General features: G+C 38.4%; 1 protein-coding gene across 1 annotated transcript; it reads right to left on the bottom strand.

Annotated features, from left to right (window-relative positions):
- Positions 1 to 32892: 32892 nt before the first annotated feature.
- LOC149207441 (molybdate transporter 2-like) lies at positions 32893 to 34620 on the bottom strand. Its single transcript, XM_089395718.1, has one exon. It carries the CDS (start codon positions 34480 to 34482, stop codon positions 33034 to 33036), a length of 1449 nt encoding a protein of 482 aa, XP_089251844.1. The 5' UTR covers positions 34483 to 34620; the 3' UTR covers positions 32893 to 33033.
- Positions 34621 to 72089: the final 37469 nt, after the last annotated feature.

The raw sequence follows: 72089 nt of genomic DNA on the forward strand, positions 1-72089 counted from the left end.
AAGACATCTTCATTGGACTGCTGGAAGGGATGTTTTTAGCTATGTTTGTGATTGTTGTGACCATTAAGGGTGGTGTCACAGTGTTATGGCGTTATATCAATGGTCACATTATGTAAATTGTTTATGTAATACATTATCATGTGTCAAAGAGAGAACATGGAATGAAATGTTATTAGGTAAGTAAATGGTAATAGGAATTGGAAGTTAAGTGTGAAAGTCTTAGTTATATCTTCATATACTTCCATATCCAATTTGCTTTTGCATCATCCTCTTAATAATATTGTTTCTCTTTGTCTCATTTCATGATCCTCAGTGATGTGATTTCCTCTCTCTTAACCTTCCTCGAGCAGTTCTACATTTGAAGAGTGCAGGATAGGGAAACACTGACCATGTGCTGTATTGGGCAAACGCATATTTAAATGGACTTAAAGTGAATATGATAATAAGAATAATCTAATGCAAAGTTACAATTTAGCTAGGCTAACCTCAAATGGATGTTTGATGTACGAAATTGGTTTGGATTTATTTATTTGTAAGGCCTCTTTATTTACTCATAGAGAAATTTATGAAAATTTAATTTCTAGTTTTTAATCGTTTAATGAGAATAACATATTTTAGTCCAGAATAACATATTTTAGCCAGACACTAAATTGATGTGTAAGATTTTTTGTTTGTGGCATAAGAGATCTCTTCATATTCTATCTTTTCTGGATTGTAACATATTTTAGCTAGACACTAAATTGATGTGTAAGATTCTTTGTTTGTAGCATAAAAGACCTCTTCATATTCTATCTTTTCTGGATTGTGCCTGTGACTTTCAAATAGGAAACACATATTTTTAGCTGCTAGACTCACTAAAGTTGTACATTAAACTTCTATTAAGTGAACATTTTGCCTATTTTCAATTGAAAAAATTACAGTAAATAAAAAAATAAAGAGAATAAAAAAATGTGTTGTCAATTAATACATCAACAAATTTCTGCTTGTTGATGTCAATTCTAATTAAAATCAATTTATGTTTATAGTTTAGTCAATTCAAATATCAGATTTGCAGTTAGAAATACAACTCCATCATCTTATTTCTATGCCTTCTTTGCAGTAGGCACTGCCCTTTTCAGTTTAGGAGAAGTTTCCCTATTTATAGCCTAGGTAGGGGCAAGCCCCTTGGCAGGATCTGTTTTCTTTGCAGGTATCACCTTTTCATCAAGCATTTTTGCATTGCCTTCTCTACCTTCTTACCGAAAGCTTGAAGGAGTTCTTGATCTTTATGAGCTTACCAAATTTGGCAAGATTTCTCAGCTGAACTGATAGAAGCTTCTTAAAATTGTTAGGGAGCTGGGATTGGTACTTGTTGCTAACATAGGTTGTTATAGCATGCTGGCTAGACCCGGTTCTCTCCTTCAAAGATGTAATCGCCTCCGTGCTCATCTTCTAAAAAAAGGGGAAATGAGACTTGTGCGTTCAAAACCTAATGTGAGAAAAAAATTCAGAGGCCAAGAATTGAAACCTAAAAATATGTGGGATGAGAAGGTAGCAGTTTTGATCCCTTGGAACCCCTCGAATTATTTTCTTTGACCAAATTCCTGACAACAGGCTTTGCAGTCTCCTGAGTCGAAGACATTGTCCAGAAATCTCATTATTTATAAGGTGCAAGATCTCAAGGTTGTAAATAAAGTTGAGATAAGTCATTGTTAATTTATATCACACTATGGCCATAGTTGAATCCAACACAAAATAATCCAGAAATTCCATGTTTAAATAACCATAGCATACCAACATCCTTTTTCACAAGGATTAATGTTAAATAACAACAAAAAATACAATTATTTTCACCTCAGATAAAACCATTAATCAACTTATATAATAATAGAACAGAAGTTTGGGAGAGGGCAGATAGAATCATTCAACACAAAATGATCCATAAATTCCATGTTTAAATTGCCAAAGCCTACCAACATCCTTTTTCACAAGGATCAATGTTAAATTACAACAAAAATTACAATTATTTTCATCTCAAATAAAACCATTAATCAACTTATATAATAATAATAGAACAAAAGTTTGGGAGAGGGCAGATAGAACCATTCAATTGGCCTTGACTGAGTGACAATTCATCTCCATTAAATACATCAACACAGTTCTACTTCTTGATGCCAAATCTAATTAAAATTAATTTATGTTTATAGTTTATTCAATTCAAATATTAGATTTGAAGTTATAAATTCAACTTCATCATCTTATTACTAGGCCTTCTTTGTGGCAGGCACTACCCTTTTTACTTTAGGAGAAGTCGCCCTCTTTATAGCCTAGGAGGAGGCAAGACTCTTGGCAAGATTTTCTTTCTTTGCAGGTATCACCTTCTTATCAGGCATTGTTGCATTGCCTTCTCTACCTTCTTAGGGGATGTTGTAGGCTTCGGCTCAGGGACTTTAGGAGCCTTGGCTACTTTGATGAGTGTTTTAGACTTCTTGGGCTTAACTGTGAGCTTCTTGGCCAGGGCTTTAGCCTTTACAGGCTTGGCCTACTTGGGCTTCATGGGCTCTTTAGCTCCTCTGAAATCTTGAAGGATTTCTTGACCTTGATGAGCTTGCCATATTTGGCAAGATTTCTCAGCTGAACTGCTAGCAGCTTCTTAAATTTGGCAGGGAGTTGGGATTGGTACTTGCTACCACCATAGGTTTTTATGGCATGCTGGCTAGACAAGACCTGGTTCTCTCCTTCAAAGAAGTAATCGGCTCCATGGTCATCTGCTAAAAAAAGGGAAAATGAGGCTCTAGTCAGTAATTGACATTTTCATTGATGGAAATTGAGCAGCTCAAGATTTCGGATTGCCTTTTCTTAGTCCATATCTGCAGTCATTAGGCTCTTGATGCCAATTATAATTAAAATTAATTTATGTTTACAATTTATTCAATTCAAATATCATATTTTTAGTTAGAAATTCAACTACATCATCTTATTTCTAGGCCTTCTTTGCAGCAAGCACTGCCCTTTTTAGTTTAGGAGAAGCTGCCCTCTTTATAGCCTAGGAAGAGGCAAGCCTGTTGGCGGGATTTTCTTTCTTTGTAGGTACCGCCTTCTTATCAGGCATTGTTGCATTGCCTTCTCTACCTTCTTAGGGGACATTGCAGGTTTCGGGTCAGGGACTTTAGGAGCCTTAGCTACTTTGGTGAGTGTTTTAGCTTTCTTGGGCTTAACTGTGAGCTTCTTGGCCAGGGCTTTAGCCTTTACAGGCTTGGACTACTTGGGCTTCACAGGCTTCTTCAGCTCCTCCAAAATCTTGAAGGAGTTCTTAACCTTGATGAGCTTTCCATCGAATTCTTTATTGCTTTCTTTGACATCATGGGGGATGATTTACTCAGAATCGTGGAGGACAGTAAAAGGAATGGTAATATCCCCGCGGCCATCAAATCCACTTTTATTGCCCTAATTCTGAAATCTGATTCTCCCACCTCTTTCAATGATTTTAGACCCATCTCTCTTTGTAATTTTCTGTACAAGATTATTGCTAAAATCATTGCAAATCGCCTGAAGCCCATAGTGTCTAGACATGTATCTCATGAACAATTTGCTTTCCTTCAGCATCGACAGATACATGAGGCGATTGCCACTGCACAGGAACTGCTTCACACTCTCAAGACAAAGAAACAAAAGGGCATGATCCTAAAGGTGGACCTCTCCAAGGCTTTTGATAGAGAAAATTGGCTCTATATCAGGTTAATTCTAACTCACCTAGGCTTCCCTTTTGCTTACATCAAATGGATTATGAGCTGCATAAAGGATGTATCCTACAGTGTCCTGCTTAACAGTGAAGCTACTCCTTTTTTCTTATCAGAGAGGGGGCTCAAGCAGGGCTGCCCCCTCTCCCCTCTACTCTTTTTACTTATTATGGAAGGACTAAGCAGATCCATCATTGCTGCCCGGGACAGAAATCAGTTGGTTGGCATCAAGATTTTGGAGAACTTCTTTTTGACCCACCTCTTGTTTGTTGATGATATCCTGATATTCTTAAATGGAAGTATCGGCGATTCCTCTATTCTGCATAATATATTCAAGCTCTTTCAACAGGCAACGGGGATGATTATTAACAAAGGAAAATCCACCATTACCATTATTGGTTGCTCTCAGCATGAGTCCATCTATACTACGCAGCGGTTTCCTTTCTCTGCACTCAATTTGGATGACGAGCTTAAATATCTGGGCTTCCGAATAAAGCCCCTCGGATACAGGATCGCAGACTGGACGTGGCTTATCGCAAAGGTGGAAAAACGCTTACAGATCTGGTACCACAAATACCTTTCCCAGGCCGGCAGATTAATCGTCATTAAGGTAGTTATCGAGGCCACCCCTGTGTTCTGGATGACCCTTGCGTGGATCCCAAAAGGCATTCTAAACAGGCTCCAAAATATTTGCTGCAGATTTTTATGGAAGGGTAATCAACCTGGGAAAAAAATTTCCTGGGTCAAATGGGACCATATAGCAATTCCAAAACGATGGGGAGGATGGGGCATAAAAAGGCTTGAGCTATTTTCTAAAGCCTTGGCTGCTAAACTAGGCTGGCAGCTCATTACCTCTAATAGTCTCTGGACTCGGGTAGCCCATGCAAAATACATATGGCCTTTAAATTTGATGGACTGGTTCAGACAAACTCACCCCTCGACTAGTAATATCTCCAACATATGGAAGGCAATGATGAACCCACCCCCCTGCTGCGACAAGGAATTACCTGGAGAATAAAGGAAGGTAACGCAATTCGTATTGGCACGGACCCATGGGTGGGATGTGGGAATGCACACAGGTTGCCAGCCGAATTAATTAGATTCCTAAATTACAGGGGCATTATCTACATCAAGCATATTGGCGACCGCAATAATTCCACAGTCCTACATCAGGCATGGAAATCCGCACACGAATTGGACATCCCTGATCATTGGAGACTGGATTGGCAACTTTACATAGAAGCCCTCACACAGGCCCATATCCGTCTATCAGAGGATCCTAATGAAATTATTTGGGCTTTCACAAAGAATGGAACTTATACCCCAAAATAAGGATACATCAAGCTCATGGATCCCCATAAACCTCAGTCTATTGACCCAAACTGGAGAAATTTTTGGAAGCTCAAGGCCGCCCCTCGTACTCGCCTATTACTGTGGAACATACTATTTGACAAGATCCCTATTGGTGCCAATCTGATGAAGAGATCCTTCCATGGTCCCTTTCGATGCCATCTTTGTCGACTTGATGAAGAGAACACTGAACATCTCTTCCTGAACTGCCCGTCCACTAAGGAGTTTTGGAACGGTATTACTGCACACTTCACTACCCTGAACCCCTGGCACGACAACAATGTCCATGAGGCTTGGAATTCCTGGTGCCTAGCGCACAAAGGAAAAGCCAGGAACATGCCTCTCCTTGTTTGCTGGGCCATTTGGATAGCTAGAAACCAGTCCATATTCAATCTCAAGGACCCTCACTGGCCTTCTATACTACAACACATAATCTCTGATTATGATCTCCTTCCCGAGGATGACAACATAGCCCCCCTGCGCACCATCACTCCTGAAACCATAGATAAATCTAAACCATGAGCATATTTTGATGGTTCTGCTCAGGAAGCAGGATGTCGTGGGGGAGCCATACTATACCTGAATGATACCCACTGGTTTAAAATTCAAATAAACTTGGGGACATGAACCAACAACTTTGTCGAACTCTGCTCAGCAAAACATCTCATTTACTTTGCATTAATTCATCATTGCAGACATCTTCAATTATTTGGTGATTCAAAAATTGTATGTAATTGGCTCAACAATGCATCACACTGCAATGCATATACACTAAGGCATATACTAGGGGAAGCTCGTAGAATGATACACATATTTGACTCTTTTGTCTGTCGACATATCTACAGGGAACAAAACTCGGAGGCTGATCAACTTTCAAAAGAGGCAACGCATCTACAGGGCAATGACTGGTTGATCCAGGAGGAGATTGATGGTACTCACCATCAATATTACCACAGACCGTTCGTAGAACATGGACAAATTGGGCTTTAAGCCCATGATTTTGTAGATCTCATTGTAAAAATCATGTTTATTTTCTCATATCTATTATATGACTGTAGATACAACAATTTTGGTATTGGCATATATATATAACTCTCTCTGCGCAAAGAAGATATAATTTTGAACCTTTTTCCCTCTTTCTGTTGAGGGTAGTTTTGATACAATATGGTTATTACAGACTCCCTGCGAGGAGGATCAGCGATTGCAGTAAAGTTTTATATAGACAGTTATACATGTATCGTGATAGGCAAACATGCCTCCATATGCATATGCCTTGGCATCTACAAAATGTAATTTCTTATATATATTAATAGAAATTACGACTTTTTCCATGGGAAAAAAAAACATATCTATATAACATAACATAAAGTTATAGATAACATAACTATATAACTATATAACTATATAATTATAATCAAATATAACTATATAACTATATAGTTCATAACCGTATATATATATATATAGATATATAAGTATGACCATAGCATAACATAATATGTGTGCGCGCACACACACATATAACATAAATATATATATTTATGTAATGTTCTCAATTTTATTTTCCTCTATAGTACAACCAAGGTGTTTTTTAGGTCACGGGATAGCTAGGTCACAGGAGTAGGATTATGTCAGCAAGGGTCTTGGGGTAGTTTTGAGGAGTTTTAAGGTGTTCGGCAGTGTTCGTTTGAAATTTTCTACCATGAGAAGTAGTTCAGTGAATTTTCTTTTGGTTCCATTGAATTATAGTGATTTCCATTATTATCGAGCATAAGTTAATTAATTATGCTTGAGATGGAATTCCAAAATAAATATCTACTAGAACCCCTTGGCATAATAGCTCGTTGGAACCAGTGACTTCCGGTGGTTGAAGAGAGTATGGTGGGTGATTTACAATTTTGCTAGGTTTAAAATGACTTTAATTAGTCCTTTTTTGTTGGTCTAACCCACATGGATTTGAACTTTAAATCTCATTCTTTACATATTACTTCATAACATTGTGATTGCCAATTGAGCTACACCTAGTGGGAAAATTTAATTAATCATTTAATTAAAAATGAGAAAATAATTAATTGGAGCAAAAATGTCAAAAGTGACCCAAGTGAAATAAAATAAAATTAAAAATCCACTTAAGATAAAGTCAAGGGGGAGCTTCTAGAATAATAATAAAATAATAAAATAAAATAATTTTAGAAGATTGGAGATATATCTATGGGGCCTTTAAAATGAGGAGGAGAAGAACATTTGAGGACATCTTGCATTTGAGCATTTTTCTTTGGTGTGGATTAAAGAATTTAGTGCTCTACCTTAGTAGCCCCAAGATGAAAACCTTTGGGTGAGAACCCATCTCTCTCCTTGCTGAATTCATTCAGAATTCACAGCTTGTACTCAATAGTTTAACTATTTTGGAGGTCAAATGAGACATTATTGTAGATCATTTTGAGACCATTACCTCAGCGATTTCCAGTTCTTGTATCTTCATATTTTATATATTAATCAAATAAGGTTGAGTTCCTTTGTAAGATTATTTTGTCTATTCTTTAGTTGCAGATTCCATTTCTTGTTTTGTTGTGAAATTTGTGCAAATTATCTATGGAGCTGATGACTTAAATTTTTGAAACAATTTTCTACTAATTTTATATCTGAAATATTACAATGGTATCAAAGTTGTGTATCGTGCCATCCTGAGGGTTTATTGCGGAACAACTTTAGAGAAGATCAAGGGCTTCAGAGAAACTAGCATTCGGTGATCCTCAATAATCACCCTAGCTAGAATCTCGACAATTTCAATGGTTCTTTATAATTGCCCTAATTCGCTCGTTGTCAAATTTTATGGGGTTTATTGTTCTGTAAGTTTATTTTTGAAGAAGCCATTGTGACATCCATTTGTTGCCAAAGAGAATTTTGTATAGACTATTATTTTTGGCCAATATTTTTCCAAAAGCCCATTGCTGGGCCAAAAATGAATTATTCTTCTAAAAGGGTTGAGAGAAAAAATTATGAAGGGGCCAAATTATTAATTGGTATATGGACCAATTATTCATTCAAAGCATACATTTGTTTGGAGAGACCATATTAAATTAAATTTAAAGGGGTGGTATATAATATTATTAAGCCAAAATTTTGTTTCATGACTAAATTATTTATTATTTAAATATTAAAGGGCTGAATTCGTAATTGTGAAAAACCAACAATGATTTCTTTGGCCTAGTTTACACTATGCATGGCCATGAACATTATTATCGAGTTGAGGAGGTCGCATTAATTTTTTTTCACCTGGACACTTGAAAGATTGGATTGTTTGATCACTATAAGATCAAATTATTTATCAAGGACAAATTATTTAAAAGCACGATCAACAGGAGATTGGAATGTGGTGAAATCCAATTGACAGGGGATCAAGATGCTCATTTTCTATAGGTAGTGAGCAGTTTCTTTCATTAAAGCTGAGGTCACATCATTAAGAGGTTGAAATTGTGCCAAAAACCAACATTCCAATTAGTGGGCCGTATTCAGATTACCATTTGCATGAGGGTTAGCTTAAATAACAACGTACTTTTCACAAGGTTGAGTGCTCTCATTGTTGGGTATGATCATCACATTTCTGGGCATGAATATTTCATTTGACCTGTAGAAGTCCTTATTTTTTTTGTGGGCATAATCCTCACTAATTGAAATTTGTGGCATTCTGGGCATATCCTTTTTCTTATTTTTGGTCTATTGTATTGCAAATTTTTGGTGTTCCAAATATTACGGTATCAAGAAGGGATGGCTTTCCCTGGCTGAAAGGAGTTGAGTTCATAGCACTTAGTGGGCACAAATTCTAGGTCCAAGAATGAATTTCCTGCTGCTAATGTAAAGGACTAAGTACAGATCTAAGCCACAGGGACGAGTTCAACTAGTGAAGAAATTGAGTTTCCTTAGAAAAAGGGACGAAATCAATATTGGGGTTGTTGCTTGGAGTGTATAACAGTGGTGGACAAATTCTGAGTGTGAAGAAGCTAATTTTCTTGTCACCAGAAGACCGTGGGTTATCTCTATTGGATGAGCATATTATCTCTCCTTAGGAGGACATATATTGGGCATTACTGAGTTGAGTTTTTTTTGTTCTCCCGTGACCGAGTTCCTTGCCTTGTTGGTCATTTTCTTGTTCGCTGAGACTATCATTTGCAGAGGCAGAAACTCAAGCATAATACGAGGATAAGTCACCTTTTGTTGACTATATATAACGTGAGACCAAGTGGGGTTGAATCTTTGGTTGTACATGCATTAGAAGGGTCGTGACATTCTTGTAGCTAATGCTTGCCACAAGGAACCTCTTTGCTAAGTATTTATGTGTACTAGCTTGTCTGGGGAAACATATAAATATATCAGGTTCCTTTTCTTTGGGTATTCTATCTTTTACAAGAAATATCAAATTTGTTAGTGATGAACCATTATGAAATTTCCAAATTTTTAATTCAGTGGACGATAAAAATTTGCATCTAACTCTCGTTATGGTTATTCTCAAGGTGTATATTTGTTGGGTTGCGATGAAAATCATATATCAGTGCTGATGTGTTTATGATTCTATATATACTTTGGATATATTATGTAATTTCCAACCTAGAATTAAAATTTTTACACCTACAACAACCCTTCTTCAAACTGTTTGACAAACTCCTATAAAAATGTGTACACCTTTGGGAAAATACAGTATCACTTCCGGAAAATTTCTAATTGGAATTCATCAGTTGCATATGTTATTTTCACTGTTGGAATCTTATACATGCCAGCGAGATACCTTGTTGGACCTTAGATGAATGATTATAGATGAATAAATCATTCATCTATAATCATTTCCATTAAATTAAAAATAATAATTATAAAATATAATTATTTGATGTCATTGCCATGTACTATTATTTGATGTTGAGAGTTATTTGATGTCATTGCCATGTATTATTAGAAGAATTATATCAGAATTATATCCTCTTGTTTCACAATGGAGCATTTGAAACATCTTGTAAGACAACACAACAACACCTCAATGGACTATGATACACACTAGAAATCTAAGCACAACAACAAACTTTTCTCAAGAGAGGTCCATGTTATTCTTCAATGGGAGCAACTGAAGAAACAAGAAGGATATAATTCTGATATAATTCTTCTAATAGTACATGGCAATGACATCAAATAACTCTCAACATCAAATAATAGTACATGGCAATGACATCAAATAATTATATTTTATAATTATTATTTTTAATTTAATGGAAATGATTATAGATGAATGATTTATTCATCTATAATCATTCATCTAAGGTCCAACAAGGTATCTTGCTGGCATGTATAAGATTCCAACAGTGAAAATAACAATAGATTTAAAATTTATTCATCTATAATCATTTCCATTAAATTAAAAAATAATAAAAAAAAATATAATATTTCAATTTATAAAAGGTAGCATTTCTATCTATTAAAAAAAATTGAAGAATATAAAATTTTTAGATATTAAAAAAATATAAAAACATAAAATTTTAATTTTATAAACGTATATATTATAAAAGTTTAAAGTTTAAGAATAATAATAATTTATATGGTTAAGAGGCAGATTTGGCATTTTTTCCTATTTCAATTTGAATCTTTAATTTACAAATAATACTTACATTATTGTTAAATATATTTTAAATTTAACTTAAATTATTTTAACAAGTTATTGGACTCTTGTTGTTGTTGTTGTTGATGTTGTTGTTGTTGTTTTTTTTTTTTTTCATCGCTTAAGCAAGTATGGATCCTTCTATATCATTGCGTCAAAAAATATTATACAGTATAAACCATTGTCCACTCGACGACGAAGAGAAAGAAAGCCAAGCCTCCAAGGGCTACCCCATACCGCAGTACGTAAAAAAGAAAGAGCCTAAGACAATATTGACAAGACTCCAGACCCACCTATGAAAAACCCGCGTGCTAACGCATGGCCCCCTTCCAGAAAACCCCTACCCAACACACCGACCCATCGAAACAAGAAGATCGACAGCCGAGAAAAGACGTGCTTCTCCAAAGGCTAGAAGTTTACCACCACAGCCCCACCAAATTGCACTTCGAAAGACCACCGTTGATTCGCAACACCCGAATCCAACGGATGAGAAGAATTTTGCGATGGATAAAAAGGCGGAAAGTTATTTCGTGATGGAGGGCAGTTTTCCGCCCCCCACCCTGCCATGCGTCGCCAGATGAATGGGATCGCTGCGACCACGCGAAAACCATTTCCGCTCCGAGGTCCATGCGATCAGTCTGAAACCACCTGGGAGGTGGTTTTGCAATCTAGACTTCATTCACTGAAACCTCCAGTTACTGAAAGACCTGATTCCTCTGTCAAACACAGAACTACCTCGCCTTGGATTGGGAAAAAGCAAGGGTAAAAGTATTCCATCGAGCCAAGGCTTACGAGAAACATCTGAGATCCGCATTACTCTTACACCTTGAGTCTGGGTAACTAGACAAGGATCATTTTCTTCCGCAAACATTACCCAAAAGGAAGGCTCAACCAGGGGAAAATCCATTCGAGCTATTTCCCAAGGTGTTGAGTCTAAACACCTCCCTATCATCTTCCGCCTGATCGTCGCATTGAGCTCTCAGTCTACTAGGCCTCAACTCCTGCCACTTCGTCAACCCATTTTTCCTTGTGCAGCTGACCCCCTGGTTAGCCAGAAGATCCGCCAGCTTGTTTGCCTTTCTGCGAATGTGGTGGAAACTGATAGTGCGCAAGCCCTGAAGATGGCTTTGAATCCTTTGGAAAACTTGAATTAGTTTCCAATGTTTAGAGACTTTATCCGGTGCAGTTCCATTGTGAATTTTTTGCACTGAGTTGATAATTAACTCTGAATCTACCTCTATCATGACATTTTGACAATTGTCCTGCTTCAGCAAATCCAGGCATTGCTCCATAGCCATAAGCTCGGCCATGTTGTTGGTGGTTGTACCTAGGTGGTAATGAAAGATGTTAAGTATACTTCCCTCTGAATTTCTGAGAACACCTTCATACCTTGGTGTTCTCGGGTTCCCCTAAGAATCCCCATCAATGTTGTATTTTAAATAGCCTACTGGAGGGGGATCCCAAAATTCCTTTTCTGAATCCGACAAAAGGATCCTCCTGTCAATGCCTAGGAGGGAGAGCCTCTGCAGCCCCAGCTGCCTGAGAATTTTTGAATCTGTGTCTGAGGGGGGTTTTTTGGGGAGGTTACGAACAGTGGTTCCCACAGTCTCCTTGAGCTGTTTCAGGATTAACTCCAGCAGGTGTTGAGGGGGATTTTTTCTCCCTTAAAAATTCTTTAATTAATCTCCTTCCACACGTTCCATATGATGAAGCTTGGTACAAGAGCCCACGCTGAGTTAAGAATTTCATTATCTGAAAAAAATTTCCTCCAATTGATGAGGGTACTAATGATGCTCCTTTTGTCCCTATCAGATTGTTGGAAGATTGCAGCAAATAAATCCCATAGCCAGGATGTGAAAATGCAATTGTTGAGTAAATGTTCCAAGGTTTCTTCTTGATCTTCACATAGCAGGCATCTTGAAGGCCCCTGTACACCCCTCTTCCTTATGTTGTCCCAAGTCAGAATTTTCCTGTGATAAACAACCCACATGAAGATTTTGATTTTCATCCACCCTGGATGTTTCCAAAGGTTTTGCCAGATTTTGTCTGGAACCAGGGGATCCAGCCCAAGGAGAATGTTTTTAGCTTCCTTAAGATTAAAGGTGCCCTCTTTGTTCTCTCCCCATCTCAGTTGGTCTTGTCCCTCTACCACTAAGATCTTCCTTTGTTCTATAATTTTCCTGAGTTCCTCTGCTTTAGTTTTCAGGAGATTGTTATTACTGCAATCTATGTTTCTCCAGACTCTCCACTTTTCTGTGAGATGAGGATGTGTCCAGAAATCTTTAACCTTTATTAAACCTTGGGACTTCGACTCCTGTTTAAGATCTAGAAACTCTTCTTTTACCAGAATTGATTCTTGCTGCCATTTATCTTCCCAGAAAAGAGCAAGATTTCCGTCTCTGATTTCCCAGAAGCTATTCTCTTGTACTAGTCTTCTATTTTCCCAGGCTTTGTTCCAAATATAAAAACCCTTTATATTTCCTGACATTCTTATAAGATCACTGTTTTGCCAGGAATTAGCATATTTTTCTTTCCAGATCTTTTCCCATTGAGTTTCTGGTTGCTGGACCCAGCGCCACCAAAGTTTGGCCCCTAGAGCTTTACTGAGAATCTCTTGATCGTCCAATCCAAGCCCTCCATGGTTCTTGGGCTTACAAATTTTATACCAAGACACTAAGGTCCATTTTTTCTTGGTCTCCTCCCTACCCCAAAGGAAATTTCTTTGAATATCTCTGAATTGCTGAAGGACCCCTTTTGGAGCTGGGAGGGTTGATAACATGAAGATGGGGATTGCTTGAAGCACTGCTTTGGTAAGAACTAGTCTGCCAGCAAGGTTTAAAGATCTGATGGTCCATTTACTGACTTTATCCTGCAACTTGTTGATCAAAGGTTCCCATATACTTTTGTGCATTGGTTTTGCCGTTAGAGGAACTCCTAAATATTTTGAAGGAAGAGAATCCCTTTGGAAGCCAAGAATTCTGGAGATGTTTTTCTGAATAGCAATATTGGTATTGAAGAAAAATATTTTAGATTTGGAGAGATTTACTTCCATACCTGAAGTCGAGGCAAAAAGATTTAGAATTATTTTGTAGTTTAAGGCTTCTTGGACTGTGGGGAGTCCCTGAAGCATGGTATCATCTACAGATTGTTGGTGAGTCAGAGCTTGCCCATTATCCGTAAGTTGCAGGCCTTTAATATTTCCTGTAGATTGTGCCTGTTTTATAGCTCTCCCTAGCCCTTCCATCATGATAATAAAAAGGAAGGGGGAGAGTGGGTCCCCCTGTCTGAGGCCTCTAGAAGGATTGAAAATCTCTAAGGGGGAGCCATTAACCAATATAGAAAAATTGGAGGAGGTCACCAGTGCCATTACCCATCTAACCCAGAGATTATCAAAACCAAATGCAATCAGCCTTTTCTTTAGGTAGACCCAATTTACTTTGTCATAAGCCTTGGAAATATCTAATTGCATGATCATACCCGCCTGCTTCTTGCTAGTTAAAGAGTGCACCACTTCTTGTGCTTGAATGATATTATCCAGAATTTTTCTGCCTTCCACATACCCTGATTGCTCCCCAGAAACCAGGACTGGAAGCAAAGGTTTGAGTCTGTTAGCCACAACCTTGGATATAATCTTGTAGATTATGTTGCATAGGGCTATGGGTCTGTATTTATCCGGTGTAAGAGCAATCTCCTGTTTGGGGATCAGGGCGATGAAGGAAGTATTGAGGGCTTTCAGAATAGTTTTATTTGACCTGGAATCCTCCACAACATTCAATATGTCCTGCTTAACAATGTTCCAACAAGCTTTGAAAAATTCCACATTGAAACCATCCGGGCCCGATGCTTTTCCATTTTGCATGTCTTTGATTACATCTCTAAGATCCCCTTCGGTTACTGGTCTATTAAGGTTGAAGTTGTCCTCCCTGGATACCAGTTTCGATATATTTCTAGTAATTTCCCTGATGGCTTGCTCTCTATCTGAAATGTTCTCCTGTGTTATACCTTGGAAGTGGTGGACTAACACAGCTTTTATAGCTTTATGGGATATCTGAAGTTCCCCTGCTTCATTCTTGATTGAAGAGATATTGTTGTGAACTCTATTGGCCATGGTGGTTCTATGAAAGAACTTAGTGTTGCGCTCTCCTTCTTTTAACCATTGAACTCTGGATTTTTGTCTCCAAAATATTTCCTCTTGTTTACATAGATCCTCCCATTTTTTATATTGTTTATCCGCTTGTTCACTGATCTCTTTATCAAAGCCTTCCTTGATTAGAGCTTGGTTGAGAGCCTGCATTTTGTTTTCAACTGCTCTCTTTTCTTCGAAAATATTACCAAAATCCTTCTTATTCCATTCCTTAAGCCGACATTTTATGTGCTTTAATCTCTTGTGAAGAAGATACATTCTGGTTCCCTGAATCTGCAAGTCCTCTGACCACCATTTCTCAATGTTGTTTGTGAAGTCTGGGTGAGACAGCCAGATATTTTCAAATCTGAAGGGTTTATTTCTAGGAGTACCTATGCCCTTGATTTCCAATTGGATTGGCCAATGATCTGAGCCACCAAAGGGAAGAACTTGTGCTATGTTACCTCTTTCCCATCTATCATAAGATTCTCAGAGATGAAGAATCTGTCTAGCTTTGAGGCGACTAGGACCTCTCCTCCTTGCCTGTTATTCCAAGTAAATAGGCCAGTATTCCAATTAGTATCCACTAAATTAATGTTGTCAGAGAAAGTTTGGAAAGCTGTGGAGTCTCTACTTAGAGATCTTGTTCCTCCTTTCTTCTCTGAAAGGGATTTAATCATGTTAAAATCCCCTCCCATGATCCAGGGTATGTCTGCATGTCTGCCCCTGAGATCCACCAGGGTATCCAGAAACTTAAGTTTGTCATCTATTCTCTGAGGGCCACAAACATTTGTGACCAAAAAGGTATCTCTTTCTCCTACTGGTTGAATCACAATCGATAAGTAATTTCTAGATGCCTCAGCATCCAGAATGCCAATTTTGTGGGGATTCCATAGAGTGAGTAAACCTCCTGTTGTATTCTCTGCTTTTACTTCAATAAACTCATAGTTGTTGAGCCATTTACTGTGGATTTGTCTTACCTTCTGGATGGAACATTTCGTTTCTTGGATAAACATTATATCTGGCGTTTCTTGTTTCATTTTGTTGCTAAGCATTCTCTGCTTTCTCTTACTCCCTAGACCTCTAATATTCCAAGATGTCAACTTCATTATAAAAGATTTGTAAAGGAGTAACTGGCTCCCCAGTGTAGTTTCCGTCATTTTCACTCCTCTGCTGTCCTACTTGTCTATGTTGTTACATCACTCTGGCTCCACAGTTTGCGATCTCCATAGAAATAGTGGTTGTATTATGCTGAGTTCCTCTTGAGGTAGCGAATCCACTCCCCCCATGGTGCCCTGCCTCAAGAAGCCTTCTAGGTCTAGGTTTTCTTTATCAAGAATTTCTAGTAGTTCATGGTCCTCTGGGTCCGTGTCATTCTGGGTCATTTCCTGATCCATTTCTTGTTCAACATCACTCATAGTGGCTTCTTTCTGGTACTCATCATTTTGTGTTTGTTCTGGGTTTTTCCCTTCCTCCTTTTCTGCAGAACTCCCTTCCATTGCTTGTTCTTCTTTAGTATTCTCTTCCTCTTCCTGAAGCACCTAGAAGCTGTTTTGCCTGACCTGTTGTTCTTCGCATCGCTGATTCTTCGGACCTCTCTTACTTCCTTTACTTCGATTAACCACTTTCTAAAAGCTATCTGATTCTTTCACTGTATTGCTTCTGCTTTTATTTATTTCTTTGTTGAGCGGACAATCTCTAAAAAGATGTCCATGTTCATGGCATTTGCAACATCTGAATGGAATGTGCTCATAATCTACTGTTTGCACCCATTCTTCATCAAAAACTTCCAAGATTATCTCCTCTGGTAGAGCTCCTGATAGGTCCATTTCCACACAAATTCTGGCAAAGGAAGTATATTTTCCCCTTCTAGTGGCTTCAGAGGCTTTAACGTAGCGTCCTAATTTATTGCCTATGGCCGTTAGCGATTCATTTTGCCAGTAATCAAGAGGTAGAGAGTAGAGTCTTACCCAAACCAAAACTGAAGTAAAAGTCTCCTTTTCTGGGACAAAGTTCATTACCCAAGGTCTCATATAGAGCCCTGCAGCAGCATAGAAGTAGGGCCCTCCTTCAAATATTTTGTCCTTGTCTTCAATATTTGTGAACACCACCGTAAAGAAACCCTTAGACCCAAGGTGAAGATCTATGCTTCCTTTAGGTTTCCAGTGGTATCTGATCCATGATTGTAGAGTTTTTTCAGTGAGCCATAGTCCCATAAACTTACAGATGATGGCATATGTCCCCATGTGTTCCCTGTACGCCTGCAGCTCTGGATTATTTAAAATCACCCTGGGAGTTATATCTGTTTTGGGTTTGCAGGGTCCCTTGTGTTTCTTGTCTTTAGTTTCCTATTTTTTGTCTTCTACCTCCTTGTCTTTTGTGCCATTTTGATCCTTTTCTGTGGGTTCTTCTGTTCCCGCTTCCGTGCTTTTTTTTCCTTCCACCCCTGTTTCCCTAACATCTTCTAAAGGCTTTTTCCCCCTGCTGGCCAGGGCCTCCTTGTAGGAGGGAGTGGAGCCCCCTCCTTGTCCACCCTTCATAGGGTTCTTGACTACCCCTGTGTGCACTGAACTCTGTTCGCTCTTCCCTGCTCCCGCTCCCGCCTCCTCTCAACTAACCTATACTAGTTCTTTTGGTTTTAAGTTATTGGACCGTTGTTATTATTAACTTGGATATGAAATTAAAAGTTATCTAATGCAATTTTTTATTTTAAATATGTATTTTTTTGCAAATTTTATGATAATATGATTAAAGATAGAAAAACCACAATAGCATTTTTTAAAGGATAATAATTTATATGGTTAAGAGGTAGGTTTGGTAAAAAAAATCTTCTCAATTCAAATTTCTAATTTATAAATTAATTCAAATCTCTAATTTATAAATTATAATTACATTATTGGTGTGTTGAATCGGAACTTTCATCAAATTTTGATGATGAACTATACTTAGTGGTTCGAAACTTGTGGACACCAAATGGGTGGAAAATTAGTAGTTGTTGGATCCCGATTCTTTTTCTTTAGGTTTGTGCCCTTCCCTTCTCCTTTCTTTCTTAGTGTCGTTTTCCCTTCCTTTAATTGATTCTGAGTGTTTTCTTTTCTTTATTTCCTTTCTTCTTATTCTTTTAATTTCTGGTTTTCCTTTTTATTTTTTTAATTAATATTTAAGTAATAAATCTATGTCAAGGTAATATTATTATTTTTTATTTATTTATTTTGGATATTGGCATGAAGTCTAAGTAATAAGATTATATCAAAAATATAGTAATATCATTTATTTATTATTTTTTGAATTTAGTATTAATATATCAAATTATTATTATTAAGTCAAAAAAATAATATTAAATTGATTTTGATATTATATATATTATTATTATTAAGTCAAAGAAATAATATTAAATGAATTTTGATATTATATTAATATATTAAGAAATGGTCATAGATGAATGACTTACTTAACGCGGTTGAATCCCAAAAATTGATATCTAATATAGTGCACTGCGAAAACCCCCAATACTTAATTCAAAAAGAGTGAAGGGAACTCTACTTGAATGGTTCATGAGGCACAATACTTGCTAAGGTTTTGCAAATGGGGTAGCATGCTAAATGGGCTTGATTATGGGGAAAACTCCACAAGTAAGCGCGCTTGAGCCAGAGGCGATCTGGGATGGGACCTCTCGGGAAGTCTTGGTTATTAGGTGCAAGCCCTGGAAGTGATGATTGATGCTATGTGATTTATTTCACTAGTTTCAATCTCACTTCTTCACCCTTGTGAGCATCACCTGATGCAATGAGTGCTAAGTGGACTATTCAAAAATCATGAGAAATTAGTGAGTTACAACTACCTCTCATGGAAATGGTCATAGATGAATGACTTACTTAACGTAGTTGAATCCAAAAAATTGATATCTAATATAATGCACTAAAAAAACCCCCAAAGTGAAGGGAACTCTACTTGAATGGTTCATAAGGCACAATACTTGTTAAGGTTTTGCAAATGGGGTAGCAAGCTAAGTGGGCTTGACTGTGGGGAAAACTCCACAGTTAAGCGCGCTTGAGCCAGAGGCGATCTGGGATGGGTGACCTCCTGAGAAGTCTTGGTTACCGGGTGCAAGCCCCGGAAGATGATTAACACTATGTGATTTATTTCACTAGTTTCAATCCCACTTCTTCACCCTTGTGAGCATCGCCTGATGCAATGAGTGTTAAGTGGACTATTCAAAAATCATGAGAAATTAGTTAGTTACGACTACCTCTCATGGAAAAGGTCATAGATGAATGATGGGTGACCTCCCGAGAAGTCCTCGATACCGGGTGCAAGCCCCGGAAGTGATGATTAACGCTATGTGATTTATTTCACTAGTTTCAATCCCACTTCTTCACCCTTGTGAGCATCGCCTGATGCAATGAGTGCTAAGTGGACTATTCAAAAATCATGAGAAATTAGTCAGTTACGACTACCTCTCATGGAAATGGTCATAGATGAATGACTTACTTAACGCAATTGAATCCCAAAAATTGATATCTAATATATTTTTAGTTAACTATCTTTTAGGATTAGATTTAGAAAAATAATAATAATAATAATAATAATAAAATTATTTATTTATTTTTTGGAATTATTATTTTTATTTCGAAGTATTAGGTCAAGGTCCCTGATGGGGGTGCGGAGCCGGCAACACATGGTTGTGTCACCACATGACTAAATCCAAATGTTCGAGGTGGGGGGTATGGGCCTCCCGGTCCTTTCAAGCATTAATAGTCATGGGGAGTGGTACAGTGGAGTGGGTGGTTAAGCGTGCGACAAGCATTCTTGAGAATGTTGTCGAGGGTGGTGGGGTGAAATACGACAGAGCGATGGCGATCCCGGGTATTTGCATCTGTGATTGCATTCACGTCTGGAGGAAGGTGACAGGATGGTGGTCAGAAAGGCATGGAGAGCTGGTAAACCTAGTTTTTGTGGGCAGAGAGATCTGGCTATGTGTTGGGGAGGGTATCAGGCATAGGGAAGAGGGGGGCTTCCATTGCTTGTGGAGTTGTGTTCTCTGGTGTGTTCAGCATATTTGGCCATGGAGAGTCCCTGCTTTGGCTCCAATGGTTAATTGGCATTGTAGCAATGGGATAGGGTGGTGGTAGTCGTTGGACCAGCCTTCGTTCTTTGCGCAGCAGTAGCCAGCCCGCCCTCGTGGCATCCCTGTTCATCCGCAACGAAAAACCAAGAGGGACTGCTATTGAGTTTGGTTTGTCGAATTCTGCTTGTGGAAGCTCTTCAAATTTTTGTTCCAATTTGGTAATAATCTGCTTAACTCTGGAGGACGCCATTTTCCCCGAGAAAGCTTGAAATATGGTGACATTAGATGGATTGTGTTCTGGGTAATTTCGTTTGGTGCGAGTGCGGGCCGGTGGGATTCAATTTGGAGTTGGAAGCTCTTTGCAATTCCCCGTCTGGGTCGGCTACCATGAAGTGTTGAAGTTTCTAACTTTACTCAGTTAGAAACCCTCCATGCACTTTATCTGATTTATTCCTACCTACTTGTTATTTTTCCTTAACAAGTTATTTACAATGTAAACACTAAAAATAAACACTAGTGCATGCTCAACATATTACAGATCAACAACTAAAAGAAACAAGAACAAACATACCATATGACACCACTATTTTTGGACTAATGTCCCCGGAAAAACCCAATGCAGGAAAACCGGTGCAACTATCTGAGGGTTTTCTTATTAAGCAATATCAAAGTACAATCTGGGTGCTGACACTGGCCTACCCAACAAAGAATTTCCTTAGCAGTAATACCTCTCAGTTTCTGACAAATCTACTAGTTGAAACCTTGGATAATCCTTCTGGAAACTACTCAGCACCAATATGCCCTAGAAACCCCAGTGTCTGCCCAATTTGGACTGCATTAGCCTCTCCTAGCCCAACGTTGGCACTGCGTCAGCCCCACGAGGCCCTACGTTGGCTCTTTGAGCCTCTGCGTTAGTTACGCTGGCCCCTCTGGTGCTCTATGTATCATTTAGTTGCCTCTGCATGGCCATGCGTGAACATGGGCTGCTCCTGTGTCTCTCTCTCTGGCTGCTATCCCGACAATATCTCTGCCTCTTTGTCTCTATGTACTCAATGCCCCTCAGCTGCTCTCCCGATCACTGACTCTATCTCTCTTAGCAAAACCCATTGTAGAGAATAGAATGACTGATCACTCTGGTATGTTCTCCAAGTGACCCTCAAACCTCCTCTTATACTTTTCTTGTTGACATCTCAATGGCCGAGATTAAGTCCCTCATCAATGGCTAAGATTAGATCTAGATTGATCCATGTCTTTTGGACCACTCTAACACAGATTCATATTAATACACATTAATATTTTATTTTCCCTAAGTTTAGACTTAGGGACTCCATTAAAAATATTAATTATTTTAATATCTACTGATCTCTTTAAAATCTGCCCAAACCCTTTCTGGGTATTAGATATCTCATGTGCCCCAACCTCTCCACCAAATTTCGTGGCTAGAGCACATCCGATGCTACCCCAAATCAACACTCCCTCTTAGCGAGGATTGTGCTCTAACAATACTCCTCGTTGAGTATTACTCTGATCATCCGGCATCGGTACCTGTGCTGATGCTAGGCCTTCCTACCCAACATCCTTTGCACTGCTGCCTCCTGTACTGTTGCCCATGGTTCTGTCGTTTCCTCTGCTACATCTGTACGACAGCTCCCTCTGCATCCGTGTTGTTGTTGGTCCTTCCTCCCAGCACTGCACCTGCACTGCACCTCCTCTCATCACGTTGCATCGTGTTGCCCACTATTGCACTACAACTCAGTTACTGAAAAGTAAGTAACTGACCTCCCTATTAGGCTAGAAACACCCACTGATGTTGAACCTCCCTCTATCGCTGACAAGTGCTCCCTCTCTCTGACCTCTACACTGCTGCAAAAACTCCCTGCATCTCGCATCATTGCACACCTCTCTGTGCCTCCCTGCACTGGTGCAACACTCCTGTGCCTCTCGCACTACTGCAGCCTGCTATCTCTACGTTGTCTCGGGACTCCTGCAATGATCTCTCTCTGCCGCTCCATCTGCATCCGTCCCTACCCACCCAGCCAGTCCTGCTACTCCTCGTCGGGGCTCCTGTAGCAAGGTCTAATCTAAGAGGCTGGGTACCTCGCCGATCCAGCCCCTCATCGCCTGTAGTCCATCTGACTACAGCTCGATGTCTCCCCACTTCCACTCAAGTGGTGCGTGTGCACTCATGGCACAGTCATCCTTTGTCAAAACTTCCTTCTCTACCCGTGTTGGCGCTACCTTAGTCTCGAAAGACTCTCCCTTACTCTTCTTCCTTGGACACTAGGTCACATAGTGACCCAGCGCCCCAAAGTGGAAGCACTTGATCTTGGAGAGACCTTTCTTCTTCCGCTTTTCTTGCTTTCCCTCAGATGCTAGGGCCACATCCTCCTCTTCCTGCTTGACCTTGAAACCTTTTATGTTGTTACCTATCTTCGACTGCCATCTGATCTCTTCCTGACGAAGAGCTGCCCACATCTCGTCCCAAGGTGGGAGAGTCCCTCTGCCCAGGATACTATGGACAAATACTTCCCAATCCTTTGAGACAACATTCAGGGTTGTCCTCACCATAAGCTCTTAATCCGGTGTCGCTCCTATAGTAGAGAACTGGTCTCGAATCTCATTCAGTCCTCCGAGGAAGGTGTCAATCGATTGACCCTTCTTGCTCTAATACGACCTTATCTGGTTCTTGAGCAACATTCTTCTCTGCATAGAAGTATGCTGGTACAACTTCTTGAGAGCCTCTCACATCTAAAATGTTGTTTCCTTCTTAGCTATATGTGGTACCACATGATCTTTGACCCCGTCAAAGATAATGCACTTGGCCCTCGCCATCGCCTCTTCATACCTGTCATTATCATGGGGGTCGACTGGGACAGTTATTACCTTCAAGGCGAAGTTCTTGACACAATTCCTGTCAAGCATTAATAAGATTCTAGCCTTCCATACTGCGAAGTTCGATGCTGCGTTCAGTCTATCCTGGTATTTTACCCCGTGTAGTGCCATGATGCTCTTCTGCTTCCCTCCTGGAAGTTCTCTCTTCAAGTCCTCTAAGTCTCTACTTCCCGTCTAGAAGTTATCTTCTGGACTCCCTCTGAGTCCTGATTTCCCTCCTAGAAATCCTTTTGCCGCTTATCAAGATACCCCCTACTCTGATCGACTTGTGCAGCTGCACTTCTAATATGGGTTCCTCGACTAGAAACCCTCGGTAACAACTCCTCCGGCCCTGCTCTGTCAGGTATTGTTCTGACTACAGTACCACACCAGATGCACTCTGCAATATTCCTGCAGCCTTCTAGACCCCAGTGATTGCCTCACACTGGCCTTGCGTCAACCTGGATGGGTCTGCGTCAGCCATGGGATGCCCTGCATCAGCCCTCTAGGCCTCTACGTCAGCAACGCTAGCCTCTCTAGGACTATGCACAGCTCCCGACTTTCTCTACATGGCTCTGGCTAGCTCTGCGTCACACTTATGGGCTTCTACGCTGCTGGAAACAGCTTCTGTCACCTCGGGACAGATGTTTTCTGCTGTTATTGCTCTATTCCGCTAATGTCTCTTAGTCCTCCTATGATCTGCAACCTCGCTCTGATACCATTTTGAAGTTTCTAAGTTTACTCAGTTAGAAACCCTCCATGCACTTTAGCTGATTTATTCCTACCTACTTGTTATTTTTCCTTAACAAGTTATTTACAATGTAAATACTGAAAATAAACACTAGTGCATGCTCAACATATTACAGATTAGCAACTAAAAGGAACAAGAACAAACATACCATATGACACCATTATTTTTGGACTAATGTCCCCGGAAAAACCCAATGCAGGAAAACATATGCAACTATCTGAGGGTTTTCTTATTAAGCAATATTAGAGTACAATCGGGGGTGTCGAAACTGGTCTACCCAACAAAGAATTTCCTTAGCAATAATATCTCTCAGTTTCTGACAAATATACTGGCTGAAACCCCGGATAATCCTTCTGGCAGCTACTCAGCACTAATCTGCCCTAGAAACCCTAGCATCTGCCCAATTTGGACTGCATCAACCTCTCCTAGCCCAACATTGGCACTGCGTCAACCTCTCCTAGCCCAACATTAGCACTGCATCAGCCTCTCCTAGCCCAACGTTGGCACTACGTCAGCACCAGGAGGTCCTATGTCGACTCTGAGCCTCTGCGTCAGCTACGCTGACCCTCTGGTGCTCTACACAGCACTTCGCTGCCTCTGCGTGGCCTTGCGTGAACACTGGTTGATCTTGCGTCTATCTCTCTGGCTACTCTACTGCTATCCCGACACTATCTCTGCCTCTCTGTCTCTCTATACTCAATGCCCCTCAGCTTCTCTCCCAATCACTAATTCTACCTCTCTTAGCAAACCCCGCTCTAAATAATAGAATGATTGATCACTCTGGTATCTTCTCCAAGTGACCCTCAAGCCTCCTTTTATACTTTCCCTGTTGACATCTCAACGGCCAAGATTAAGTCCCTAATCAACGGCTAAGATTATATCTAGCTTGATCCATGTCTTTTGGACCACTCTAACACAAATTCATATTAATACACATTAATATTTTATTTTCCCTAAGTTTAGACTTAGGGACTCCATTAAAAATATTAATTATTTTAATATCTCTTGATCTGTTTAGAATCTGCCCAAACCCTTTTTGGGTATTGGAGATCTCATGTGCCCCAACCTCTCCACCAAATTTCGTGGCTAGAGCATATCTGGTGCTACCCCAAATCAACACTCCCTCTTAGTGAGGACTTTGCTCTAGCAATACTCCTCACTGAATATTACTCTGATCATCCGGCATCGGTACCTGTGCTGATGCTAAGCCTTCTTGCCCAACATCCTTTGCACTGTTGCCTCCTATATTGTTGCCCATGGTTCTGCCACTTCCACTGCTGCATTTGTACGACAGTTCCCTTTGCATCCGTCTTGTTGTTGGTCCTTCCTCCCAGCACTGCATCTACACTGCACCTCCTCTCATCATGTTGCATCGTGCTACCCACTGTTGCACTGCAACTCAGTTACTGAGAAGTAAGTAACTGATCTCCCAACTAACATCCTTGTTGGGCTAGAAACACCCACTGATGTTGAAGCTCCCTCTGCCGCTGACAAGTACTCACTCTCTCTGACCTCTGCGCTGTTGCAACAAATCCTGCATCTCGCATCATTGCACACCTCTTTGTGCCTTCCCACACTGGTGCAACACTCCTTTGCCTCTCGCACTGATGCAGCGTGCTAGCTCTGCGCTGTCTCGAGACTCCTGCAATGTAGCTCTCTCTACCACTCCATCTGCATCCATCTCTACCCACCCAGCCAGTCCTACTACTCATCGTCGGGGCTCCCGTATCAAAGTCTAGTCCAAGAGGCTGGGTACCTCGAGGATCCTACCCCTCATCACCTGTAGTCCATCTGACTACAACTCGATGTCTCCCCACTTCTGCTCAAGTGGTGGGTGTGCACTCATGGCACAGTCATCGTCTATCAAAACTTCCTTCTCTTCCCATGCTTACACTGCCTTCGTCTTGGAAGACTCTCCCTTGCTCTTCTTACTTGGACAATGGGTCGCATAGTGACCCAGCTCCCCACAGTTGAAGCACTTGATCTTGGAGAGGTCTTTCTTCTTCCGCTTTCCCTGCTTTCCCTCAGATGCTAGGGCCACATCCTCCTCCTCCTACTTGACCTTGATCCCTTTGTTGTTGTTACCTGTCTTTGACTGTTGTCTGATCTCTTCCTGGCAAAGAGCTACCCACATCTCATCCCAAGGTGGGAGAGTCCCTCTGCCCAGGATACTCTGGACAAATACTTCCCAATCTTCTGAGACAACATTCAAAGTTGTCCTCACCATAAGCTCCTGATCCGGTGTCGCTCCTATAGCAGTCAACTGGTCTCGAATCTCATTTAGTCCTCCGAGGAAGGTGTTAATCGATTGACCCTTATTGATCTGATACGACCTTATCTGGTTCTCGAGCAACATTCTTCTCTGCACAGAAGTATGCTGGTACAACTTCTTGAGAGCCTCCCACATCTCAAATGTCGTTTTCTTCTCGAATATATGTGCTACCACATGATCCTTGACCCCATCAAGGATAATGCACCTGGCACTCGCCATCGCCTCTTCATACCTGTCATTATCATTGGGGTCGACTAGGACAATTATTACCTTCAAGGCGAAGTTCTTGACACAATTCCTATCAAGCACTGATAAGATTTTGGCCTTCCAGACTGCAAAGTTCGATGCCCCATCCAGTGTATCCTGGTCTCTTACCCCGTGTAGTGCCATGATGCTCCTCTACTTCCGTCCTGGAAGTTCTTTGTTCGACTCCTCTGAGTCTCTACTTCCCGTCTGAAAGTTCTCTTTTGGACTCCCTCTGAGTCCTAATTTCCCTCCTGGAAATCCTTCTGTCGCTTGTCGAGATGCCCCCTACTCTGATCGACTTGTGCAGCTGCACTTCTGATCCGGGTTCCTCGGCTAGAAACCCTCAGTAACAACTCCTCTGGCCCTACTCTGTCAGGGATTGTTCTGACTACAGTACCTCACCAGCTGCACTTTGAAATATTCCTGCAGCCTTCTAGACCCCAACAACTGCCTCTCTGTGAACTGTGTCAGCCCCTCTCTATCTCACGTTGGCCCTGCATCACCCCGGATGGGTCTGCGTCAGCCCTGGGATGCCCTGTGTCAGCCCTCTGGCCCTCTGCGTCAGCAACGCTAGCCTCTCTGGGCTCTGCACAGCTCCCGGCTTTCTCTGTGTGGCTCTGGTTGGCTTTGCATCACACTTTTTGGCTTCTACGCTGCTAGAAACAGCTTTTGTCACCTCACGACAGTTGTTTTCTGCTGCTATTTCTCTGTTCGACTAATGTCTCTTAGTCCTCCTGTGATCTGCAACCTCGCTCTGATACCATGTTGAAGTTTCTAAGTTTACTAAGTTAGAAACCCTCCATGCACTTTATCTGATTTATTCCTACCTACTTGTTATTTTTCCTTATCAAGTTATTTACAATGTAAATAATGAAAATAAACACTAGTGCATGTTCAACATATTACAGATCAACAACTAAAAGAAACAAAAACGAACATACCATATGACACCATTATTTTTGGACTAATGTCCCCGAAAAACCCAATGCGAGAAAACCAATGCAATTGTCTAAGGATTTTCTTATTAAGCAATATCATAGTACAATATGGGTGTTGACACTGGCTTACCCAATAGAGAATTTCATTAGAAGTAATACCTCTCGGTTTCTGACAAATCTATTGGTTGAAACCCCAGATAATCCTTCTAGCAGCTACTCAGCACCAATCTGCCCTAGAAACCCCAACGTCTACTCAATTTGCACTGCTTCAGCCTCTCCTAGCCCAGCGTTGGCACTGTGTCAGCCTATCTTGGCCTGCGTCAGCCCCAAGAAGCCCTGTGTCAGCTCTCTGAGCCTCTGTGTCAGCTACGCTAGCCCCTCTGGTGTTCTGCGCAACACTTAGCTGCCTCTGCGTGGCCTTGCATGAACAATGGCTACTCCTGTGTCTCTCTCTCTAGCAGCTCTGCTGCTATCCTGGCACTAACTCTACCTCTCTGTCTCTCTATACTCAATGCCCCTCTGCTGCTCTCCCAATCACTAATTCTATCTATCTTAGCAAACCCCGCTCTAGAGAATAGAATGATTGATCACTCTGGTATGTTCTCCAAGTGACCCTCAAGCCTCCTCTTATACTTTTCATGTTTACATCTCAACGACTGAGATTAAGTCCCTAATCAACGGCTTTGATTAGATTTGGCTTGATTAATATCTCCTCATTTGTTTAGAATCTACCCAAACCCTTTCTGGGTATTGGAGATCTCATGTGCCCCAACATCTCCACCAAATTTCGTGGCTAGAGCATATTCGATGCTACCCCAAATCAACACTCCCTCTTAGTGAAGAATGTGCTCTAGCAATACTCCTCACTGAGTATTACTTTGATTATCTGGCATCGGTACCTGTGTTGATGTTAGGCCTTCCTGCCCAACATCCTCTGCATTGTTGCATCCTATACTGCTACCCATGGTTCTACCACTGCCACTGCTGCATCTGTACGACAGCTCCCTCTGCATCCGTGTTGTTGTTGGTCCTTCCTCCCAGCACTGCATCTGCACTGCACCTCCTCTCATCATGTTGCATCGTGCTACCCACTGTTGCACTGCAACTCAGTTACTGAGAAGTAAGTAACTGATCTCCCAACTGACCTCCCTGTTGGGCTAGAAACACCCACTAATGCTGAAGCTCCCTCTGTCACTGACAAGTGCTCCCTCTCTGACCTCTACGTTGCTGCAACAACTCCCTGCATCTCGCACCGTTGCACACCTCTTTGTGCCTTCCTGCACTGGTGCAACACTCCTGTGCCTCTCGCACTGTTGCAGCTTGCTAGCTCTGCGTTGTCTCGGGACTCCTGCACTGTAGCTCTCTCTTCTGCTCCATCCGCATCCGTCTCTACCCACCCAGCCAGTCCTGCTACTCCTCGTCAGGGCTCCCGTAGCAAGGTCTAATCCAAGAGGCTAGGTACCTCGAGGATCCTGCCCCTCATCGCTTGTAGTCCATCTGACTATAGCTTGATGTCTCCCCACTTCCACTCAAGTGGTGCGTGTGCACTCATGGCACAATCATCGTCTGTCAAAACTTCCTTATTTGCCCGTGCTGGCACTGCCTTAGTCTCGGAAGACTCTCCCTTACTCTTCTTCCTTGGACACTGGGTTGCATAGTGACCCAGCTCCCCACAGTGGAAGCACTCGATCTTGGAGAGACCTTTCTTCTTCCGCTTTTCCTGCTTTCCCTCAGGATGCTAGAGCCACATCATCCTCCTCATGCTTGACCTTGATCCCTTTGTTGTTGCTACCTGTCTTCGACTGTCGTCTGATCTCTTCTTGGCGAAGAACTATCCACATCTCGTCCCAAGGTGGGAGAGTCCCTCTACCCAGAATACTCTGGACAAATACTTCCCAATCTTCTGAGACAGCATTCTGGGTTGTCCTCACCATAAGCCCCTGATCTGGTGTCGCTCCTATAGCAGTCAACTGGTCTTGGATCTCATTCAGTCCTCTGAGGAAGGTGTCAATCAATTGACCCTTCTTGATATGATACGACCTTATCTGGTTCTCGAGCAGCATTCTTCTCTACACAAAAGTATGCTGATATAACTTCTTGAGAGCCTCCCACATCTCAAATGTCGTTTCCTTCTCGGCTATATGTGGTACCACATGATCCTTGACCCCGTCAAGGATAATGCACTTGGCCCTCGCCATCACCTCTTCGTACCTGTCATTTTCATTGGGGTTGACTGGGACAATTATTACCTTCAAGGTGAAGTTCTTGACACGATTCCTGTCAAGCACTAATAAGATTCTAGCCTTCCAGACTGCGAATTTCGATGCTCCGTCCAGTCTATCCTAGTCTCTTACCCTCTGTAATGCCATGATGCTCCTCTACTTCCCTCCTGGAAGTTCTCTGTTCGACTGCTCTAAGTCTCTACTTTCTGTCTAGAAGTTCTCTTCTGGACTCCCTCTGAGTCCTGATTTCTCTCCTGGAAATCCTTTTGCCGCTTGTCGAGATGCCCCCTATTCTGATCGACTTGTGCAACTGCACTTTTGATCGGAGTTCCTCAGCTAGAAACCCTCGGTAACAACTCCTCTAGCCCTACTTTGCCAGGTATTGTTCTGACTACAATACCTCACCCGCTGCACTCTGCAATATTCCTGCAGCCTTCTAGACCCCAACAACTGCCTCTCTGTGAACTGCGTCAGCCCCTCTTTGCCTCACGTTGGCCCTACGTCAGCCCCTCTCTACCTCACGTTGGCCCTACGTCAGCCCCTCTCTGCCTCACACTGACCTTGTGTTAGCCCTCTGCGTCAACAACACTGGCCTCTCTAGGGCTCTGCACAGCTCCCGGCTTTCTCTGCGTGGCTCTAGCTGGCTCTGCGTCACACTTCTTGGCTTTTGCGCTACTGGAAACAGCTTCTATCACCTCAGGACAGTTGTTTTTTGCTGCTATTGCTCCGTTCGGCTGATGTCTCTTAGTCCTCCTGTGATCTGCAATCTCGCTATGATATCATGTTGAAGTTTCTAAGTTTACTCAGTTAGAAACCCTCCATGCACTTTATCTAATTTATTCCTACTTACGTGTTATTTTTCCTTAACAAGTTATTTACAATGTAAATGCTGAAAATAAATGTTAGTGCATGCTCAACATATTACAGATCAGCGACTAAAAGAAACAAGAACAAACATACCATATGACACCATTATTTTTGGACTAATGTCCCCGGAAAAACCCAATGCGGGAAAACCGGTGCAACTGTCTGAGGGGTTTCTTATTCAGCAATATCAGAGTACAATCTGGGTGCCGAAACTGGCCTACCCAACAAAGAATTTCCTTAGCAGTAATATGTCTCGATTTCTGACAAATCTATTGGCTGAAACCCCAGATAATCCTTCCAGTAGCGACTCAGCACCAATCTGCAATCTATTGGTTGAAACCCCAAATAATCCTTCTGGCAGCTACTCCGCACCATTCTGCCCCAAAAACCCCAACGTCTGCCCAATCTGGACTGCGTTAGCCTCTCCTAGCCCAGCGTTGGCACTACGTCAACCTATCTTGGCATGCGTCAGCCACAGGAGGCCCTGCGTTGGCTCTCTCGGCCTCTGCATCAGCTACGCTGGCCCCTCTAGTGGTTTGCACAACACTTAGCTGCCTCTGTGTGGCCCTGCATGAACACTGGTTGCTCCTGCGTCTTTCTCTCCAGCTGCTCTGTTGCTGCCCGACACTATCTCTACCTCTTTGTCTCTCTGTACTCAATGCCCCTCAGCTGCTCTCCCAATCATTGATTCTATCTCTCTTAGCAAACCCTGCTCTAGAGAATAGAATCACTGATCACTCTGGTATGTTCTCCAATTGACCCTCAAGCTTCCTCTTATACTTTTCATGTTGACATTTCAACAGCAGAGATTAAGTCCCTAATCAACGGCTAAGATTAAATCTGGCTTGATCCATGTCTTTTGGACCACTCTAGACTTAGGGACTCCATTAAAAATATTAATTATTTTAATGTCTCATGATCTGTTTAGAATCTGCCCAAACCCTTTCTGGGTATTGGAGATCTAATGTGCCCCAATCTATCCACCAAATTTCGTGGCTAGAGCACATCCGATGCTACCCCAAATCAACATGAAGACCCCGTCACAAAAAGCTTCCTCATTTGGTCCTCTTGATACTAAGGAATCGCCTGCCCAAGCATTGGTTCCGGCTTCGCCTCGCCATGGTGGCAAAACGACTGGGAGCTTGCGGCGAGGTGTCGACAGGTCACAAGGTGGTAGTGGTGGATGACGGTTGGGGTTTGCCGAGGGGGAGGCGTTAGGAGAGGTGGCAAACAGGGGATGAGCCGGGGGGACACAGAGAACAGTCACGGACAAAGGAGCTGGGGTGGTGGACGTCGAGGTGGAGTGAAAAGTGGCCTAAGTGCGTCTGAAGCTCAAGAAGGGCAAGTCCACCACCAGTGTTATGGGGAAAGCTTCCGAGACCTCATTGTTAATCTAATGAATCGAATGGATGTTGCTAAACGCATTCGAAGAGAAGAACATGCGCTACAGATGGCAACCTTGGAGCAGCATCATTACTTCCAGAGTCAACTCAGGGAGCCTGTAGTTGTGGTGTGGAGAGGTCAGAATCTGCTCTCAGAGAAAGTTGAAAAGCTAGAGACCTGGATGGTGCACTTCGAAGGTCTTCATCGCCTCCTGGCACTGCCCCGAACAACCTTGCATCCATTACTTCTGATGACTAGTATGTTTTATGGAGCATTTTTTGTTTTCGCTGTGTTCTAGTGCCTATGGCCTAATCGGTTATGGTTTCCGCCTTGAGAGGCACTTTTGTATTTTTGTCATATGGTGAATTTTTTGGTCAACAAACCCAGTCGGGGTGAGACTACGTGTTTTGACGACATCTATATGTACTCCTTTCTTTGAAATTAATAGAAGATTGACTTACAAAAAAAAAATATTAGGCCAAGGTAATAATTTCAAATCTAAATAATAATTTTAAAATTATATCAAAATAAAAATAACATATTTTTATTTTAAGTTGATTTAATATTTTCTTTTAATTCCTTAACGTTTATTTTGACCATTTTATTGTTTCCTCACTGTTCATTTTTCTTACCATGCATCTCTATAGTATATATATTGGCTGTGTCTCTAGTGTATATATTGGTTATGTTGGATCAGTACTTTCATCAAAATCCTGATAACAAACTATCTAAAGTATATATTGGTTATGTTGGATCAGAACTTTCATCAAAACCCTGATAACAAACTATACTTGGTGAAAATATTCTCTCATAACATTGTGAATCACAAAAATTTGCATTCTGAAATTAATTATGGTTAAACATATTTTAAATGTAACTTAAATTATTTATTGAACTATTCTTATTATTACCTTGATAATACAGTTTTTCATTTTAAACATATTTTCTTGCCAATTTTACACTAAGATGACTAGAGCTGGAAAAACCACAGATAGCATCCTTTTAAAAAATAAAAAGAAAGTCAAACTTCTGCTTGGGGTTCGGTTGGCCATGCTAAGGATTCTTAGCATAATACTTTTCTATATAAAAAATAATAGAAATTAAGGTATTCATGAGATCGGTTTTTATTAAAAAAATTGATAGCCATCCCTTGTAAAAGTGCCAGACATGGAACATATATCTGTGAAGAGTTAGGGATGTAAGAGAATGTGGCATCACAGACATGAGCCCAGTGCAAAGTTCAAAGTTTTTATTAATCATAGGTAGAATTTGTTCAAAAGAAATGTAAGTATGACTTTAGAACTAAATTTTGGTGATATTCTTCACAGAATTCAAGAATAATCAACAAATTCAAAGAAAATTCATGCTAGAAAAATACGACAGATGAAATTTTGAAAGGATTCCAAGCAAATTAAAAAAAAACACAGATAAGACATCCAAGTACTATGAGAGCATAAATAAATCTATTTGGCATATCCCCGGAGGATACAAACAGCACAGAAATTCAAACTATTTTCAAGATACAACTGACAAAGAGATTCAGTCTCTTGCAGCTGTCAATCATAGTTATATATTTACACATTTAAATGTTTGACCCTTGCCCCTGAGCCATTGTCTCCATGGATTTCCTTCTAGTAGAATGGAAAATCTGTATGCAGTTATCACAATTCAATTCCCTAAGCTTTAGAAGAACATACAGGGCAATTCCACATCCAAATCCAAGCGCTGCACTGGATCCAGTGAGAGAAACGGCAGCGCAGACAAGCATTACAAACGAATCCTGCTTCGTATTCATGTCGCGAGAAGCCATGGCTAATTCTACACCAGAGAAGAACAGCAACACTCCTAGCAACCCAACAGGGAACTGGATCAGGATTTTCAGCAGGGAACTACCCAGAAGCAGGCCTAAAACCATCTTAGCAGTACCCAAGAACACCACAGAGGCTCCACTTCTTGCCCCAAAACGGTACTGACCAGCAAGCCCTCCTGCCCCATGACAAACAGGCATGGCCCCAAACCAACAACCCACCAGATTCATCAGTCCCACACTTGCAGACACAGAAGTTGCAGTCACTACCTTTTGTGGAAACAGATCTGTAGATAATTTGCAGACTGCTATAACAGAGTTCAAGACAGATAAGGGGATTTGTGGTATTGCAGCCCTAATGAACCCTGTCTTCCAATCTTCTCTAGATATCTTAACAACATGAATTTTCGATGGGCCTAGCTTCAACTGTTTCAGAATCGCAGGATCTCTCACAATACAGATGACAATCCCAGCTAGAAATACAATAAGGGCAGAGGAAATAGAATTCACAATTCTCAGATATCTATTGGGAATCCTGCTATCTGTAGCAGAATCTCCATTTCCAACCCCACCTTGGCTTTCTCCATTTCCATCCCCAGACCCAGTTACCAGCACAATGAAACAGAAACAAACAAGTGCTAAAACAAGACCATCCCACCCTACCCAAGGCCTATCCCCCTCTGACTTCCCAGTGACAAAATTCTGGTTTTGTCTTATGTATTTAACCGCTGTAAAGGCAAAAGATAAACCCTGTGATAACTGCACACCTCTAACTACAGGAAAAGGAATCCAACGATAGCAAAAACCCATCAAACCCGTAACACCCAATACAAAAAGAACCCCAGCAGTGCAAATACCTGCAGCCATTATCTCTGGAATCGCCAGGTGCTCCCCCTCGCTTATTGCCACTGCAGCAATGGATTTCATGGGCTGAACAGGCATTGGAACTCCCCAGAGAATCCCTGTGACCACGTTGTACAATCCTGTGAAGATCAGAGTGGTGCCCAGATCGAGTCCGTTGACGAGTGTCAGGGCAATTACTATTGGGACGAATGTCCCCAAATCTCCAAGTGACCCGCTGACTTCAGACCATCCTGCCTTGCATGTCAGATTCCGCTTCAGCCTTGACAGGAATGGTGGAGGAGATGAGTATTCACCGGAAGTTGACCCATCTTGGGGCGGTGCAGACAGAAGCCGTGCTGTGAAACTTTTGTTGTCTTCCATATATTTGTTACAGGTAGCTTGTTCTGGTAATCAAAAAAAATCTGCACTGTCAAGAATCCCCAATCTTCTGGCGGAGCTCTAGGACTGTCATTGACAACCCTCGAAATTTATTTGATTCCACTGGATGTAAAATGTTAGCCAACCAGCAGAAATATAGGTAATAATATATGATAGAAATTCGTAACGTGCACGGAACTGTGCTTTATTATTGTCGTGGGAATCTTATTATTTTATTTTATTTGCAAATATATAGAAAAGTAGCGGTTTAATCTGTAGTCTGTTTTAGAGTTTCTCCGATCGTATTTTTATAAATGGTTGAATTTTTTTAAGAAATCACAAATTTGAGCCGTTTTTCACAATTTGATTGTCATAGTATTTTCAAATTGTTGAATATACCCTCCAAAAAAAATTGTTAAAGTAGTTGTTTTTAGTGTGATTTTTTGGACTTTTTAGTGTTGGAATTTGTTGAAAGATTTGTGTTATTTAAATTGGTTTTTTCCCTGTATATGATTCAGCGCCTTGAAAAACCCCAAGGCACTTAGAATGTGGAGGGGTTACCCATCAAGCTTGTGATTTCAATAAATTCTTGTGGATTTTAGAGAAATTACACTGGAAAAACCCAAGTCTCACTAAAAACAACTTGTACTAAAAGATGATATTTAACTAAAAATTGTTTTGTTACATTCCCGCCAAAAACTCTATAATGTTCAATAATTAGAGAAAGTTAATTTTGATATAATGATTGGTTGTAATAAGGTTTCTAACGATGCTAGTGAACTTTAAATTATTGTATAATGTTTCAAATCATTTTGATAGTGAAGTGGAAATAAATACAAAAGGGTCAGCCTAACTAATAGACAAAATTGTTTCTTTTGTTGGAATTTGCAATACAATTTTGATCGAGATTGTGAATTTTTATTGTTTAAAATGCATTTTTGAATACATAAATGGATTCAACGCTTTAAAAAATGTATAAAGTTGTAGAACTTTATTAATTAAACAACTTACCTTATGGTTTTTAAATACAATTTTGAGCAAGAATGTGAATTTTTATTGTTTAAAATGCACTTTTGAATACATAAATCGATTCAACACTTTATAAAACTTATGAGGCCGTAAAACTTTATTAATTAAACAGCTTAACTTATGGTTTTTTAAATCCTCTTATGAATTTTGGGAAATAAAATCAACGAAGAAAGGTTATTTTATCTATTAGTTAAATTAAACATATATAGAGTAATAATATTTATTATAACATAGTTGTTAATTAATATTTAAAATAATTGTTATTGATAAATGTACATTGATATTATTTTATTTATTATTTAAAAAAAAAAAAAAAAAAAAACTTTATAACTTAAAATGCTCTATTAGTGTTCTTGATCGGGGTGCGAACCAGGATAGACCTTACCATGGGATTCCCGCTGCCAAGGTTACAAGATCAAGTGCAATAAAGGATGGGGGGTGGCGTGGCCACCCCATCACATGCACCCGCATGTGTAAAGACTTAGAGAAGTACGCAGGAGTAATGGAGGCGAGATCTCCCGCAAGGCAAAATCTTGAAAGGTGGAGGACATTGGTAGCTAGGTATGATTTTTGGTGCAATTTGGAAATAATTTTTAACCTTGTCGAGAGGAGGGACTTAGGGAGAATGTCGGGACCAGAGGAGGACAAGCATCCATCTTGTTCCAAGATGACCAAGGTTGAGCATCAGGGAATGGATGTCTGTGGGTATGTTACATTTCATTTTCCCCTCTCTTCGATTCTAAAGTGTTACCTAGATGATGGTGAGTTCCGTGAATGGTTAATTGCCTGGCCTAAGTACCAGCAAATGATCTTGCGGTATGTTTGGAATTGGGTTGATATGTATTGTTATTTCTATCCAAGGGATCTTTAACACCCTCAATATGTGTTTATTTATTTAGCTTGGAGAAAGGATCGAAGCTGGAATTTTGGTCTTGTTGTATGCCCAAAGAGTCGAATATGGGAAGTTTACAATAGAGACGATGGGATTTTGTCAATTCTGTTATATGGCCTTGAGAATTATTTAGCCATGGTCGGTTTTCGAGTTGGAGGGTCAATTTATGGAACCCAACCAAGGGGCAGGAATCGCCTGAGGTGAGAATCTCTCCTTACCTTCCTGATTGAGGTTATAGAGGTGTTTTTTTTTTTTTCCAAAGGAAAAAACAGTAACTTTTTATTAAAAAGATAATGAAAAGTTACACTTGCATATGCACTGAAACAGTCTGTAAGCTGCCACAAGGGCCCGAGTGCTTTTGCACCCAACGCATCGTTAGAAGGCTAACGTGCATAAAGAAAAAGAGATGAGAGGAGAGAGGATGAAAGAGGCAGAAAACTGAATGAGAATAAAATTCTCACTTCAAGTTTTTCTCCCCTTTTTCTTTTCAACCTTACGCCACTCTCCTTGAGTGGGCTCGGTCGAAGCAATGGCTATCTGTGTTTCTGCATTCTGTGGGGGAGCACTGATTAACTGTGTTTCTGCCTTCTGAGGGCCTATTTCTTTGTCTGAGTCTGATGTATCTGAGTGATGATGCTGTTTGATGCCTCCCATGTTTTGATCCTTGCTTATCATCTTCGCCTGATTTTGTTGGATCTCTGCCTGCTTTGGATCCTTGTTGTCTGATATGTTTTCCTTCTGGTTCTCTGTTTCAGACTCCTCTATGGTGGTATCATCCTCTTCTGCTTCTGTTTCTTCGTCTTCTGTTGACGAAGAGGCTTTCTTTTCCGTGGCTCTCTTCTTAATTACATCATCTATGTTCTGCCATCCTTTGGATTTCCTTTGTTGAGGCTTGCTCTTGTTGAGACTTTTGCATGCATTGAACAGGTGACCTGTTTGTTGGCATCCCCTGCATCTGAATGTTGTATTCTCATAGTCCAAAGGTTGTTTCCACTGTGAATTGTTGAAGTTCAGGATGATGCTTTCAGGTAGTCCTTGGCTGAGATCTACCTCGACACAAATCCTAGCGAAAGTAAAGATTCCTTTCATGTGTCTCTCTGAATCAATCTTTACCATTCTTCCAAGGGTATTCCCTATAGCTGATAAAGCCTTGTAGTGCCAAAAATGTATCGGAAGATTATGCAACCTTACCCATACTGGCATCCTTGATACCACCATAGTATTTGCATCAAACTCCGGGAACCATGGGGTAACGAACAGTCCCGCACTGCCCCAGAACCATGGCCCTTCATTGAGAATTTTTTCCTTTTCTTCTTCTTCAAGGAAATGTACTATGAAAAAACCCTTAGAGCATAGGTGAATCTGGCAGTTTTTTGTCCAGACCGTGTGAATCCATTGGTACAAAGCATCGGTTCTAGGCCAGAACCCGTTAAATCTACAAATAACAGCATTTTTTTGTAGATCTGAGAATATGTACTTTACCTCTGGTAGATCCAGCGGAACGGAGGGACTCTCTGGTATTTGATCCACGATATACTGCCCTGGAGGAGCATTAGCAGCTGTAGATTCTTTCCCTTTTGAAGGTTCTTTCCCTTTTGCTGCATCGCGGTAGGTACCTGTAGGTTTTGAGGTAGTTCCCCTAGATCCGCCTCGCAATCGGTGATTGAGGATAATAGTTGAGTCCTTTTCGACCCTGTAATGCTGGAGAGAGTGTTGATCCTGCAAGCAGAGCCCAGAAAAAATTAGGGTTTGTAATGCAACTGGAATTCCCATTTTGTCCTGGATCTCTTTTTTTAATTCCAGAACACTCATCCGTTCCCAGATCTACATACAAACGTGTCTGCCTTCTGTTGCTCTTATAAAGATTTGCTTCAGATTTGCTATGTCTGCCTTGATCACGTCCCGTTTTTCGGTTTTGTGTTCTGGATCTGGCAAGATTTCGTCTTGCTTTTGCCTGGATCTGGCTGGATCTAATGGATCCACCCGAGACTGCAATGTTTGGCCCTATATGTTGAGCCGTTTCCCATATCGGCCCTCCTGTTGGGTCTATCGCTCATTTTCCTGGCGCAGTCCGCGAGTCCTCTGTCAACACAAAGTGCATGATCTCTGTTCACATCATGAGAATCCCGGCTGGATCTGCGAGGATAGGGCCTTGCCCAAGATTGAAAACGCGGCTCTGCCTTATACCCTCCCCTGAGTTTGCATGCATGAGTCGCCTGAATCGAAGTTTGCCTAACGTTCAATAGATTGACCGATCTCTTGAAAAACAGGCCAAAACCCAACTGTTTCCATCCCCCTGGATAGGTTCTGGGCTCCAGGACAGCAAAAATATGCAGATCGCTGGCCTCGGACAGCTTTCCTTTGTTCTTTGGACGCAGCAATCCGGCCCAGTACCAGAGAGAGGCATCATGCTTTGGGTCTTCAACGATCCAGCTTCCATCCGATCCAAAACAGCGCAGATCTACAGTGGCCGCGGCGGCGCAGATCAAAACTTCTGAAACCCTGACTCCGTGAACCGCCTCCATCGCTCCCTTCATTTTGATCGAGGTTATAGAGGTGTTATTGGGACACCTCCTTTCAATTGTTCTATTAATTCTCCCATTTATGGTATGCTTGCCCGACAGTTTTCTGTGCATGGACCGGCACGAAGAATGTGTTTAGCTAACAAGATCCCATATCTTAGAAGGTTTAATGCTATCACAATTCGTTGTTTGTCGTTCTTCTATCATAATGTGTACATGGTTAGCTCTTGCTGAAGATAATACCAAGAATTTTCACTAGGGCATAAGATCTAGCAGCTGGTCATTAAGACAGAACCTTGAGGACACAAAGAACTGTTGGATAAGGAAGGAAATGACTCACTTGGGTCTGAGGTGTCGTAATACTACTAACCCCAGCTGAGGTTGAGGTTGAGGAAGGGAGATTATCAATGGAGGTCGAGGCAATGGTCAGCGTCGAGCTAGCAGAGGGAGGGTCGAGGAGGTGGGTCCCGCCCAAAGGTGAAGGTAGTTGCCTTATACAAAGCCTCGTCCTTGAATCCAGCAGGATCTAGACTGGAAGAGTGGGAGGAAATGTTGAATTCTGAACCTAAATCAAGCATGGCAGAGTTAGTGCAAGATTGGGGTAATATTGTAGTAGACTCGAAAAAAACCAGAGGGAGAAGGAATTTATACACTCAGACATTTGCTTCTATATTGGAGAATGAAGACCTCGATGGTCAAAGTTGTGGCAGCAGCGCCAGAAGACCCCTCGCGCAGACACAGGGAGAGTTGGCCTTGCTCCGTCAGGACATACAACAGGTGAAGTTTGGCATGAATCAAGTGATTGGGCGACTCGCAAGAATTGAAACTCACATCCCATGTATTCCCCCATCGACCCAACAGGGATCCACTGCAAAGGATCCAACCCCAATTGAGTCGTCTAATGACTAGTGCTTTTTATTTTCAGTTAGCAACCTTTGGGCATTGTCAAGTTAGTGATAGAGGTCAACATGATATTTCAGTGTTTTTAGCATTACTAGACTTGATCAAGACATTTAAATTTTGGTCAAGATATGACTCCACCAAATGGTCAACAGACTTGGTTTCCCTCTAGACAGATTGAGACCATCTAGTTATTTTTTAAACTTGCATGTATAATTTATCTTTAAAAAAAAAAAACAAAACCAACTTAAAAAAATTATTTGTGATTTATAAAAAAATATATATCTTTTTTAACTAATATTTTTAGATAATTAACTTATTTTTTAATTAGTTAGATAAAAAAATCTTAAAAAGCAATAAACACTTTATCTCCAAATAGTATCTCTAGAAATCACAAATGATGTTACTTCCAAGACACGCACTTACTTAATGATGCTACTTTCAAGACACGCACTTACTTTTTAATACTAAGTTCGACCTGTAAAATTAAATTTTTTATTTAAAAATAAAATAAAATATGTTAATTAATTAGTTGATAAATATGTGTATTGGTTGAATTAATTAATTCATTTATAATAATAATGACGTTGTGCATTAAATTTTAATTTAATTTATTAAATTTTAAATAAAATAAATAATTATTTTATTTATTTTAAAATATTTAAATAAATATTTGATTTCTTTTAAAATTTGATTTTTTTAATATTAAAAGAAGTTTTATAAATCATTATAATATTTTTTTAAAGTTAATTTATATTATTTTAAAATAGCAAGTTACAATATTTATCTATAACTAATAAGCATAATATATCAAATTACATTCACTATATTTTTACTATTAAATTTTTATGGGTGTTTTCTTTTCCTTTTTTTCTCGTAAACATCAATTCAACCTATTTAATTATAAGAAACAATTGAAGGTGGAGCAGTGCTATCATTTTTTTGAGATAATTCCATTGCCAAAGATTCAATGATATATGTAGTTTTCTGTACATTTTTCCCACTCATTGCAGACACAATTATGGCTAAGCTTGTTTCATTTAAAGGGTGGGGCTCTTCCACTGAGGGATGAGATAGTGCCACCTAAAGCTGAGTTGAGTCTAGAGGAGTTGATTTGTCAATCGATGATTTTTGTTGCTAAGGTTTGTCTTGCTTTTGACTTGCAGTGTTCTTGGATCCTTTTGCTTCCTTTGGATCTCAACATTCACAACTCGTTTTCTTTAAATCCTAGGAAAAAAACTCTTTTAAAAAGGGACATGCATTTTGAAGATGGTCAGGTTGTTGACAAACCCTGCAATAAAAAGCAGTATTTTCATAATCCAATGGTTGTGAATACACCTTACCCATCCACTTGAGTAGGATTTTATCTGGTAACCCTTTATTGAATTCCATTTCGACACATATGCAAACAAATGTGAGAATTCCTTTTGAAAGTTTTTTGGTGTCTATTTTCATGAAGTGGCCTATTAAATCTCTCTCATCTTCTAGGATTTTCGGTTGGATCAAATGGGTGGGTAAGTTAAGAAGCCTTACCTAGACTAGAGTAGCCATAGACATCATCGTAAGAGGATTAAAATCTGGAACCATGGTTGCATTTATAGACCAACTTGGCCCAAAACTAGGGTCTTGTTGTGGCCACTAACACCCCTCATAAGTTTTCAAACTTGTTATGGGGCCCTCCATATAAATTTTGTTGATATCATACCTTGAATTGCTTTGATTTATTTATTTTGCGATATTTTCACGTTCTTTGATTTTCGTTTTCGTTAATTCATTGTGTGTGTTTTATCGTCAACTTTCTGATGACAAAGTTTCGTCTCATTCTGACTTAGAGTTTGGAAAATATCATCCACCAAAATTTAATTGAATTTCACCAACTAAACTTAAAATATGTAAATTTGTATTTATTTTTATTTTATAAATTATATTAATTTAATTAATTTAAAATATGTAAATAAAATTATTAAATTAATTATAATTTAATTAATTTGTAAATATCATGTTTAATTATTTAATTATTAATTTAATTTTGATTTATTTAAATTAAGATATATATAAAACCAAACTTATTAATATAAAATATAATGTAAATAAAATACATTAAAATTAAATAATATAAATTGGAAGGGGAATATTTTTTTTTTTAATTCTCTTTTTGGGAGTTCCGATTATATATTTTTCAATACCTCCGGAGTTGACTAGGACTTGAGATGACATGGGAGAAGTCGAAGGGTTGTATTGGAAAGAGCACAAATAGCATTTAATACACATCATAATTAAAAAGGGCTTATATTTATTAATAGATAAATTTAAAAAAACTTCGAAAGGACCCACACTCCACTCAGGGTTTTCACTTACTCCTCTCCTTCATATTAACTTCCTTTTTTTCCCGGTACATGTCCCTTATATTACATTGAACCATGAGTAATTAACTCATGCCCATCTTTTCATATATAATAATTTATTGTATTTATTTTAGTTTTAATTTGAAATTTAATTTTTTATTATATTTTTTTATTTTATTTGTAATTCATTTATTTAATTTTTAAATATTTTTTAATTTTATTGAAACAAAATTTTAATGAAGGGTCAAGACTAGGTATGTTTGATTAAACTGCGATTTTCGAAACTTAGAGTTTAATGGATCATATTTTGAGTTGTACTTAATGAAATTGAGCAAATGAAATTTTGTTGGAAATCTTATTCCGTGGAAAAAGATTTGGAAGTGGTTGCATGACTAGATTTGGTCATTAAACATTGTAAAAAATTAGCATAAGCTACAACGACGAATTTGCAACAAAAAAACCAATATATGAGTTTGTTTTGGAGAATTTTCGTTAGCCCAAAGTGGTTTGTTATTCATAAGAAACCAAGGGAAAGCTTAGACCTAGTTTTATTAATTTATGAAATTAGGTTTGGATTGGTTAATTTGTTTGTCACGATTTTGGAAATATGTGTTTTTCTCCATTTTAATTGGTTTTTTCTTATTGGTTTTTGGCAGGGGTTGTTGAAAAGGATGAGGAAAATGAATCTTGGAACAATGGGATTGCACAAGCAAAGAAGAGAAAAGGATTATTTCCAACTAAAATTAGATATCTCGATCATTCTTTTAACAACTCTTTTTTTTGTAATTATAAATAACAATTGGGAGAAAGAAAAAGGGTTCAAATTTCTCTACAAAAAGAGGGATTTTTGCACTATTGTAGAGATTTAATTTTGTAAAATTGGTTATCTTTGGAACAAATCTTAAGAGGTGTATTTCAACACCAAAAAATTTCATGCTATCATGAAATTTTTTGAGAAATCATGTACTCAAAAGTTATGATTAGATCTCCAACTTTTGTGCACTAATGTCAAGTTGAAGATTGGTTTATGGTTTTCATTTCAATTTAATTTTGATTGAATTATTGATCCAGATAAGTATTTGATTATTAGATTTCGCACTATTGTAAATTTTAGTTAATTACATTTAATCGTTGAAAAGTTATCATTTCATGATGGATCTGATTCACATTAAAATTGGGCAATGAATTCGAATAGATAAACATGTTATCACTTATAACTATTTAGCTTATTGATGACAAGTTTATCTTTGCTTTAATCATGATTGTATTATGAAAACTATTTCTTTAATGCAATTATACCATTTATTTTAAATTCATTTTATTTGAATTTAGATATATGTGCAACAAAGATCTGATAATTATTTATCAGATGACTAAATGTGCATGTTTGTTTGAAATAGTAGCAAGTTTGAGAACTATTTTCTTGGTTTGTTAACTTCATTTTTTATTCTAAATTCAAGTTAGTCCAAATTTCAGTACCTTGCTCTTAATTGAGAGGGGGACTAATCCTTCTTTTAATCGAGAGAGATTTAGGATTTTATTTGTTGCTTACATAATAAATTAGATATCATTTGCATTTAGATTTAGAGTCAGATTAATTAATTTGTTTCATAGAAGTCTCCTTACGTAGGAGAAATCTCATTGGTGGATTGGTTGAGCCCTTATGTCAACTTAAGGATTTGTTTCTTGCCAGCTAGTTGCAAGGGGGTAAATTTGATATCTCTCTTCTTGTTGATAAGTAACTAGGAATACTACAAATCAACAGGAAGAGGAAGAGGGTAATTAGACCCATTTGAACCAGTCATAATCACCATCTCAAACGAATAAAGGCCTAATTAGGGTATTGACCAAGTGATCTCCCTATTGTTGATTTCGGTCATTTTTTGCCATCAATAGGTCCCTAGTCAAAAACCTTTTGTTAATCCTCTCATTTTTTAAAGAATGCCACAAAGAATCCTTTTGATAAAAATAATAGCTCTATATTCTAAGACCAATTTTGGTGTCATTCTTCGAGAGCATATGTCGAGGGCCAAAATTCATTAAAACAGAAAATAATTGCTTGTCGTTCATAATCTGTCACCCTAAAATTGTTTTAACATTTTCCACTTCAAGAGATGGAGTGTTCGTAGACTGATCCACCATGAAAGTTGGTCCTCGGAGATCTTTATGTGTTAGAGGGCTCATTATAAAGTTAATAAAATTTATATTATGATATTTTTAAAAAGATTGCAATTTAACTCATATTACTATCACTCAACTCAAAAATATGTTGTTCTTAACACTTTTGTTACGTCTACCCTTGGGAATTCAACCCCATAGTTCCCAAAAAAGGAGAAAACCCACCTAAGCAAGGCCTTTTTAGTCAATGATTACTCCCTTCCCCAAATCAAAAAATTCCCTCTAGTCAACATCCCATCCCCAATCCAAAACCTATTTTAATTTTGCCACAATGGAGATTTGTCTAGATCTACTAAAGACAAATCAAACCTTATGCTCAGTCTAGGAGTATATCAAATCATGTGCTTGTTGAGAAAAAAAGGGTACCAAGGGAGTGTTTCCTAGAGCTTTTGCTTTGTACCTAGGAAAACATGTGAGAACACCTTATTAAATGACTTTATGAGTTATTAAAGCATGTGAGGTGATTTTATGAGTTATTAAAGTCAAGTGACTTAAGGTCACTTTATGAGGTACTTTAATGCTATGTATTTTATAGTATTAAATTCACTTTATGTTTTTTAAGTGACTTTATGAGAAAAAGTACATGTTACCTTATATTAATAAAGTCACTTTATGTGAAAAAGATACTGGTATAACTTAAAGTTAGAAAGTGATTAGGGTGACCCATTAATAGGGGGGGCACATGAAAAAGGGGTCAAGTGAGGAAAAAAACTCCACATTGGTCTAGAGGGATGAGATATAATCTTAGGACTAGATCAAAAGGGTTAGTGTTCTCTCATCTTAATGAAGCTAAAAAGGGGGAAAAGGGAAAAAGAGTATTTATTCTTCATAAGCATTGTTGAAGAAGAAGATTAAGGAGGTTGAGAGAGCTTCAAGGAGCAAGGAGGCTAAGAGAGCTTCAAGGAGAAAAAGGAGACCGATACAGTGTCAAGGAGGAGAGAATAGTGGTTGTGATAGCATAGAATTTTTGCAGGAGGAAATCAACCAATAGTAGGAGAAGAACACACTTGCATAAGTTTAAAGCTGAGACTGTGGCATGCGACTCAAGGAGAAGAGCAGTAGGCAAATTCTTGTGAGATTTTTGAGACAGTAGAAGCATATTGTCAGTTCAAAAATCAAGGAGAAAACGTAGAGTTGTATCACGCGGATTGAGGCGACTACAACAAAATTTCAACCTAGAAATCGAGGTGTATTAGCATGATTTTCGAGGGAGTGTGAGAGCATTAAATGTTGTATGACATGCCCGAATTTCAAGGAGGAAAAATCGAGTCAAAGGGTGTAAAAATTAAGGAGCTAAAGTGTTGAACAACAACACAAATTTCAAGATATATTCGGTCTAACAAAGCTAAATTTGAGGAGGAATTCTATCAGACACAACACAAAATTCAAGAGTACTAATTATTGTCAAAGGCACAAATTTTGAGGTTATCAGTGTTTTTCATTGGTGTAGATCTAAGAGAGAATTGTTTTGTAATTAATGCTATGTAATTTTATCTACGAAAAAGAAAAATAAAATTCTCCTTCCAAACTAGTTTTCCCCTTATGGGTTTTTCCAGGGTCAAAGTTGACCAAAAATAAGTGTCCCCTATTTGTGTGATTGATTTTTAAATTTTTCTATCATCTAAAAAGTGAAAGTATAGTGGTAGTCATGTAATGTTTCTCTTGAAATTTGCATTAAGTTTTATATATCAACATAACATGTGGGATTGTGGGCATTAAACCATATGCAAAGTAAAGTAAAACAAGGGAGGGCTACAAGAAACCTTATTTTTCTACATGGTATCAAAGCTATGAACCTACAACATTGAACCTTCAGCTAATATAGAACCTACAACAAGCATAAAAACTACCTACATATACCTAGAGAATTGTGGTTGAGAGGGAGGCTAGTTGTCGATTTTTATATCTGATAATTTGTGTAGGGTCGTGGCTACTAGTTTTAGGGGGGAGGATTGGCTGCATGGGGCTAAGAATTTTGGCCCATGGAAGGAGAGAATGATGTTGTTTCTTGAAGAAGTTGAGGTGTGGGATATTGTAGAGAATGTAGTACAACCTCCCACTAACCCAATTCAGTTGGAAAACTTCAACAAATAAAATGTGAAGGTAAGGAAAATCATTATGGATGTTTTTAAAGACCACCTATTCCCTCATGTGACAAGGAAGAAGTTTTCCTATGAGATGCAAGATTCCCTAGCGCCACTTCACTATATCTCTAATGAGAATACAAAGATGGTGTTGCGTAAGAAGTTAAGATGACCAGGACTGACATGGTGACATCATACCTCACTAATATCACATAGGTGAGAGATGAGTTTGTCGTAGTGGGAGAGGTTATCCCTAAGGACTAGTTGGTCAAGATGACATTGGATGGTTTTCCCAACCAATGGGATGGATTCATAGATGGAATTGTTACAAGAGATAATTTTTCGGATCTGAGGAGGATGTGGTATGATTTCATCCAGGAGGAGTGCCAAGAGTGGTAGCTAGTGTGGTGGGGAAGATGAGGATGAGAATGTTTCCCTTGCAATTAAGGGCAAGAAGAAGAAGAAGTAGGAGTCCATGAGTGGGGTCAAGCAGTAGAAGGGAGAGCAAGATTCTAAGAAGGACATGAGAAAAGTGATATGCTTTGCTTATGGGAAGATGGGTCACTATGTTTCTCAGTGTATGAACAAGAAAAGGAAGAAGAAGGATATGGAAAAATCAGCTAAGGTGGATGCGTTTTCCACTAAGTTTGACTCAAATTTTGCTTTCGTGGTTAGTTTATCCACTAGTGTTACATCCTCTAGTGTATGGTTTATAGATAGTGGAGTATCTTGCCATATAAATGGAGAAAGAGAGAACTTTATGAGTCTTACATAGGATGACATAGACTTGGAGGTGGTTCTTGGAGATAACTCCAAGGTCAGAGTGGTAGGTGTGGGGATTGTATGCTTTCACAGGGAATCATTGCCACCTTTGAAAGTGACGAAGGTCATATATGTTCTAACTTGGATGAAGAGGAATATGATTTCAATTTCCAATATTGAGGACATGGGATATGTAGTGGAATTTCAGGGTGGATAGGTGCTTATGTATCCCAGGGGATCTAGCATAGCATCTGCTAGAGTGATTGGTGTCCATGATGGGAGACTTAATAGTTTCATGTTTCAGCCTACCAGGACCATGAGGAGGTCATAGAGCAGCAGGCTCCCAAGTAGTGGAGTGCACTGCAAGTTTTAGGCTCCACAGGTACAGGTTCACAAGGGTCAGGAGGATCACTGACTTCTAGGGTGACATGTTCATAGGTTACAGGTTCACTATAGGCCATAGGGGCATCTTCATCAAGATCACAGGTTCTAAGGGATGAGGTTCCCACTCTAGTTTAGGAGGCTACTTTAGGGAAGAGGAATTTGAAACAACTTTATGATATCTTGAAAGAATCACATGATTCAGTGAGGGAGATCCAACCACCAGAGAGGTTGGGTGGTTATGTGGTGAGTGTAGTGGATGACAACGTGGTACCAAAGGGTAAGAATATCCACTTCAAAGATAAGGTGGGAGTGGTGAGAAATAACTTCCTCGATAAGAGGGAGGGTTGAGAAAAAGGGTACAAGGAAGTGTTTCCTAGATCTTTTTCCTTTTTTCCTAGGAAAACATATGAGAACACCTTTTTAGTAAATGACTTTATGAGTTATTAAAGTCATGTCACTTAAAGTCACTTTGTGAGGTACTTTATGTTAGGTCCCTATACTACTAGTGTAACCCCTTATTGTTATTAGTACAACCCCCTTATTATATTATTGTGCCCATGTAGTCCCCATATTGTTATTATTGTGCCCCATAGAAGCCCATTATTGTCATTGTTATGCCCTTACATTATTATTGTTATGTCGGCTCTGATTATATTATGACCCCTTAGAATCCTATATATAGAAAGGAGGTCTTATCATTTGTATCATCCAAGAATTGTTCATTTGTGTAATGTAAATGAGGTTGCCCCCTTGAAGAGGCTGATTTTGAAGTCATTGACCTATATTTTCTATCTTTTTGTGCACTGGTTTCAAACACTTTAATACTATGTGCTTTATATTATTGAAGTCACTTTATGTTTTTAAAGTGACTTTATGAGAAAAATTACATGGTACCTTATATTATTAAATTTACGTTATGTTTTTAAAGTGACTTTATGTGAAAAGGTACAAGGTACAACATAAAGTTATAGAGTGACTAGGGAGACTCATGAATGAGGTGGACACATGAAAAAATGAGTCAAGTAAGGAAAGGATCTCCACCATTGATATAGAGGGTTGAGATTCCACCATTGATATAGAGGGTTGAGATCTAATCTCAACCATAGATCAAAAGGGTTAGGGTTCTCTCCCCTTAATGAAGCTAAAAAGGGGGAAAAGGCAAGAGAGGATTGATTCTTCATGAGCATTGTTGGAGAAGAGGATTATGGAGGTTGATAGAGATTTAAGGAGAAAGGAGGTTGAGAGAGCTTCAAGGAGGCTAAGAGAGATTCAAGGAGGAGGAGAGAACAATGGTTGTGATAGCAGATAATTTTTGTCGGATGAAATCAACCAATAGCAAGAAAAGACCACACATGCCTGAGTTTAAGGTTGATATATTGGCATGCAACTCAAGGAGAAGAGTAGCAGGCATATTCCAGTGATATTTTTGAGAGATTAGAAGCAGAGTTTTCGTTCAAAAATCAAGGATAAAATGAATAGTTGTAGCACAAAGACTGAGGCAGCTACAACAAACTTTCATCCTAGAAATCGAGGTGTATGGACTAGATTTTTGAGGGAGTGTCAAAGAATCAAATGTTATCTGACAGGTCCAAATTTCAAGGAAATCGAGTCAAATAGTGTGAAAATTAAGGATATAAAGTGTTAAACAACAACATGAATTTTGAGGAAGAGTAGGAGGTCTGACAATGCTAAATTCGAGGATGAATTCTGTCAGACACAACACAAAATTCAAGAATATTAATTGCTGTCAGAGGCACATATTTTGAGGTTATGAGTGGTTGTTCAATAGTACATATATGGGAGAGATAAATATTTTTTGAAATTAATTATTCATAATTTTCTCTAGGAAAAAACAAAATAAAAGCCTCCTTTCATACTAGTTTTCCCCTTGTGTATCTACAGGGTCAAAGTTGACCAAAAATAAGTGTCTCCTATTTGTGTGATTGCTTGTTAAAATTCTCTATTATCTGAAAAGTGAAAGTGAAGTTGTAGTCCTGTAATGTTTCGCTAGAAATTTGCATTAAGTTTTATATATCAGCTTAACATGTGGGGCAGTGGGAATTAAACCATATGCAAAATAAACAAACAAGGGAGGGCTACAAGAAACCTTACTTTTCTACATTGTTCTTGTGCAAAAGCATACATTGGTCAAATAAGGAGATCTTTTAAAGCTCATCTTAAGGAGTATATGGTTGACAATCATCATAATAAAATCTCTAAATTAGCCATTGCAGAGCATTTTGATAGTTCAAAGCATCTCGTCAATTTTGACAAGTTCAAAATTCTTGCATCATCTCCATTTTACCCTCATTGAATCAATAGAAAAACCCTAAAATTTGAGAAACGTCATAACAAGGATGATTACAAATTGATCCATTACTAAAAAAACACAATATTCAACATCTCTCTAAAAAAATCATTGTGCAACTTACACCTCTTAGCCTTAATTAACTTAATTTTAATAAAATCATATTTTTTTCTATAACCCTTATTGAAATCTTAATATTCTCTTTTAAACTTTTATGAGTCATATATTGTTTCATTCTTTAACCCCTTATTTCTCCCATCATTCATTCCATGAGTTATATATTTTTTCATTTTTAACCTCTTATATTATTTTATGAGTTATATATTTTTTCATCTTTTTAACCTCTTATTTCCATCATTCATTACTTTTTATTTCCTTCTTTAAACCCATTTTTTTAAAATTCACCATTAATTTGTGAGGCATTTTTTTTAGCGGAATTTTAGTCAAAGTGGACCTTATTAACTCCATTATAATCCAATTCCTATATAAATTAATAACTAGATATAAAATCCCTATTCATTTAAATAAAAAAATTATTAATTTCTTTTTCTTATTATTAATAATAATATCCCGTAGAAACTATTATTGTTTTATTAAATTGATATCATATAAATATAATTCAATTTGCTAAATTAAATTGAGGGTATAAAATGTCTCGCGCGCAGCGCAATTGTTTAATTCGAAATCTATGACACTGTTGAAACAAGGTAGACCCAAATTTAAATCCCCCCTAAAGTGACTCGGTTTACGATAAGGAGAACAGATCATAAACCCCAGAGGTTGACTAGTATTTTACATGTCATGCTGGTTGTTGGTTTCCTCTAGGATACAAAAAATTGAATATATAAAAAAAAAAAATTGATATATATATATATATATATATATATATATATATATATTAACAATAAATTTAATTATTTATTTATTTTTCACCTATTCTAACTTAATATTCTTCCAATTAATCATTTTCAATCAAACGGATATTTTTCCCTTTAAGCCCCTTGAACCCCTAATAGTTATTAATGAATACTCTCCAAAAATATATTTACTCTTTGGCATGCACTCTTTCATAGTCATTACAAGCTTCCAAGCTTCATGTGTCCTAATGATGGATGGAATGTCCACTCAAAACATTGAATGCTTCGAAAACTCTACACGTTACATCCAAAAGAATTGCATCAACAACTTCATTAAACAACAAAGAATTACATCACCGACATGATTAACAACTATGGAAACCTACACATTCACTCACATTCAGATTAAAATATCTTACCTAATAATGATACATTACATTATTAAGAAGCATTGTAACTGCAAGTATGGTTGCCAATAAGCTAAATACTATGAAGGCATAATGGTTGCCAGTGAGATAATTACTATATTCTATAGCATTTATGTATTTTTGAAGTATATTAGATATAGAAAAAAAAATTGAATTATCATACCAAATAGAGATTGATTCTAACTACAATTTTTGTATTTTTCAAGCCCCTGACTAAAACAATCAATATCATCAGATACCCGAACGCCAGGTTGCCAATCTAAGAGTACAATATCAGAGTGAGTACTTTTGCTAATATTTAAACAAACTAAATAAAAAATAAGAGAGCATAGCAAAAAATGATCGAAGAAGTCCCCAAGGATGTAGTCAATTGATGATCCCCATTATATGAAGATGTTGTACAAATTTGAGGTTTGAGGTTCAAATCCTCTAATTTACCATGTGGACCATGTGTGAGGGTGCATATGGATTCACCTAGAGGTTATAGTGGTAGTGGTCAATATCAACCCAATTTCACATGAGTACAAGCCTAACACAATTGCCAATTCCTCTAGATACACATTAAAAAAAATGATTGGAAAAACAAACCATAGCATATAGTGATCAACATACTCTATGGAGAATTGATGGCTTAGAGAAAAAAGGGGCACATATTCCATAAAGTGGGAACAATCTTATCATTACTCCTAGTTGTAGACATACAATAAAAATCCTCATTTCTCTACTTCTGCTTCCTACCACATTTCTTGGTAAATTTCTTCACTGAAGAGGACATGGAATTGGAAGCTTTATGGTTGAGATCGTAAGCCAACTTGATGGCCTTGTGTCTTCCCCTACGATCTTGAAAATATCCTCCTCCCCTAGAGACTTTCTCTTGTCAAGATGAAGCATGAAGGCCAGTTTCCCGTTTTTCTTCTTGATGGCTCCCTATTTTGCCACCAAATCAACCAGAAAGATTGCATACTACTTGAGATTCCTATTATGCAACCTATTTTGGGTCGGAATGTGGACATCAAGGACTATTATCATATGGGACAACCATTTCAATAAGGGGTTCATCTACTACTCTTTGATGGACAATCTCTTTGCCCCTCCAAATTCCATGTTTGGAACTTGTTTACTCCATTTCCTTAACTCTCATTACTTCATCCTTGTTAGACTCCATTAATGTCCAACGTCTCTTTGTATGTCGAATTAAGAAAATAAGAGTAGTATGTAACATGGATAATGGGATTCATTAGGCACACACAAATGTGCAGAGGATCAATTCAAAACTTTGGCTCTAAAATGTCCCTCTCCTTGAGTAGTTTTTTTTATTAAGTGGAATAAAAAATAGATAAATCAATAATCAAACTTACAAACTTCTTTGTCTCCGGTGCAAATCCAACTTGGTTGATCCTCCATATGTTTTGAATTTTGGTACTTCTCTTACCATTTTCCTTGGTAAGAACTATTCATTGTTATTTTATTTTATTTTATTTGCACTTTCTCTTTACCTTTTATTTGCAGAATAATTCATTGTTATTTTCTTCCTTGTTATTTCAAGTGATTAGAGTATTTGTTTAGTTATAACCATTGATTTGAAGGGTTTTTTTTAAGAGAAAAAAGGAACTTTTTTGCTATTCATTTGAATAAAAAAATACAATGTGAAGCAGATAAAACTAAGTTTCTAGTCCTTTCAAATGCCTACTAGGGAGACAAACACTAACAAAAAAAACTTATAATTGACTTAAAGTATTTTACGAATACACAAGTTCCATAAAAAACTAATATAAAAAATTGACATGTTTGTACATAACTATATAAAAATTAATATATTGGAATAGAATTGTTATAGAGATGATATATTGCACATCAAGTATTTCAAATGGTTTTGGAAACTTTAGAGAGTTTGAGTAATTAAAATTCTAAAATCTATTATGCAGAGAATATTAGTTTTTCCTTCTTCTAGTGAGCTAGAAAGTTGTAACAAGAATAAGAACTATCTAAAATGATGATCCAGAGATCAAAAATAGGCTCAAAAGTTAAAGTGATCATAATCTCTTGAAATGAACATTGTCATAGTGTTCAGCGTCCTAATTCCAACAACGCTTGAATCGCCTCAATCTAACGTCGTATGAAGAAGTTATGGCATTCTTAATTTTTTCACCGACAACTAAAAAGTCGACCATAGGGTTGATTGGGCTGCTAACTGGGTAGTTCGTACAGCTAACGTCATCAGAAAATTGTTCAGGGTATGGTTGGTGGTGGACCAATCTGGTCTTGACATGTGGCATCACCATACAGGTTGCTAGTGGTGGTTTTTTATTGGTTAGTATGGTTTGAGGTGGCCCAATAAGAGGCTACCAAATGGCCCAATCAAAGGGTGCCACGTGGCCCTCTATGATTGGTCAAAAATTTTATAATGGGCCCAACGACCTTAGTGGGTTTTGACCCCTAGACGTCCCACACAACAATCCAACATCTAATCATTGTGCCACATGGTTGGTTCTTAACCATATAGGGTGGCAGTTATACTTAAATTTGAATGGTCAACATTTTAGGAGGAGGGGTCGGGCGGTGAGCCCTAGACCCTGGTCATGACGGCACCACAGAACCACAAACAGAGTGGAGAGGGGCGAGCAAGAAGATCCAACCCTTGGTTTCGGTGCAAACCATATGACCCATGGAAAACGTGGAAGGTGTTATGGCGAAGGGGTGGGGCACTTGGTCCTAGCCCCGGGTTTTATGTGTTACGTGTGACCAGAGTGAAAGGTTGGGCAAAGGCGCTGAACGGATAAGCCCTGCCCCCCGATTCCATCAAAACCCATGTAACCACCAGCGAAGCCAAAGCAGGCGAGGGCGGGAAATTAGCTCCAAGCCCCAGCCATATCGTGCCACATATGACATTATCCCGAAGTGGAAGGAGCTTGGCCAGCAGAGGCGGACGGTTATCTCCGACCCCTTGCCACATGGCAATACTATGACCCTATTTTGGTGCTTTAAGGGTTATTGGCGAAATTAAACAGGCGAAAAAATGCAACTTTTGTAATGGGAATCTCGTCAGTCCCGGGCGAAGTTATCTCCCAGCAAACTGTGTAAAGGGCGAAATCGTCGTGCAGTTAGCATGTTTTGTCAATTTGCAGGACAGATAGTGAAGCTTGGCTTGAAGAAGCATAACTTGCACAGTTTTTAACCTTTTTGAGCTCAAGAAAAGCCTAGATAATGGTTTTTGAGTGTCTTGAACTCAATCGTAGCCTCAAATTTTTGCTTTGCCCACTTTATGATGGACTTTTTGTAGAATCAAGCCTTTTAGTGTTAGAAGCAGAGATGGTTTTGAAGTAGTATGGAGGCATATTTGAGCATGGAAAGAGCCTAGTTAGAGGTTTTTTAGCCTTCTAGTTTCATCTGCAGCAGTTGTTACTTCAACAGAGTAGTTATTTTAATTATCTTCTCAATGTGATCATGAGAGAATCTCTTTTCAACACTTCATTGTGGAGTTGTTGTATGTTTTTGTGCTTGGATTTCAGGTGGAGTACAAGGAACTATTGTGAGAGTGTCCTTTTTCTGTTGGCCATCATGACTTACTGTAGGGAATCATATTTTTGGGTGAGAATCCTTTGTAGGAGAAACAAGCCACTATTGTATCAACAATTTGTGATGTACTCGTTTGTTGCTGAAATCAATATAACAAGCCTAGTCATTGGAGCAGGGACTGCAGACGTAGCCCAAGAGGGGTGAACTCTGTTATCAAATTTTTGTTTCTTCTCTTCATGTTTATCATCTTGAGTTGCATATGAATTTGTTTCTCTTTTAATCTGATGTGAAATTTAACTCATCATCTTGAAGAGGTTGTGAAACTAATTTTACCTTAAAAGACCCATTTTGTTAACTTGCAAATTGTCAAAGGACGATCAGTGTTTATTGGGGAGTGTTGTTCTCTCATTTACAGATCATTCGGTATCAGAGCCAAGTTCTAACCAGATTTCAAGTATGGAAAAGAAACTAAAGCATGAAATACTCCAAGATTTAGAGGAGATTAATCTATCTCTTTGAATGGAGAATGTCAAGCTAAGGAGATTGATTGAAGTTGCAAAGGAGGAGAAAAGGAAAATACGCCTACAATTGCAACATGTAGTGGATGAATAGACTGGTGAGAGTTCCATCTCGAAAGAAGCAAAGAATCCCTCCAAGATGAAGACAATTTGTGGGCAGGGTTCGTACATAGGATATGGACCCTATGTTGAGAATGATGCTTGCAATTTTTGTCAGCATCTAAAATATTCTCCCTATGTTATAGTTGGTAAAATTGGTTGGCTTGAGTCATCAACATCTGAAATTGAAAAGATGAGTGATAGGCCAAAGGAGGTAATTAGTGTTTCTAGTTCTACTCCTTCATCTAATGTTGATAACAAATATTTTTCAGCTTTTGAAAAGAATACCAAAGGTATTGGTATGAATCTTTTAACTCATATGGGTTATGAAGGAAGATGCCTCAGAGTCAATGGCCAAGGTATCATTAATCCTATCGAGGTGAAGGAACGACCACGATATGAAGGATTGGGTTATGACCATGGAGAAATTGGATGGTTCTCTACAATTGTTGAGACCAAGAAATCATCAAGTGATGATATGTAACACCATGATCGTAGTGATAATGGTAAATTGCCTCCAAAGAGAGGCGAATGTTCCAAGGGACATGCAAAGTCCATTTATTCTCGTTAAAGTCATAGCCCAAAGGAGAGGTATAAGTGTCATTAGGATTCTAGGAAAGTTGGTGATTTTGATAATTTCTGGAAAACGTATCCTTGTACATTTTGTGATGCATTTGACCATTGTGTGGTTGATTGTGAGCAACGTAAGGAGATGGTCAAGAAAATGGATCAAATCCTTGGGACAAGATATAAGGAACCTCTCCCAAGTATGAATAATTCCTTGTCGATGGGAAAGCGTAAGCATTTTTGTACCCATTGTAGCATGAATGGGCACCAGATTGAAAAGTGTTGGAAAGTCCATCTGAAACTTCATCCCAAGAAGGACAAAGAGGTCATGTTATCCACTACAAGGAAATAAATTGGTGGCAAAGTGGTAGTTGATGCAGTTCCTTAAGTAGCCTTTGAATCATTGCGAGTGTAGAAAGAGAACCCATAAGCTTGGTTAGGCAAATAATGGGTAGACTATTTTGTACAGTTTGCTTGATTTGTAAAATTGTAATTACTTGTTGTATATTCTCATTTGGGTACTTTGTAAAGTGAAGTCATGTACAATCACTTATCTACAACAAGTGTGTTTTCTTTGGCATGTTATGTTATCTTGGCTTGATGATAAGTCAACTTGAATGGGACTTTTGGGATGAGAATTTGTATTTCATCCAATATGTCTACAAATGTGTCAAGCACTCACCTATACAAGTATTTTGATATGAAGCTTGTTTGTGAATTTGATCTTTGGTAAAGATTGTGTAGAGGATGACCATAATAATGTGGACAAAGTTAAGCATGTCATTGAACAAATGCAACCAGTGCATCTAAGAGTACAAGTACAGCTTAAGGAAAATAAAGCAAAGTGTAAAGCAATGCATGGCGAGCATTGAGTTGCTTTTGATTTCCAGGCGGAAAATCAAGTTTGGGTTCAGCAAAAGAGAGACTTCAAGGTGAAGTTTGTTTGAGTCAAAGAAATATGGTTTTGGAGAGAATGCTCAGATTCCAATCATCGAAGATTTTGTTCCTGCATGTTTAGAAGAATTGCACCAAGCCACAATTCTTGACAAGAAGATAAGGACTTCACCTAAAGGCAAGTTCGAGTACCTTGATTGGGACTTAAAGGCAACAATTTAAACAGAACAAGAAGGATTGAGATCGGGAAAGTAAACGAGCTTTTTCCTCACTCATTTCTTGATTGAAGATAGACTTTTGGAGGTCCAAAAGTTCCTAGTGGGGAGGTATGACCCGAAGATAAAAAATAGGCTCAAAAATGAAAGTGCTTGAAATCAGTGTCAAGTCGTAGTGTTCCTTGTCCTGATTCCAATGACGCTTGAATTGCCTCAATCGGACGTAGTATGAAGAATTTATGGCATTCTGAAGTTTTTAACCAACAACTTAAATGTCAACAGTAGGGTTGACTGGGCTTTTGACTAGGCAGTTTGTATAACTGATGTCATCAGTTGACTATGCAGGGTACATTTGGTGGTGCACCGATCTGGTCTTGACATGTGGCATCATCGTACAGGTTGCAGGAAGCAGTTTTTGATTGGTTAGTATGGTTTGAGGTGGCCCAATAAGAGGATGACATGTGGCCTAATCGAGGGGCACTACGTGGCCCTTTATGATTGGTCAAAAAAATTATATCAGGCCCAAGGGCCTCGGCAGGGTTCGACCCCTCAGACCTCCCACACAACAATCCAACGTCTAACCATTATGCCACAGGGTTAGTTCTTAACTGTATAAGGTGGTGTCTATACTTAAAATCGGAGGGTCAGTGGTTTCAGAAGTGGGATCAAGCAGTGAACCCTGACCCTTGATCACGACAACACCACAGAAATGCAGGTGGAGAGGAGAGGAGAGAGCGAGAAGCTCCAACCCTTGGTTTCGACGCACACCATATAACCCATGGAAAATGTGAAATTCATTATGGCAGAGGAGTGAGGCACTTGGCCCTAGCCCCGTTTTTATGTGTTACACATGACCGAAGCGCAAGGTTGGGCGGATAAGCCCTAACTCTCAATTCCATCGAAACCCATGTAACCACCAGCAAACCCAAACCCAGCGGGGGTGGGCAGTTGACCATGAACCCCGGCCATACCATGCCACATCTGACCTTATCCCAAAGTGGAAGGAGCTTGGCCAGTGGGAGTGAGAAGTTAGCCCTGACCCCTAGCTACATGGCAATAATATGACCCTCTTTTGGCGCTTTAAGGGTTATTGGTGAAATTAAACAAGGGACAAAATGCACCTTTTACAATGGGAATCTCGTCAGCTTGGGGAGAAATTGTCACTTGGCGGAATGTGTAAAGAGTGAAATTATCACGCAATTAGCAAGTTTTTCCATTTTTCAGGATAGATAGTAGATCTTGGATTGAAGAAGCATAACTTGCTCAATTTTTAACCTTTTTGAGCTCAAGAAGAGCTTAGATAAGGTTTTGGAGTGTCATGAACTCAATAAAAGCCTCATATTTCTTATTTGAGCACTTTATGATGGACTTTTTGCATAATCAAGTCTTTTAGTGCTAGAGGCAGAGATAATTTTGAAGCAGTATAGAGGCATATTTGAGCATGGAAAGAGCCTAGTTATAGGTTTTCCAGCCTTCTAGTTCCATCTGCAGTAGTTGTTACTTCAACAAAGCAGTTATTTTCAGTGTTTTCTCAATGTTCTCATGAGAGAAGCTCTTTTCAACACTTCATTATGGATTTGTTGTATGTTTTTGTGCTTGGATTTTAGGTGGAGTACAAGGACCTATTGTGAGAGTGTCCTTTTTCTGTTGGCCATCATGACTTACTGTAGGGAGTCATATTTTTGAGTGAGAATTATTTGTAGGAGAATGTTTCTTTGTAGGAGAAACAAGCCACTCTTGTGTCAACAATTTTTGATGTACTCATTTGCTGCTGAAATCAATATAGCAAGCCTAGTCATTGGAGCAGGGCCCAAAGACGTAGCCCAGGAGGGGTGAACTCCGTTATCAAATTATGGTTTCTTCTCTTCATGTTTATCATCTTGAGTTGCATATGAATTTGTTTCTCTTTTAACTTCATGTGAAATTTAACTCATCATCTTGAATAGCTTATGAAACTAATTTTACCTTTAAAGACCCATTTTGTTAACTTGGAAAATGTCAAAGGACAATCTATGTTTATTGGGGAGTGTTTTTCTCCCATCTACAGATCAAATGATGCCAAAAAGTTTAGAGATAATTATCTATTCTATTGGAATCAAATGAACACTTTCGATTGTTGCGCCATCAAATTCTCCATAGAGTATGCATCTTGGGTCCAATGAGAGAGCGCTTTTTGAAATCCAGTATGTTGTTGTATTGAGATCTCTACGAATATGGTGCAAAGTAATCTCCTGAAAGTATTTATTTGTATCTTCAATTTTGTTTTTCCAAGATGTAATATTTAGCACCTCCAATTGGGAATTACTTATCAATAATTCAAATACACATTTGGAATCACCAATGATCTTAATGAATTTAATATTTTTTAGCGTAACTAAAAACATAAAGTCCCAAACAACTATTAGTTTGTCTTTTGTGTTTGATCCATATCCTAGGCCAATTATGAAATCCATAAATTTGTTCCTTGTAAGTTTAATTATTCCCCCCCGCCCCCCCCCCCCCCCCCCCCCCCCCCTCCACATTTGTTTCCTTGAGAAGCTCCATCGAAAAACCCAATCAGGACATCATCAGAGATGCAAGGGAATTGAATCCTTCTCGTATTTCTCCTGTTTTGAAATGAGAAGCATTCCCCAAAGAGTGACACAATATTGGAAGATTGGTGTAGAATGAATATACTAGAAATTTTTAAGATAAACCTATTCATGAGTAACAAAATGCCCCGGGAAAAAAAAATTAGAAGAGAGTGAAGTTTTTAATATTTCTCCACCCAATGTAAAGAAAGTCCTCAAAAGAAGTATGTTAAAAATTATCTCTAATTCCCAAGACAAATAGAACAACATGCCAAATTTTATGAGGAATAAAACATCTAATAAAAAGATGGTCAATTGATTCTTCTTATTGCCTGTAAAAGCAACAAAAATTTGATCCAACAAAACTTCTTTTATGCATATTATCCTAGGTCAGATTTTGTTATGAAGGACAAGCCAAGAGAAATATTTTAGCTTATTGGGAATATTCCATTTCCATATAAATTTGTTCCACCATCTGGAATCTTGGACCGCTGCAAAATGGGAATTTTCTTCATGAGAAAGGCTTGCTTTCACCCTAGTCAAGGAGGTGTCACAATTCTAGACCAAAGAATCCTTGGAATTGTTTAAACAAACCCCATTGATATTTAACTCTTTTAAGAAGAATTTCCACTCCTCAACCAATGTTCCAACCAATCCCAACCCAATTGAAGTCAATAAATAACTCTTAGATGACAGAGAAGAGTCCACTCTTTTTACATTATAAAGGTAGAAGTAGTCTTTGGAGTTCAAACAATAAATCAAATATCAAGATAACTTGAAGACTCGAGCACCACCTATAAAAGGGTCATTTTCTAGGATCACATATATGTGATCCCCAACTTTCTAAGCAAGCCAGTTTATAAGGAAGGGAAAAAAGTCAATGAGTGCATTTCAGACAATGGAGCCCCTATTGGTAAGTTTTTTTATTGCTCCTCTAAGCCATTCCACCACCAGCAATACTTTGGATACTTTTCCTTGATAACCTAGCTCCAAAATCCTCCACCGAATAGACCTCTCCACAGTTTTTTTACAGGCAAAACTTTATCAAACTAGAATCGGTTCTTAAAACCCCACCCACCATGATTTTTTGGTTTGGACAAGGATTCCCAGTTGGCTAGGTGAATCCCTTCCTTACTATTTTTACCAGCCCACAGGAAGTTGATGATATTTTGCCTAATATTGTTTGAAATTGATATGGGGATCTTGTCTATAGACAATCAAAATACATGGATGTTTTCCAATACTAGGAACAACCAGTTGTAGCACCATAAGTTTATTTTTGTTCAACTTTGTTAGTACTTGAGAGATATTTTGTTGTTGACAATCTGCATGGGCTTTGACTCCTCTGTTGACCTAGTTTTCTCCACAATTGCACGGAAGAAGGGTTCTCAGTGTGGCTGAAGGTCTATAACCAGAATATGGAGAAAAGATCCTACATGTGCAGGTATACATGTACCAATTTTCTTATGATCAATAATAAAAATATATGTTCCCTTTCCTATAGATATGTGTTTATGATCAATTTTTTTTAAGGGTGGTTCACAAACACTAGGTGGCCGCTACATCCACGAGAAAATATAGGCAGATAATCCCGAAGGGATCTACCCATTGACCAAACAAGCAGGGCCTAACCCCAAGGGCGTCGAGGATATTTGACCCCGTTACCTTCCAACTGGTGAGATACTTAGCAACAGGAAATCGACCAACTGAGCTAACCCTTGGGGCTTTTGTGGTTATGATCAATTATTCATATCAATGTTTATTTCTTTGAGCTAACAGTCTTTTGAAAAAAGTTATTCATGGTCTTTGTTTGGTGGTGCTTGTGTGTAGGTCTATATCTTTTGTAGAAGAATAGATATCCTAGTTAGAGCAAGGGAATTATGCTTCAGACTCAAGATCCATCATCAATCTGTGAGGGCTTCAGGTTCTAGCTCAAACCCTTATTCTAGGGGTTGCATGCATAATTGGTTGTGTTATCACTGTAAAACTTCCTTAAAAAGTTTGGACAACTTACATGGTTTCTCAATTCTTGTATCATTCATGGTCAAGTCATGGTCAAGTCATTTTTATGTTTTAGGGTTAGGTCATAAGGTTAGAAGTCTTTTAAGATCATATCTCTTTTCCAAATAATGTTTGACAGCCTCATTCCATGTTTTAGAAGTATTACCAGGTGTTTATAAGTCATATCTCACATCATTTTGGAGAAATTTTGAAAGTAGCTACGAAATCACTGAACTAGGCGTTTTCGTAGCGCGCTACGAAACCCCTGTAGCAGCCTGTTTCAGCATAAAAAATTATGTTTTTTGCTTTTACTAGTCAATTTCCAGAAAGGGTTCTGAGCAGCTGAAAACTTAATTTTGAAAACTGAAAGAGGCTTTTATTCCTAACATACCAAACTACAAAAACCGCTTTCAATTTCTTCAAATCCATTCTGAGGTGAGAGACATGAATGATCAAACTTGCGCTACGAAACTGTTGTAGGTGTCGTTTTTCATCTCCTGTTTTACACCTATTTTTCAAAGACACATTCTGGGCGGTAGGGAAGGTGTTTCAAAAACACAAGATAGGTTTTTGTTCAGCATGGATTGGTTCACAAAAGCCTCCTTCAGTTTTTCCAAATAAAGTTTTTGTGAGAATTTATGAGCTCTGTCCCAAGCCCTATTTTTCAGCCAGAATAGAAGCTTATATCTCATGTCATCTTCACTTACCATCATATTGGCAATGCAAGAAAAAGGAAGCAAGGCATCATGATTTAGTTCCAGAAAGGGGTTGGAAAATCAATCTAGATCAACTTCATACAATTGCAGACAGCAACACAGTGGCAATGGTTGTTATCAAACTTGCGCTACGAAACTGTTGTAGGTGCAAGTTTTCTACAGGCATATTTCTCTGTTTGACACCTCTTTTTCAAGATCAGTTTCTAGTTACAGGAAGATGTATTTTGGAATTCTGAGGGAGGTTTATCTTCATAAACTCTCCATCTACAATAACCTATCTCACTTTATTCATATGTGTTTTCAGTTAGGAGATACTAAGCTTTCATTGAAACCCTAATTTCAGAAAACGTATTTTCCCTGTTTAACACGTGTTTTTCAAGGACAGTTTCTGGACAGCTGGAGGAATGTTTTAAAAAACCAGGAGAGGTTTTTGTTCTGGAAAACATGGGCTACAAAAATCTCATTCAGTTTCGTAAAATGTGTCATGGATGAAGAGATAAAGGCTCTGTCCCACGTGCCATTTTCAGGGATCCTAAACCTAAAAACAGGGAAACATGTTCCCTAATTTCTAGGGTTTGTCTTCAGCAGTCAGATGACCACGTGGGAGGCTTCATCAAATTAGACTTCTTGAGGTTGCAAGTTGTCAAATAATGCTTTAAATTCTTAGACAAGGTTGTTGTAATCATGATAAGGAGTTACACTCCTAGTTGTATTAGGCCACTAGCACTCCTAGTTAACAGCTAGTTCTAATTAATGGTTTGTTTTATGGTTAGAATAGGTGTCACTGATGGCAAATTCGAATTCTCTTGATGAGGGATGATGGAATCCTAATTGTAAATGCTTTATATAGAGCAAGAGGTCGAATTAGCAAAGGGTTGGAACATTTTATGGAAAAGCTTGTATTTGACCTATGTAAGACTCACTTTCAGTAATACATGCTTGACTTTACTTCTCAGGATTCATGAAGGGTTTTTTATGTTCAGAATATGTGATGTTGTCCTTTTCTTAATTCTTACAGTGGTATGGATGTATAATCACTCAGAACTCACTGAATGTGCTCTGACTTCCTGTATACATTTATAAACTGTGTGGTCCCATATGAGTTTATGTTCTGAATGTTTAAACGCTGAATGCCCTGACTTCCATGTAGGGTTGAGTTCATTGTTGTATTGAGGTGTTTTTGACTCCATAAGCCCAATGGATAGTTGTTTAATGTGTTTCCACCATTCATATTTTTCACTTGTTTGATAGAGTTAGCCATCTAATCTTTATCAAAATCATTAACCTTTGAGAGAGCCCTCTCAGGTTGAGGAGGCTAAGCCTCAGCCAAAAGTTGGTTTGAAAGAGTTACTTGAAGTCTTCCTGGTCTGCAGCCTTCCAGGGCCTGATTTTGAGATAACATTTTGGTGCGTCTGCCGGGAGCCTGAAGTCTATTCATTCCCGAAATTAAGAGGTTGAACTTCTGAAGGTAGCAGGAGCTCAGACATCTTTTTGAGGTTGCAAAACTACCTTGGTGACTCCACACATCGAATAAGAAATTGGAAGGTGACTCCACTGCTAGAAGATCAGTAGCTTGATGAAGTTTCAAGATGAATTCCACTGCAAGAATGAATGCCAGGTATGCTCCTATGAATCGGTCTCATATCCCTGGTTTTCCAAATCCTATGACAAAGGTTGATTGGTTAGAGGATCTTCCGATATTCAAAGATGAAAAGAAAGACAATGCTGCTCTTCATTTGGTTAGTTTTCATATGCATGTACGCAGTCTTACGGTTCATTTCCCTGAAGATTGTCTCATGAGGATGTTTATAACCACTTTAGAAGGAAAAGCATGGTCTTGGTATAAAAGTTTGGAAAATGGTTCATTATATTCTCTTGCTGATTTCCATGATGAATTCTATGAGATGTATAAAGAATGTCATCCTTCCTTATTGCTGCTCAAAGATTGTTGTAAACATTCTTTAAGTCTTATTCAGTACTTGGAAGATTGTTATAATGATGATGAATTTATGGATGAAGAAATTTTAGAGGCTCTTCATAACAATTCATTTCAACACCAACAAGAAAGTATAACATGTCATGAAATGCAGCATGAGGATCAGCAGGGGTTTACTTATGAAAATGAGAAGATGAAAATGAAAGGGGTTTCATCCTTTGATATAAATGAGAAGATGCAGCAAACTTGCCACGATTTTGATCACAATGAGTATGAAATCGATTGCAAACACCAAGGAGAAGTACTGAAAGATAGCTTTTATAACCCTCAGGCAGAGGAAAAGTTTGTTCATTTTTGTAATTCCTTGCAGCAGCGTACATCAAAGAGTGATCATAATAATGAAGAAAATTACATTGTTTGTGGGAATCATGCAAAAATGCAGTTGGATAGCACATCAAAGGGGTCTTTGGTTGAGAATCAGTTGTCTGAAGATTTAGAGTGTTATGATGATCATCAAAATAATCATGTCTTCTTTGACCCTATAAGTGAATACATAGCAAAGCTTTGCACACCAGTATTTCATTTTCATTTGCATTATGAAGATCAGGTACATTATAATTTGATTTGGTCATCTCACTGTCATGGTTATTTTGAGGTTGAATGCAGTCAAGAGCCTCCAATATCAGAAAGGACAATTGATTGGCTTTATTGGAAGTTTCATGTTCCTTGAGCTACAAGTGGAGACTGCAGCTGATAGGGTAGGTAGGAATGTGAAAATAAAGCTCAGGGTAGGTTGACTGAGCATCTGTTTCAGTAGGTGCAGTTGGAATTCTTCATTCAGAAATAATTAAAGCCTTGAGGAGCAAATTGGGCAGAAGTTCAAAGTTGTCTTCTAGAGGATGGATAGCGGCACTGGAGCTACAGGTTCTTAATGTACCACAAGGGCACACTATCCCTAGTGGAGCCACTGTTATCACTGTAAAACTTCCTTAAAAAGTTTGGACAACTTACATGGTTTCTCAATTCTTGTATCAGTCATGGTCAAGTCATGGTCAAGTCATGGTCAAGTCATTTTTATGTTTTAGGGTAAGGTCATAAGGTTAGAAGTCTTTTAAGATCATATCTCTTTTCCAAATAATGTTTGACAGCCTCATTCCATGTTTTAGAAGTCTTACGAGGTGTTTATAAGTCATATCTCACATCATTTTGGAGAAATTTTGAAAGTAGCTACGAAATCACTGAACTAGGCGTTTTCGTAGCGTGCTACGAAACCCCTGTAGCAGCCTGTTTCAGCATAAAAAACTCTGTTTTCTGCTTTTACTAGTCAATTTCCAGAAGGGGTTCTGAGCAGCTGAAAACTTAATTTTGAAAACTGAAAGAGGCTTTTATTCCTAACATACCAAACTACAAAAAACTCTTTCAATTTCTTCAAATCCATTCTGAGGTGAGAGACATGAATGATCAAACTTGCGCTACGAAACTGCTGTAGGTGCAGTTTTTCATCTCCTGTTTTACACCTGTTTTTCAAAGACACATTCTGGGCGGTAGGGAAGGTGTTTCAAAAACCCAAGAAAGGTTTTTGTTCAGCATGGATTGGTTCACAAAAGCCTCCTTCAGTTTTTAAAAATACGTTTTTTGTGAGAAGTTATGAACTTTGTCCCAAGCCCTATTTTTCAGCCAGAATAGAAGCTTATATCTCATGTCATCTTCACTTACCATCATATTGGCAATGCAAGAAAAAGGAAGCAAGGCATCATGATTTAGTTCCAGAAAGGGGTTGGAAAATCAATCTAGATAAACTTCATACAATTGCAGACAGCAACGCAGTGGCAATGGTTGTTATCAAACTTGTGCTACGAAACTGCTGTAGGTGCAAGTTTTCTACAGGCATATTTCTCTGTTTGACACCTCTTTTTCAAGATCAGTTTCTAGTTACAGGAAGATGTATTTTGGAATTCTGAGGGAGGTTTATCTTCATAAACTCTCTAGATACAATAACCTATCTCACTTTATTCATATGTGTTTTCAGTTGGGAGATACTAAGCTTTCATTGAAACCCTAATTTCAGAAAACGGATTTTTCCTATTTAACACGTGTTTTTCAAGGATAGTTTCTGGACAGCTGGAGGAATGTTTTAAAAAACCAGGAGAGGTTTTTGTTATGGACAACATGAGCTACAAAAACCTCCTTCAGTTTCTTAAAATGTGTTATGGATGAAGAGATAAAGGCTTTGTCCCACGTGCCATTTTCAAGGATCCTAAACCTAAAAACAGGGAAACATGTTCCCTAATTTCTAGGGTTTGTCTTCAACAGTCAGATGACCACGTGGGAGGCTTCATCAAATTTGACTTCTTGAGGTTGCAAGTTGTCAAATAATGCTTTAAATTCTTAGATAAGGTTGTTGTAATCATGATAAGGAGTTACACTCCTAATTGTATTAGGTCACTAGCACTCCTAGTTAACAGCTAGTTCTAATTAATGGTTTGTTTTATGGTTAGAATAGGTGTCACTGATGGAAAATTTGAATTCTCTTGATGAGGGATGATGGAATCCTAATTGTAAATGCTTTATATAGAGCAAGAGGTCGAATTAGCAAAGGGTTGGAACATTTTATGGAAAAGCTTGTATTTGACCTATGTAAGACTCACTTTCAGTAATACATGCTTGACTTTACTTCTCATGATTCATGAAGGGTTTTTTATGTTCAGAATATGTGATGTTGTCCTTTTCTTAATTCTTACAGTGGTATGGATGTATAATCACTCAGAACTCACTGAATGTGCTCTGACTTCCTGTATACATTTATAAACTGTGTGGTCCCATATGAGTTTATGTTCTGAATGTTTAAACGCTGAATGCCCTGACTTCCATGTAGGGTTGAGTTCATTGTTATATTGAGGTGTTGTTGACTCCATAAGCCCAATGGATAATTGTTTAATGTGTTTCCACCATTCATATTTTTCACTTGTTTCATAGAGTTAGCCATCTAATCTTTATCAAAATCATTAACCTTTGAGAGAGCCCTCTCAGGTTGAGGAGGCTAAGCCTCAGCCAAAAGTTGGTTTGAAAGAGTTACTTGAAGTCTTCCTGGTCTGCAGCCTTCCAGGGCCTGATTTTGAGATAACAGGTTGTTTGATCATATGGTTTGGGATTCATCTCTTTGATTGAATTTGGTCATATATTATGGTGTCTAGTATTCTTGCTAGAGTCATGAGACTATGCAGCAATAGCTCTTAGTGGCTATGTGAAATTTGCTACAACAAACTTTCTTGAGCAGCCACATCCACTCTTATTTATGATACCCATTCAGATTTATGAAGAAACCTAAGTACTTAAAACCATTTTCCATAGTTTTAATATGGAAAGGAAAAAAAAATTAAATGGACGAGAGGGTTTCAAAACTGACAACATTGCGATGAAATGAAGATTTTTTTTTATTGATCTCCATTCCAGTGGCCTAGAAAAATAAGTTTATAACTGTATGAAATACCCACCATTCTGAAATAGTGCCAACCCGTAGAAATTAAACATCGTCCACAAACAGTAGGTGTGTTCTACATTGTTTATAGGAAATTTTTTATGCCTTTAATATTTCCTTCCTACTATTCTTTCAACAAAAGTAGACTCAAGCTTTCCATCACAAGCATAAACAAAAGGGGAGACAGAGGACTTCCCTACCTAAGTCCTCTAGAATTGGAAAAATTACTTGTGGGAGAGTCATTGATCAAAATGGATAAATTTGCTAAGGTCACACAACCCATAATCTAATTGGTGACCTCCAAGCCCAATCTAATCTGTAAAATAAATAATCTTAGAAAATTCTAATTCACTTTGTCGAAGGCCTTGTTGAGGTCCATCTTGAGAACTAAGGCTTCCAGTTTTTTCAATTTTATGCAATGAAAGGCTTCTTAAGCAATGCCAATGGAATCATGAATCTTCCTATCATCTAGAAAGTTGAATTGATTAGGGGATAACTTAATCTTCTTAATCTTATTTGAGATCACTTTTGAAATCATTTTATAAACTAGATTACATAGGGAGATGGGCTTGAATTCAAGGAAAGTCCTAGGCTTAGAGCATTTAGGGATCAAAGCAATATAAGTAGCATTAATAGCGGTTGAGACTTTTTCGGACCTTCTAGTTTCCTCCACCATTTTTCAAATATTAGGCCCCATGAGGTCAAATAAAGATAGAAAAAGTTCGATAGTTCAACCATCAGGGCCTGGACTTTTTTCACTAGAGAAATGCTTCATAACCTCTTTAATATCATATAGGGAGACAGGGCTACCAATTTCAGTAAATTTCTCATGGCTGAAGAATATCTGATAATTTTGAATGAGTTAAATCTAAGAGCTAATGTTGGAAGTACCCAGATCTCTAAAAAGGGAGGAAAAGTAGGTGGAAGTAATATCTTTTAAATCTTGAGGGCTAGAGGCAATATTGCCATCCTCCAACTCAAACTCCCAAATAGAATTAATATTTCTTCTATAATTAGCATAAATATGGAACTATTTAGTGTTAGATTCCCCCTTCTTTACCCAAGCCTCCCTAATTTTTAGTCTCCAAGTCTCTTCTTCCATATTTAAAATCTGTAATTTGTTGGCTTGTAAGGAGCTCATTCTCTGGGATAATTCTATTGGAAAGAGAGAGCTAGAAAAGGTTCAAGAAATATTTTCGTATTAAGTTTCTATAACCAACAGTACTTCATTTCACTCCACTTTCCAATTCTTTTCCCAAATCACAATCACCTTCTTGATCTCCACAAGTTATCTAACCATGCATTCTATAGGAAAGGATTCATTTTTAACCGAACAGTTTTTCCAAATATACATCACCAAATATCTAAGAGAAACTACTTCCAGCCACGTATGATTGAATTTGAAGGGGTATTTGTTTATATGAACTTAAAAATCCAATTCTAGGAGGATTGATAGGTGATTCGATCATTTATCTTGAGATATCCAAGATATGAATGTCCCTACTTTTTCATCCAATTGATCAACCATTAAGAATCTATCAAGGCATTGTGCAATATTTTCCTCACCAGTCCTGCTATTTCTCTAAGTCGGAGCTAATGTAAAAAGGGAAATATCACAGAGATTAAAGTTTTGCAACATCTCCAAAAAATAAGTTGTCAAAGGATCTGAGTGAGATCGCGATCCCCAAGACTCCCCTAATGTGGTGGTAAAGTTTAAATCTCCACCTAAAAGGAGGGAATATTATAAGAGCACGCTACTAGTTTGGACCTTATCTAAAAATGATCACCTTTATTCATAGGGAGCGTAACAATTTACCTACTTGATCAGGAAGGGAAAACCTCTAATAAACCCTTATAAGATGATACCAACATAAGAATTTAAGGCATTGAATGAGGCTAATTTTGGATCACGTAAGGTAAGGAGACTTCCAGATAGGCCAGTGGAATCCATTACATAATAAAACTAACCCAGGCATAGGTTTCGAAAGGCCTCCCTAGCCTTCTTCCCCAAAACCATAGTTTCTTATAGAAAAATAATGGAGGGTTGATAAATATTTGCCAGTTTCTTGAGGATATAAATTTGGAAGAATCCCCAACCCCCCTAATGTTGAGGGACAATATAATCATTTTGAAAGGGCCATTGAGGGATTCTATGCTCTAAGGGCCCTTGAAACAATATCCTTGTCAGAAGGAAGGGTCAGACTTAGACTTCCTTGGATGACCACTAGAGGATTACCTTCTCTTGCTTGAGATTTTTTATTATTCTTTTTCACTTGATCCTAAGGTTAAGGGTTGCATGATTTATTTTATTAAGGTATCTAGTCTGAAAATTAATGGTTCCATATTTGACCTAATCTTATTTCCATGCTTGGGTTGTAGAGCCAATCTCATTACCGTTTCATTGTTATTTTCTTCCTTATTTTTTTGTGTGATTAGATTATTTGTTTAGTTATAATCTTTGAATTGAAGGTTAAGGGTTGAATACTTGATTTTATTAAGTTATCTAGTCTAAAAATCAATGGTTCCATATCGAACCTAATCTTATTGCCAAGCTTGGGTTGCTGACCCGATCCCATTATCGTTTCACAGTAGATGACATCAAGGGTACTAATCTTATACCACTTCGACTTGCAATGTTGTTTCAATGTCTTTCACTATTGAAATAAAATTTTAATCTCCTCTTTGTCATTATCATTTTGTTGATAAAAAATTAATATCTCTTTTCTTAGGTGATATTTTATATATGGATTTTTTTAATATCTAAATGTATTTATCTTGTATGGTATCGTTTCATCAATTGAGGATCATATTGCAATTCTAGCAACAAAGTCATTGAAATTAGAAAAAATCATTAATTTCTCCATAGCTTATATGTGCACATGGGATAATATTTGATTGTAATAATTGTAAAACATTGCAATGTACTTAATATAGGTTCATGCACCCTGTGAAAATAGTAAATGCACATTACATGCTATAAATTATATGCGCACATGGGATAATTTTTTATTGCAATCGTTGTGAAAGATCACAAAGCAAGTTCACGCACTTTGTGAAAACAATTAATATACAATACACACTAGCTTTTATAATGTCAGTAATGTCCACATTCAAAATCAATTACAATGATTTACCAATTATACATGCTACTTTATCTATCAAGTTTAGTTGCTATGTAGCTCTTGTTATATATCTAAATCCCATAAAATGATAAGTCGAGTACTTCGACTCGACTAACTTATAATGGCTATAACAGGGCGATTATTATCCATTATACACTATGCCAATGAGTGGCTTAGTGCATGGTAATATGGTAGCATTATTAATGTATGGTCATAAATAGATTATGGAGCATATGCGACATCATATTCACATTCTAGCAATTGAAATTACTATGAGTTCACTCTACTACCTCCCCCAAGCTTTGTTATCATATGCACTATGTTATCATCTACCTATTAATTGCTTGCCAAGTTTAAGGTGACAACATCATACGAGAGATTGAGGAGACAGAGCATGTAAAAGATACCGAGGAGATGCGGTGTACACTAAATGTAATGCACAATTTGAATTTGAAGATACTTAGTGATATCATTGATCTCTAATTTGAATTTGATTATGAGAGGCGGGAAATATCAATGCCATTTTATTTATTTGAATTTTTGAATTTAAGTAACATTCATCAAGGCAAGAAGCTTCAACAATTTCTCTTAGACTTGTCCACCCTATGGGATTCAGTATGGAAGGGGAAGAATTGTAGCACTTCTCTTGATGGAAACCTTGAGTTTACCATTAAAAAATGGAGAAGGGAAACAACCAATAGTTGATTTCACAATGTTGAAAAATGCAGCAACAAAGTCTCAATTTTATTTTGCCTTAATCAAATTGAGGAAATTAGAAATTCCACATCATCATAAAACTTGGAGGAGTTAACTGAGGTGACATGGCTCTTATCACTCAGTTAAGAACACTCAAATCAAGTTAATGAGTTGAAGTTCAGTTTACTTGATTTGATTCCTAAAAAATAGGAGTCTAGCTCAGTGTATAGCTATTGTATTGGTCACGTGATCAACGCTGAGTAATTGCGAAAGCATTTTGGAGGAAATTCCTAATTAACAGGGGCATATTTCCTTAGGAATTGGGAAAGAAAATAGGGGGCTCAAGTAGACGCATAAATTGACCAAGTTTGGGTCAAAGCTTCTTAGTGAGCATAGATATAGGTTATGCACTTATAAGTTGTGCTTAGTTGATCAAGCATATGTATTTCATATTTATTCTATGATTAATGCAATATAGATAGTAAGGGGTTTTGAGAAGTTTCTTTCCCCTAGATAAATATTTGTTCATGTGTGATGTTTCCTTTTGCATGTCTATGATTTGTGTTCTAGATGGTGAATTAAATTCTGTAGAT

The sequence above is a fragment of the Pinus tabuliformis genome, chromosome 1_2 (genome assembly GCF_031772625.1).
Source record: "Pinus tabuliformis cultivar Carrire ecotype Pingquan chromosome 1_2, CPIR1, whole genome shotgun sequence".
Taxonomy (NCBI): Eukaryota; Viridiplantae; Streptophyta; class Pinopsida; order Pinales; family Pinaceae; genus Pinus; species Pinus tabuliformis.

What these genes read in the sequence shown, in the direction of transcription:
- LOC149207441 (XM_089395718.1), bottom strand. Translation starts at nt 34,482, where the DNA reads ATGGAAGACAACAAAAGTTTCACAGCACGGCTTCTGTCTGCACCGCCC.